Raw genomic sequence first — 70,092 nt, 5'->3', positions numbered from 1 at the left:
TCTGCGTATCCTAATTCCTTATGAGTTGCGCATTGACATTTTTTTTCATACGCAGTCGTACGCACAATACGCACCTCATTTGCATCTCTATCGTTTTGTGTAAGTTTTATGTACGCAGGCATACGCATGGTACGGTCCAGTACGCTGGATAGTTTTAGGCATGCACAAAACTACGCTGCGTACGCTGTTACGCAGGTCATAAGTTATAAATACGCAGCGCATCGGTCCCGCATCGGTCGAGCACGGTACGAGTACGCTATGTGTTCGTGGGGGATAAGCGGTTCATACGCTGCCCTCCCGGCACGCACCCCGTCAGCATGATGAGCCGCCCATATTGGACGTATACATAGCGTACTTGCAGCGCAGATACAACGCACGCTGAACGAACTCTTAGCGAATGCCGACGTATTGCGTCAGGCCTGCGGTCGGCATAAGTCGGGTGCGTCCGGAATACGCTCAGCATGCGCACTGCATACTGACCTATTCGCAGCCCAAAAATTAATGTTGTGCACTGCAAACGCAACTCATACGAATCTCATACGCAATGGATGCGCTGAATTCGTTACTTGTACGCTAGATGTGCGTCGCACATAAGCCAAAGTATTCAAAAAAAATTCAACGTTTTGAGCGAACGGCTGCGTATTGAAAAAAAATGATAAGGAACTCATAAGGAATAAGTATACGCGAAAGTGTGACAGGGGTTTAAGGTAGTCCGCAAAGTTGGAAAACTCTCCAATGTTGAATGGTGGGCCATTGTCCGTGCGTACGACTTGTGGCACACCAATCGTTGCGAATATGCAATCGAGTTTCGGGATGACTGCGCGTGCTGATGTAGATGAGACGATTTCAATCTCTGGAAATCTGCTGTAGTCATCAATGACGACTAGGATGTGCTCACCAGAAAGGAGGTCATAGATGTCAACACTGACCTCCAGCCATGGACCGTTGTGGGGGCGGCGACATTTGCAGTGGAGCGCGTGTAGTGTCCACTGTCGAGGCTTGGCACGGCAGGCAGTCGCGGATGGTTTGGTGAAGCTGGCGATCAATGCCAGGGAACCATATTTTCTCGCGCAGGAGTTGTTTGGTTTCGGTTATTCCCTTGTGCCCCTTGGGCTGTTTGCTGGATAGTTTGGGGAACGACATTACGCTGTCCGCGGAGTAGGAGATCGCGATTTGTGGTTGTGGTAAGCTCAGCACGTATCTTGTGTAAGCTACGCACCGTGTCACTGGCTTGCTGATTGAGTGGTTGGGTGAGAAGTCTGTCCCAATTACCAGTGACCAATGCCTTGATGCAGTTCTGGAGAACCTGATCTTGTTGTGTCGCGGTTTGGAGTTCTTCCAGCTTAACAGTTTCAGTGATGAAGTTGAGATGTTCTTCCGCGATCTTTTGTTCTCTGCTTGGGGCTCACGTGTTGGGCTGGGATGACGTGACATGTAGTCAGCAGGGTTTAGCTTACCCGGCTGGTATTCAACAGTGGAGTTGTACTCCTGGAGTTTCAGTATCCAGCGTTCGATTCGAGCTGGAGCTTGATTGTTTGGATTGTTGAATAACGTGACCAGCGGTTTGTGGTCTGTGATGATGGTGAAATCGCCCCCGTATACGTAGAGATGAAAATGAAGAACTGCCCATGTTATGGCCAGCGCTTCACGCTCGGTTTGCAAGTACCGTTGTTCAACGGGCGTTAGTGACCTACTCGCGAGTGCGACAACTGAAAGTTCGTCGTTGGCGTTGCGTTGTGCAAGAATGCCAGCGAGACCGACTGGACTGGCATCCACTTCGATCTCTGTCTTCTTGGTTGGGTCATAGAACGCCATGGAGCAGCATTGCTAAACGCGTTCTTGGGCTTGCTTGAAAGCCTGCTGCTGTTCAGGACCCCATGACCAAGGGACTGAGTCTTTGGCCAGTTTGCGAAGGGGCGCGGAGATGGTAGCTAGGTCGGGGATAAAACGACTGCAGTAAGTGACTAGTCCGAGGAAGCTGCCGACTTCAATGGCGTTTTGAGGCTAAGACACATCCTGAATAGCCTGAACCTTCTTTGGATCAGGTGAGACCCCGTCACGGCTGAAGATGTGTCCGAAGTATTCAACTCGGCTCTTGCTGAATCGGCCCTTGTCTTTGTTCAGCGTGAGGTTTCTTTCGCGGAGACGGTTAAGGCAGGCTTTGAGTCGCGTGTCATGCTCTTGTTGAGTGCTGCCGAACACGAAAATATCATCGCTGATATTTAGGACTCCCTCAAGCCCCTGCAGCGTAGCGTCGATGATATTCTGGAACACTTCGGTAGCTGAACAAACGCCAAAGTTCAAGCGCTTGTAGCGGTACAGTCCTGCGTGTGTTGAGAAGACTGTAAGATGACGCGACTGTGGGAACAACTCCACCTGGTAGTAGCCGGCGTTAAGATCAAGCTTACTAAACACCATGGAGCCGTCGACGTCCGCGATGATGTCATCGATGGTAGGGGTTACGTGTCGTTCGCGCTTGATGGCTTTATTGACATTACGCATGTCGACGCACATGCGTATCTCCCCGGGCCGTTTGGTTTCTCGACGACATGGATGGGCGAGACCCATGGGGTGGGCTCGTCATGCACTGAATCGACGATGTCCAAGTCAAGTAGCTTGCGTAACTCGGCTTCGACTTTTTCCGCACTTGGAACGGTATGCGGCGATGGGGTAGAGCGATGGGCTGTACGGACATGTCCTCATGGAGTATGCACTGAAAGTCTTTGAGCTTACCGATGCCTTCTGATGCGGTGGCAAAACTGATAAGCGTGTCCCCCCTGCTGCTGTATCACATAGAGTGTCGACTTGATATCAGACGACTTGTAGGCAACAGTTGCCTCGAAGATGCCTACTATCTCCAGGGGACTAGTACTGCCGTACGCGAAAATTTTTGTGTTTGTATGTCTCTGCAGTTTTGGAACAGACTGAAAAGTGCCGTAGGCAGCAGCTGACATGACGCTGACAGACGCACAGGTGTCAACGATCGCTTTGACTGGCGTCTTGCTGATGTAGACCGTAACAACAGGTTGTTTGGATCGCTGCGGTGCTTTCACACCAAACACTTACTCATCTTCGGAGTTGGACTCAGCGTTGTGATTAACGGCATGTACTTTGACTTTGCCAGGTCGTGGTTTGTCTCGTGTGCGACCGCGACTCAGGCAATGTTTTGCGAAATGGTTCAGTTTTCCACATGAATGACACGTGACACCCTTGGCAGGACACTGTGTTTTGTGTGGGAATGTTCCACCACAGTTGCGACATGGCACACTGCGTTGGGGTTTGGCCTTGTACGAAGATTTGCCCGATTGCTGACTCGAGCCGGACCGGTTCTTGGAGCTGCATTCCTTGCGCGCTGTCTCTGTACTGGGACTCGGATGTTTTCCATGCTTTTCGCCTGCGTATCTGAAAGTTCGTAGGCACGTGCAGTTGTAAGCAGCTCTGCTTCACGCAGGGCATAACGACGCAACTTGGATGATGAACAACCATGGCTGATTTGTGACTTGACCTCGGAGTCCCGGTCATGGAACTCGCATTTTTGCGCTAGCTGTGGGAGCCGGGTGTTGAAATCACCAACTGTTTCTGTCGGAGACTGTTTCGCTTCTCTAAACACGAATCTCTCGTATTCAACATTGCGTCGTGGGAAGAAGTACTTGTCAAGTTGCTCTTTAGCTGTCTTGTAATCTGACTCAGTATCAGCAAGAGTCTCGAAAATGTCAATGACTTCCTGGCTTGCATAGTGCAGTAGGAGTGCCCGCTGTTGTTTAATATCATCAACAATGTTGAAAGCTACAAAGAGATTTTCCAGTCTCTTTACATACTTCTGCGATCGCAAGCCAACGGTAGATGGCTCCGTGTGTGGTTGAAAATTCGGAAAAGATGGCAGATTAGGGCAGTTAGATGCAGCCATGGTGATTGACGACAAACTGAAAACAACTGACAACAGAATAAATGCTGGGTTCCTCAGCAAGGAAAAGATCCCGTCCTCGTCTCCAGTTGTGATATTTCAAGAGTATAACTTGAAGGTTTTGTTGGACTGCTCGAGATAGACAACTGTACGATTGTGGTGCCATGCAAGCATGCTTTATTCGACCTTTCGAGTTACCTTATCTATCCGGACGCCTAGTAGCACAGAATAACACAAGTAATCTTGCATGTGATGGGAATACCTTGGATCCAAAATAATTGGCTATGAATACTACAGGGAATTTGTGTGATTCAAGTGTTAAAATAGCTGGGAAAACCTACATGTTCATGATATTTGTTTTCAGTGTTTGAAAGAAAACAGCTCGCGTATTAATCTCATACGCAAAACAAAACAATTCTTTTTAAAGGCAAATGTTTAGGGTTGCATTTTTATGGGTCACTCTGTATATCATCAATGAGCTTTGCGAGGCTCCTACGAACTTTTGCCTTGTCAAAGTGACATTCGGAAAGATTTATACTAAACTTAATATGGCAATAACAATGTAATGTTTTGATTGATGGGAGGTGCTTAAAACTCCATGATCAATAAAGCTGGTCCCGAAGCACATATACTTGTATTCAATTGATTAAGAACTGCTTTTGACCAGATGTCCTTTCATGCATTTAGTTTTATACACAACGGACCAGATTTTGGGTCATATATCGGTGTTACGGGCTAATCCTACACGATAGCACTGCCCAAATTCACAGTCATTGAGTCATTCGGGGAGTCATTCGGGGAGTCAGTCAGTCAGTCAGTCATTCGGGGAGTCGGGGAGTCAGTCAGTCAGTCGGGGAGTCAGTCAGTCAGTCAGTCGGGGAGTCAGTCAGTCGGGGAGTCGGGGAGTCAGTCGGGGAGTCAGTCAGTCAGTCAGTCAGTCTGGGAGTCAGTCGGGGAGTCAGTCAGTCAGTCAGTCAATCGGGGAGTCAGTCAGTCAGTCGGGGAGTCAGTCAGTCAGTCAGTCAGTCGGGGAGTCAGTCGGGGAGTCAGTCGGGGAGTCATACAGTCAGTCAGTCAATCGGGGAGTCAGTCAGTCAGTCGGGGAGTCAGTCAGTCGGGGAGTCAGTCAGTCAGTCAGTCAGTCAGTCAGTCAGTCAGTCGGGGAGTCAGTCGGGGAGTCATACAGTCAGTCAGTCAATCGGGGAGTCAGTCAGTCAGTCGGGGAGTCAGTCAGTCGGGGAGTCAGTCAGTCGGGGAGTCAGTCAGTCAATCGGGGAGTCAGTCAGTCAATCGGGGAGTCAGTCAGTCAGTCGGGGAGTCAGTCAGTCGGGGAGTCAGTCAGTCAGTCAGTCAGTCAGTCAGTCGGGGAGTCAGTCGGGGAGTCATACAGTCAGTCAGTCAATCGGGGAGTCAGTCAGTCAGTCGGGGAGTCAGTCAGTCGGGGAGTCAGTCAGTCGGGGAGTCAGTCGGGGAGTTAGTCGGGGAGTCAGTCAGTCAGTCACTCAGTCAGTCAGTCAGTCGGGGAGTCAGTCGGGGAGTCAGTCAGTCAGTCAGTCAATCGGGGAGTCAGTCAGTCAGTCGGGGAGTCAGTCAGTCGGGGAGTCGGGGAATCAGTCAGTCAGTCAGTCAGTCAGTCAGTCAGACATCCCAGCCAGACGGAATTGTGGGTGACAGAAGATCCTCTTCTGGGTTGATGTGTTCTGAAAGGAACATCACCCCACAAGTATTGTATGGTCAGGGGAGTCAGTCAGTCAGTCAGTCAGTCAGTGAGATACATAGGTGCAAATATAGGACGCAAATGGCCCTCTGGTACCAGCAAAAACATATAGTTTTGCTTACCTGCACAAAATGTTATCAGCACTGTGGTATTCAGTGACTGATCACTGCTCGTTGCAAGGCACGTTAGGTTACTTTCTCCAGTCTCGCTGCCAGGGTTTGTCACGATGTGCCAGCTGCTAATGTTGACCAGCCCAGCTCCGGTCCGTGCCTCGCTTTTAGTAGCGATCGTCTGATAGTCAAGTATCCACGTGAAGGTCCAGTACCCAGGTCTGGCGTCTTGAATTCTGCACTCAAATCGCCGCGTGGTGCTGGACTGGACGCAGACGGGGCCATACTCGGGATCGTCAAGCACAGCTCCGGTGGAGGGATCCAGCAGATGTAGCGTGGAATCTCGTCGGTCAGTCGAAGTTTCGTTAAATTGGGGCGGGATCATCGAAGGGGGATCAAATGAAAGCAAAACGAAAAAATACAAATTCTATCAGTTAACAAATAACCCAAGAATATAGGGCATTTACAAATCTATTCTCTTCAAACAATTTTTTTTTTTTTTCAATTTCAATGTTATGTTTTTACAGGAAACTACTGGTTTTTCGATTATGCGCGTCTTCAACCTTCTTCAGGACTTTTCTTACATATAAACCCGTGTCCATGACTAGAGTGGAATTATTTTCGAGCCGCTAGGATTTTTCTTCAGAAATAATTCACTTACTAAACATTGGTGGTTTTTTTTCGTGTAGGAAAATATCCTTTGAACCCCCAGCTTTTTTCATGGTAAAATTCTAAAAACCACGGGAAATGCAACACTTACATTATTTTCTTGAGTGCTCATTCTTTCTCGGTGTTTGAAATAATATGAATGAAAATACAGCAATTTATTTTTGTCAAATGAACTATGACACAAACAAAGTTCATATGGCAAAGTTGGATCCGGTGGCATCCAGCAGATGCAAAGTGGCATCTCGTCGTTCAAATGAATAGTGGTCAAATTGGGGATGGTGATCAAATAAAAACAAATAAATAAAACACACGAACAAATCAATTTACCTCAAAAACTGTGGAGAAGGGAGGGGTTGGGGTTGGGTTTGGGGTGGGGTCTTAATATCAATATTTTGAACACGAAAACCTTTTTTTCTTTAATTTGATATTTATATTTTTGACATAGAGTTTGGAGGAAATAAAGGAGGGTCCAAAGGTTTAGAGGACATGCTCCGCTTTGGGGGAATGCATGAAACAGGATTGGAAATTGGGTTATGGAAATATAATAAAATCACAGGATAGCGTTCTGTTATAAGCCAACTCACCTTTTATTACGAGTTGCACGGTCCGGTTAATATCCCTTAGCTCGATGACGGAATACGCCTTGCACACGTAAAGACCTCCCGATGACTCCATAATGGGGTCGATGGTCAAACTGCAAGCTTTATAGGTATTATCCCCGATGACGAGGTCGATCAAGTTTTGATCGTCACAGGTAGTCAACGTCTGGTTGTTGTAAGACCATCTGACTACAGGGTCGTCCCCATAATCACCAGACAGGACGCACGTGAAGGTGATATTGGATCCAACGGTGGCATATCGTAGGTTTTCTCCCTGGATCTTGAGTTCTACCGCTCCAGCTTCAAAGAAAGTTGAAAGATTTGCATGAAATGGTGTACACAACCTTTTTGTTGGGGGGTGGGGGTGTTTAACCACCTTACCCTGTGCGCTGTGTGCGTCGACGGTTGGTCAATAGACGCATCCTCAACAAAAAAATAGCTTCACTAAACTAACGTTTTTCAGGATTACAGAAATATACAGAGCATTAGCGGTGCGCATCTATCGATATCATTCAGCCCCTTCAATTCACCACATGAAATTATTCTCGCCAGTGATTATTCTTATACGCAATTACTTTGATTTCTTTCAGTGAAGAATAACGGACTTACCTTCGGAAACATGCAAACAAGTCAGCGCAAATAGGCCTATCGTGAAGAGGAATACAAGCCCCATGTCGCACAAAAAGGCTGTGGAAGTGCAATGTTTCGTTTATAGTCGTTTATGCCTTTTGGTTCTGAAAATGAAATACTGACAGTGCTCTAACTGATGCTGATCTATGCCTTGGGATGTGAAACATCAACAAACAGCCTGTGATTTGATTGAAATTCCCTTATGATTGCAGTTTTGCTCTCGTTTTAAACACGGGAATGCAACTAGATAATTTACTATGTTATTAACTCCAGGGCAGGTGACTAAAACAGCAAGTATCGATCATGTTCATTGTCATAAGTCCTTCTATAACATGCGTTACGGTTCTGAAAATAAAATATACTGATCAGTACATTATTATTATTATTATTATTATTTGTGGTTTATTAAAACACTGCTTATAGCAGCCCACAGGCTGAATTACAAATCAGTTTACATACAAATTTCAATAAAAATTAGATGAGGTTAAAATCCCAAAGAGTAAACGGTAAAAACAAAGGAAAATTGTAAGTACAAAAAATATAGTATACATATCAAAAATTGCACACAAAAACAATACATGTACTATGCTAAAAAGAACCGGTAATTTCATTGGGCTGGTGGGAGTGAACTGCTTATCTATCCCTTTAGTTTCAAAACCCAACGAAAAGGAAACATGAGTTTAATTCCTCTGTTATTAGTGCAGTTCTACTTTCACTTTATATCTTTCAGCATCAATTGCAACAGAAAATGTGTGTTTGTTGGTTCAAGGAACAACAATACAATAACTCAGAAGCAGGTTACTATCAAAATATTACCCTATCGAATTTTCAGCCAGGTAGATATCACTTACAACCAAAAGCAATGTAAAAACGTATTATTTGTTTTAACCCTAGTGACAATTATGCACACAAAGGGCCAATATATGGTGCGAAAGTCTGAAAAAGGCACCCAAAATCAGCAGATGCCATAAAAAAGGGGCACCCCTTCTATTTTGAAAAGGGCACTTGTTCAGAACAAAACGGGCACTTCGTAAAAAAAGGGTACTCTTTACAATTTATTGGGGGGGGGAGTTACGCTCGTTCAAAAAAGGGCATTTGAATGGAACAAGGCAGTCGTTACAAAATATGGGGGGGGGGGGGGTTAAATACCCCCCCCCCCCTCGGCTACGCCTCTGCCACTACTCGCATCCCTAAATTGAGTAACTCTTGTTCGTCTGGTGACTTTCCTCAATGTACGTACATTGTAACAGCTAATGCTCAGGATTTATGACCACATGCTACTGCGGCAGACGACGCACCGACGGTAACTCGGAAACGTATGATTTCACATGATACTGAGTTTATTTTTGCTGTCTAAACGTATTAAGAGTAATACTTATATATTGAAAACCGTATTTGTGTGTGATTTGGTTCATATTTAGGCCTTTGAATGGAATATTATTTGTTCTAAATCACAAATTCACACCGTTGCAAGGCCGGGCAGCGTAAAGTGCATGTAAATCCGCACGTAGCTATAGATGAATATACACGAACTGCTTGCTTGTTAACAGAAAATTTAAGGTATGCCATGGATATAAAGTAGGGCAAGCGGCCGGGAAGCACGGGAAGATTCACTTATTAATGTCAGGGCAGGCCAAAAGTGTCCAAACTGAATTTCACTGCAAGAACTGCAATCCGATTTGTAAAGAAAGCTTCAGTTCAATAAAGGATAATAGGGGATCAAAGTGACTGCCGCGTTTTCAAGTCTGACAGCGCTGATGCCCGTTCAATCCAGCGCCTGGCCAGGGAGCTGCTTGTAATAATCCGATGTAGCTGCATGATGGGATGCAACACACAGTGACAGAGCAAGGTTTGGAGTGTTCCTCAGAATGTGCAGAATTCGAATCAGAGGTAGCTGTTCCAATGTGACATTTATGAGCAGTGGGGGCTGGGGGGGCTGGAACATTTCATTGGGGGGGGGGGGGGGCGTCAAGCAGGGGCGTCAATCGCTTCTCAAAAGTGGGGGGGGGGTGGATACCTTGATCATTACTGATGCAAGCGGGTAGCGCGAAGCCCTTACGGCGTGGGGTTCGGGGCCCACTTAAGGGCCCCGGACAAAAAATGGATTCTAGATGTTCTGTGGTGTGATTTGAAGCAATTTCTTACGACTTTCCTCCATGCTTTAACTCATATTTTCTTGGCAAAAGATAATTATTTGAACATCGTTTTCGAGGGTGGAGACATTGAATCAGCTATCGGTATTCTGAGCTATTGGCGTGGGGTTAAGCGGGCCCCGAAAAAAAATGAATTTTCGATGCTCTGTGGTGTGATCTGAGGCAATTTCTTACCACTTTAACCAATAATTATTTTAGCACAAAAGATAATAATTTAAACATAATTTTCGAGGGTTTTTCAGCTAAAGGCATATTGTGAACATTGTTTTCGAGGTTGGAGTCATTGAATCAGCTACCAGAATTCTGAGCTATAGGCGTGGTGTTCGGGGCCCGCTTTAGGGCCCCGAACAATTTTGGATTCTAAATGCTCTGTGGTGCTATCTGAGGCAATTTCTGACCACTTTAACCAATATTTTCTAAGCAAAAGATACATTGTAGTACATTATAGGGCCCAACGCGTCATGTAAATCAATGATAATTTTTTTAGAAACTCAAAATCTCAGTGGGGGGCTACTGGGGACAAGATTTTTTTTCCTGAGGGGTAAACTTTGAAGATTTGGTTTTTTTTTCTTTTTTTCGCTATAAAAACAGCATTGGATACAATTTTCCTTTGGGCAAAGTTTTAATTTTCATTTTGTTTAAAGTTCTTCCCTAAAGAGCAAACTTTGCAGATTTGTTCTTTTTTTCTTTTTGTTTTGCTGTACAAAACTGGGGAGCAAGATAAATATTGTAACATTTTTATTTGTATTAATTAATCTGAACGTTTTTATTCCATAGTAGCAAACTTTGAGAATTTTTTGGCACCCCACCCCCCCCAAAAAAAAACCTTGTAACAAGTTTTGAGGTTGCAACGTTTTCATTTTCATTTCTCTGATTTTTTTTTTCCCGAGGAGTAAATTTTACAAATATCTTTTTCTTTTTTTGTTTCGCTGTAACTGGGGAACAAGAGGTTGCAATATTTTTAGTTTTCTTTGTCTGAAATGTTGTTTCTTTCCTTAGAAGAAAACTTGGGAAACATGTTAAGAATTGAGCAAACTTTGAAGATTATTTCTTTAATTGTTAACTTTTTGCTCATTAAAAAGAAATGAGAACAAGTAAAGAGGTTGCAAGTATATTCAAACCCGTAACCTTACCCCAGACAGGGGGAATCGGGAGAGGGGGATTCAAAGCCTTAATTAACAATTTCTTGAGATTGTTTCATTATTACTATATCAATATTGAAATAAAAAATGAACTAATGTTTTTTTACATTATCTTTCTTCTGTTAAATTACTTTTCTCGAAAGGTCTATCATTCAGCGAACGTTTCACCGCTCGATTAACATGATTTAATCCAATTATATTGATCTTTTTTCGGCTTTTACGGTCAAGGGTGGATCCGGGGGGCACCAATGGGGACAATTGCCTCCACAAAACGAAACTTTAAGTGACGGAGGCAGGCACTGCGTAGGCCTACAACACCATCTTTTAATTGAAAAAGAAATGTCAAAGTGGACAGAAATTGCCTCAGATAGCACTACAGAGCATCTAGAATCCAACAACTTTTCAGGCCCCTTGAGCGGGCCCCGAACCACACGCCGTAATTTTTGGGACCCACTTTTTTTTTTTTTGGGGGGGGGGGAGAAGGTGGGGGGCTAACAATTTTGTTGCTTCCCAAAAACAATTTGTTCTGGATCCGCCCTTAAGTGTTTAAGGTTATAACAATTTCTAACAATTTTAGGTTGTGCCGATGACCTTAACTTCTCTAGGAATTCTAGATTTCAGATTCCCCCCCCACCCAACAAACATTTTTTTTTAATGAATAGATAAATAACTAGAAGAACTAGTAATGATCTCTATTTATTATAGGCCCGATAGAGATCAGTGACTGCACCCCATGTCAAAGTTATCAATTATTTACTGAGCTGCTATGCTGGCGAAATTTAGTCAATTGGTGGCTAACAATTACGGGAGTAAAACAAAATCCAAATTCTTATGTTAAAATATAATAATTCCCTATGGTTTGCGCGGCAACACTCCGCCGGCAAAGTAAAATCCCAGAGATTTCAGAAATATCGACATGAAAAAGCCGTCTGTTGTGGATCAGTCGTGTTTCCCGACGTTTTCTGCGTGTTGTGACAGGCTACAGACGCTGACAGCGTAAGACATGGCACCGTCCAAACGACAGTTTACGCGTTGACGAGTTGAGAAAAATCAGTCAAGAAAAGGCGAGTAAAAACACCTTTCCACTCCCTAGATTACATTAGATTTTCAGTATGTTAATCAGTTAATTTTTTCTTCGTGTGAGAGTGTTAAAATAAATTCTATTGCAATTTGTTGTAGGTCAAGGCCTGTTTTGTCGTAAATTGACCGGACTAATAGGGCATTTCCGCATTTTACATTTTTTGAAAAATGTATGATTTGTTTGTCCATGTGCATGCCGATTAAATGTTCAATTTCATGCATGAACAAAGTTCTTGATTCACATGATGCTTTGGCATTCCCGAGTTTGAGTTCTAATAGGGTGTATCCATACTATGATCAAGCCTTTAAATGAGACTACTCATCTCCACAATTATGTGGTGAATAAAAGTACGATTGGGTGAATAGTATCGACGATGAATTGATCTGCCGTGAAAATAAAAGACTAGCAGTCAGAGTATCCATGAAACAATTTAGATTTTGAGGAAAAGGGGAACAAATCCCCGAATATACACAGCTAAACTGTTGAGCTACAGTAACTTGTTCTTCATTCAGTACACATACATGCACAGACACGCACACCCAAACAGACACACAGACATTCCAGAAATTATAGTAACATAACAGACGAATTTCACCAGAAGGAAGTACGGGGAAGTCCTTATTTTGGCAAATATTGAGAGGTAAGGGTGAACCCGCACGCCGAGTATCAGTTCGAATGATTCCCATATTTTTTTTTTTCAAAGTCGCAGATCTTTTGAGGGAACGTACGTGTAGCCCATGCACACAGAGTCTACTCAGGTGCGGGCCATAGACTAGGGCTAGGCCAAGGTCAATAGGCAAGCGCGGACATCCGGGATTATTTCTTATATTGGCTTGTCTAGCTCCCCGACCTATGCACGGTACTTGAAAACTCAATTTTTTTCAGGGAGGAGTGCTGAAATGTAGACCGGTTATTTTTACCCAGATACTTAGGCCTCCGAAAATCAATAGGTGGGGTGGGGATGGGGGTTGGGGTTGGGGGGGGGGGTGGTTGTCTGGGGGTAGGGGGGGGGGGCTCATGCCATAATTATTTTCAATGGGGAGCGCCAACAAATCCTACAATTATCCACACCATATTAACTACAAAATGCACCCATGTCATGACAATTTCTTTAGGGGGAGAACGTTTGCATGTACATCACAATCCTTCTTTTTGCTAATATAATTTTTTTTTGATGGATTTTTTTTGGGGGGAGGCGGGGGGGGGGGGGCTAGAACCGCGCCTGATGGCAGAACAAAAGCATATAATGCACAAGAAATAACATGCGACTAATGGAATGAAGCTGCCCTTCGTCCTCACACTGTCTGCTACTATACGCCGTATATACGCTTGCACGGCAAGCTTCGATGATACCTGAGAATATTATGCAAAACAATACCTTGTCTTGACCTCCACCATTCAGCGAGCGTCGTCTATCGCGTCTTCGGTAACCCGAAGTTGTATGACCAAAAAGTGGCAGCTTTTAACTAATCAACAGCTTTGGCCGAACATTTGCTCTAAATGGCGTCACAACTTGTAAAAGAAGCTCCGATTAATTGGCTAGCGCGCAGGATTAGACGCTCATAGTATTGTGGCGTCCGTGCCGGTCGGCCGCCAGAGGGCACCAGCGCGGTTCCACGGTTGAGCCGAGCAGTGGAGCCCCTGGTGGCCAGCCGGGGAGGCCCGTTCTTCCGGGCGGCGCATGCGCAGTAGTATTGTTGTTGCCTCGTTGCTGAAGAGAATAGTTGTGTTTTGCGGTGTACCTTTTTTGAGGAATAAACAGTCTAGAGCCAGCATAAACGAGTATACCTGTGTTGGAGTCCTTTTTGAGTGCGTGTGAGGAACCCCAGAATCTTTCTACGCTACATTAGCCTTGGTCAATGCTCTCCTAGTTCTCGACATCGTCTCCAACTGATTTACATAAAAATAGTGGCCGCATGAGGTCGTTGTTTGCGCTGTATTTTTACATGCGTGTGCATAGCGCTAGCGCGTGAGGATTTATGCCGATGATTGACCACGTACATGACGAATAACGACGAGAGCATTGACCAAGGCTAACGCTACATGGGTGGCAGCGGCGGCACGCAGAAGGCGGAAAAACAGGTATTTTTTCAGAGATTTTGTGCAATGAAATCAGGAGATCACGGAAGTCTGGCACCCAACTCGCCACACGGTGAGGAGGCAGGCTGGAGTACGGGCTCACGGAGTGGGGGCCCGTCTAGTGGAGCGGCCGGTAGTGCTTTCGTCACGGTGGACGAGTTGGAATTCTTCTTGCAGGATAGTCAGGTGAGTTTTGGTGGGGAAAAAGGGGAAACAAAGGGGTTTCTGTGACAGGATTTGCTCGTGAGGGAGGATGTGGGGAATGGTAACGTGGAATTTCGGGACTTTGGCGGAGGGTTAAGTCATTGCAGTACGTCTGCCCCTGCGGGGGGGCTGATATGCTCATTACCATAAATTATCAATGACTGGTACCCTGTCCCACGAGGGGCCACCCTGTGCTGTAGACGGTGGCGCAGCAGACGGTTCGTTCCATGCAGAGCGATCCCGATTTGTGCTGTCCGATGCAGCGGGGGCGGGGTTTCATCGGGACATACCCCAGATATTCTGTAATAACACAGTACAGACCAGGTCCCACGAGGGGCCGCCTCGTGCTGTAGACGATGACGCAACAGACGGTTCGTTCCACTCGGAGCGATCCTGGTTTGTGCTGTCCGATGCAGCGGGGGCGGGGCTTCGTCGGGACATACCCCAGTTTGCTGGTAATAACACAGTACATGCCAGATCCCGGGAGGGGCCGCCCCGTGCAGTAGACGCTGGCGCAGCAGACGTCTCGTTCCATTCGGAGCGATTCTGAGCTTTGCTGGTTGATGCAGCGGGGGCGGTTTTTCGTCCTGGGGCAACCCACAACCCCTACGCTCATGAAAATAGTGCTAGGCCCCACATGGAAGCACTACTCGGTGCTTACATGGATACGACTGGTGCGGCCTCCCATTCGGGGCGCCCCCAGGTTGGATTTGCCCATATACCGGGGGCGGGAAACCGTCCGAGCGCGCCTCAGGCGGCACGACCGGGAGTGGATCTCCCCCAGCAGTACGTTCGTCCCCAATATCGCAGTATGGCGAGTCGTGACCTCCACTCGGAGCAGGCTCGCACTGCACGACTCTATGGGACGGGACCAGTGGACTTGCTCCGCGCACGAGTCAATGGAATGGAGCCCGTGGAGTTGCTCCGCACACGAGTCAAAGGACGGGAGCCCGTAGAGTTGCTCCACACACGATTCAATGAGGCGGAGCCGACAGAGTTGCTCCGCACGGGAATATATGGGGCGGAGCCGACACAGTTGCTCTGCAAGGGAGTTTATGGGGCGGAGCCGACAGAGTTGCTCCGCACACGGGTCAATGGAGTGGAGCCCGTGGAGTTGCTCAGCGCACAAGCTTATCAATGGACGGGAGCCCGTAGAGTTGCTCTGCACACGTTTCAATGAGGCAGAGCCGACAGAGTTGCTCCGCACACGGGTCAATGGAGTGGAGCCCGTGGAATTTCTCCGCGCACAAGTCAATGGACGGGAGCCCGTAGAGTTGCTCCGAACCCAAGTCAATGGGGCGGAGCCGACGGAGTTGCTCCGCACACGAGTCAACGGAGTGGAGCCCGTGGAGTAGCTCCGCACACGGGTCAATGGAGTGGAGCCCGTGGAGTTGCTCCGCACAAGAGTCAATGTGGCAGAGCCAACGGAGTTCCTCCGCACGGGAGTCTATGGGGAAGAGCCGACAGAGTTGCTCCGCGCACGAGTCAATGGAGTGGAGCCCGTGGAGTTCGAGGGAGTTCGAGGCCGAGCTGTTCCAGGGCACCTGTAAGCTGCTCGGCGTCCAAAAGACCCGCACCACGCCGTTCCACCCCCAGTCCGACGGGATGGTGGAGCGGTTCAACCGCACAGTCAAGACGATGCTGAGCCTGTTTGTTAATGAGAACCAGGACGATTGGGACGAACACCTACCGTACGTGATGATGGCGTACCGCTCCTCCCAGCACGAGTAACCTTAGGAGAAACCTAAGGCAGGCGCAGCGGAGCACGAATGTGTGGAGGGGTTGAGGACAAAGATAGAGCGCGCCCACGAGTTTGCCCGTCATCATCTGAAGAAGAGCCAAACAAACAAGCCTGGCCAACCTGTGTGGCTGTATACCCCCTCCAAGAAAGTGGGTCGCACGCCCAAGTTGCAGTGCTGGTGGGATGGGCCCTTCGTGGTGACACAGAAGATCGATGATGTCACGTTCCGTGTGCAAAAATCCCCTCGAGCCAAAGCCAAGGTGGTCATTCCAACCGGCTTAAGCCGTATCTGGGCGACGCAAAAGTGGACTGGTGGAGGCGCGTAGCGCAGAACCTGCCAAAAGGGGGACCGCCACCAACCCAAGACCAGCAGGTGACGCTACCACCGAGTCCGTCGACTGACACTACCCACCGGCCGGGGTGGGTGGTCAGTTAGCCGAGGAGGGACCACTACCAGTTCAGACGGGGAAGGGGACACTGCCACCGGAGGCGACGGCGGCTGCTGCCCCAGAAGGACTGGGCAGCGAGGACGCCGGATCCGATGCGGAATTGGCCGAGCCCGAAAGGGGACAGCCCTCTTCACCACCATCGGCACTGGCTCCTGGGAGAGTCACCCGGGTGGCCAGAAGATAATCCGACCAAGCCGTTATTGCCAACAAATAACAACATTCTTTTCTCTTTCTTCCACCCCAGGATGGACCCGGCCCCGACTTATTGACCGTACTGTGACAAGACGTTCGGGAGAAGGGGGAATTTGTGGAGCGCCCATACCCCTGCCAGAGAGGGTGCGGAGTACGGTTTTTTAGCGCCGATGTTCGCGCCAGGCACCACCGTTTCTGCCAAGGGGACAGCGTGGCCATGGTGATGGCGGATGCCAATGTGCTGGAGGTCCACGCCAGTGACGACGACATGGGACAGGCCCCGTCCCCGCCTCCTCTCTCCCGGCAGGGGAACCCGGACCCCACAGCAGTTTCACACATAAAAAGTACGCCCTCTGTTGGTGAGATGGAGTTAGTGGTAATACCACGTGACAACCTTGCGCGATGTAAATAAACATTACGCGCAGCGATCCCTTTGTTTCGTTGGTGGATTTAAATACCCCGCGAAAGATATAAAGATTGATTGGTTTATTAAGTTGAATATGCAACAGATTACCAAATAAGGTTCTGCAAACCATCAATGAAGCTATGTACGGTCGACAGTTGCCATCTAGCGTGCACAAATTCTGATAATGTGTGTTTTTTATGCAGCGTGTGACTTGTGACCTGGTACGATTAAGCGTTTTCGTGCCGTCATTTCCACTTCGAGAAAACATAATTTTTTAAACTAAAATGCGTTTTTGTGACGCACACTTGGTCAATCTATCAATAAATGGGTTATCTAGGTTCACGTTGATATGGACGAAAGGTTTGGGTCGACATGCTTTCGTGAGATTTTAGCCAATATTGAGGGTGAATAAAACAGGAATTCGTCAAGTCGCGCTTACGAAGTGTACATGCAGTGTCATGGCGTGACGAGTGGGGACCTCCGTGGCCATGTTTTGGCATGATTTCGGAGATTCAGACGGAAACCTCAAAGGTAAGCCTACAGATTATGTATTTATTCTGCTCAGAAGATGTAGTTTTTGTAGTTTTTCCTTGTTTTTAGCCTGCGACACAAGGATTTAGTGTACGTACGCCGCGCCATGACAGGAAGTCATTACAATAACGTCGTACATCAAACAGTCGGAGCGTAGGCGCCTTGAGATATTCCACAGCACGCACTGTTGGACGACGCAACGACTCGTGTATGTAGAAGACTTTCATCTAAGTAAGAAATATTTCTGCCCAGTGTGCCTTGCTAGTTGCAATTACCCAGAAAATTGTATTCGTAATAAATAATCACAATGCATTCCTGAATCGTAACAGTCCTGAATCTTCCAATTTCAATATGATTTTTACATTACATGTAGGCCCTAAATTGTAGTCAGCGTGGTCGGGATTTGCTGGCATGCACCATCATTGACCAGGCAGGAACATGATGATGGATGAATGGAGGTCATTCTTTGCACATTGCAGGCAGGATCTTGACATTGCTCATTTAATTAATGTTCTTGAAAACTTCTCAAGGAAACTGTGTACTGTATGTTCTAAATGCGTAATCAAAGGATTTGACATGTAGGCCCTACATGTAGCCAGGTTACATTGCCAGGGCCGTCATTACACTTTTCTTTTTCGCCCTCACTGCCTCAGTCATATAATTGTACTTTGTAGAGTATTATCTCCATTCATTTCAAATTTGACCTGGGACTAAAATGATTTGAGACTTAGTTGACATTGGACCGACTTTATACATTGATACCTGGGACCAAGTTGACCTGGAACTGAGTTGGCCATGCTGTCTCAGACGGTCACACCCCGTCAGTTAGGGACAGAGTCGGTAACAGTCTTGTGGTTGTTGGGTACCGTGTTTACTCAAAACCCATGTAATGCATGCTCCTGTTCTTGTTGTGTACAAACACAAAAGTCACGTAACTGTACATGAACTTGATTTGCCATCTAGACCTATTGGTTGTCTCTCGGACGCTGTGGAGGAGGTTGGCCTACATGTCTTCTTATGCGGAGTGTACGGCATTCCACCATGACACGCAGATGAAGTACCCTGCCCTGACGAAGGATACCTTCAGAAAATTTGACAACTTTCATCGGTGAGCATCTTGATATTATTTTTCTTAGAAATTGATCATGGCATGTATGTACATGCATGTACATACAACATGTACATGTACATGTATGTACAAGTATATGTTTACATGTATGTCTGTGCCTATAGAAAAAGATAAAATATGAAACCTTCTTATCTTCTTTGGTTTTTAACACTCATATTCAATGCAAGAAAAATCCCAGCAAAGTTGTTTAAGATAAGGCACAGACAACAATCTTGAAAATAACCTGGCAATAATTTTCAACAGAGACTTTTGAGACGCTTCCTTTTACCTGTCCTTTTCATTTTTTTCACGTCACATTGAACCTAATGTGCACATGTTCAAATTGACGTCAACACCAGAAAAGGACTGATGTATTCGCTGCCACCATGCATCTCAAAGTATACCATCAACTTTGTTCCATTTGTTGTGCTTTCAGGTTTGGAAGAGTTTTTTTCCTATTTCTGGATTGAAGATGGTAACGACATGCATGGCCGCGTATAATGGATGAGCTTTGGATTCCTCTGCATCTGATCTGTACTACCCACCGATTGCGATTGAACTTCGTATCAGTTCCTGACCATGCCATGACATGGCCATGTTCATTTAAACAGCTCAACCCCACTCTGAACCTTTCTAAATAGTCCATGGTGTGGAGTACATGTACATGTATTTTTAGTGTGATCTGAATTGGGAGTGGGAGGTGTAGTCTGCTGCCTCCCTGTCCAAGATGCTTGAATAACATAGTTGACGTAAACATTTCATAATGAATATCTTGGGGGGGGGGAGGGTAGAGAATTGAGATAGTTTCGGGGATTTAGGAGATAACTGGAGGTAATCATTGATCAGGACAGTTTCTGTTTTGTCGTTAATGCCATTTCAGATGGTATGTATCTTGTCAATGTCACCACAAACTGACACTTGCGCACACATGAGTGCGCTGCACGCGTGCGTATTTACAAATTCGGGATATTTGGGGTTTCACGAACTGACATCCTCCACAGTGCGACACTTTTAGAGCGCACCCATGCATTTTCGGTTTCACGAACTGACACTGATCGAAATTACACGGATAGATGTATTGCCGCATCATGCTTGGGTGTCAGTTCGCACTGTGCCGTACTGTGCCGCACTGTGGCGGATGTCAGTTCGTAAAACCCAAAATATCCCAGTTCTGTAAACACGCGCGCGTACAGCGCACACACGGGTGCGAGACTGTCGTTCGTAGTGACGATGACAATCTGTACCTTATTTTCACAACACTTATTGTAACCTACGATGCATCGTTGTATCCCTAGGATGACACTTCCTGTGATTCATTTCACAAAATATGCTGTAAGTGCGACACGTTGTAGTGTATTTAAAGGACAAAAGGTGACTTCATGTACATGTACAATATTTTCATGTTATGTATTAAACAGTAAGAACAGTAAATAGTCGTCGAAAAGTCAACAAAGAGTCGTCGATTGTACTTGTGAAAACTTGTCTAAAATATTTAAGAAAATTGACGATGTATGATGTATTCACACTGGAAAAGAACTTCACAGTGGACTGTGTTTGCATCAAATTGTGAAGTGATGTAGTGCTTAGTAAATCTGGTGCAGGATATCCAGGTACGTGGACACGTACATCTGTGAAATTTTAATGAAGCGAACATTTGAAACCTGAAATTGCCATCACCACCACTCCTGAAATAGTGCAGTTGAACTGCAAGCTCCTTTCTCCAACAAAATATTAATAATAAATAAATATAAAAACAAACCTTTACTGTCTTCAGGTGTGAGGGGATGCTTAAATCCATTTGCCCTTTCATAAAGTTGAATTTTTGAATCACTGTCTTGAATCAACTGCAACTACCCTATTTAGTTTTTCAGACTTTTCATAGTTTTATCACTTGCCAAACCTGATTTCACTAGTTGAGTTCATGCCTGCATTACATGTGCACTTTATTGACTTGTAAAATATGGCTGTTGTGAAGTTCACTTCTAAGTAAATGAAACTTTTTTTTAATGATATGGATTGGTTGTGAAATAAAGAATGCGTTTATTGCCAAACAAAAACCTATTTTTATTGTTTTGTTTGGGCTATAGATCCAATTAATTGCCAGCAACTTCCCCAGAATATTAAGAGGATAGAGTGTGTATTACTGATGTCAAATTCATGCTTGGTTTTGGTTTGTGCTGCTTTAATATGCTGTACAACACTCACTCACTCACTCACTGTACAACACTAAACATTTGTGAATTTCGGATTGTGTGTTTTTTGTCCACAGCGAGTGTTTTCATCTAAAGAAAAATGGTTCTTTATTGCTATGTAATCTGTTTTGCATTTTATGTTTTTTTTTTTCAATGTTATTCAATGTCTTGCGATTATCCGTAAAATGCGATGGTTTTACGTACACATGTACATCATGTGTACACGTTGTACGGCGCTTTTGTGTACACAACACACGCGGCGCTAGGCCAGTTGGTACCCGCGCGCCAGTTTGCATGTATTAGTGGGATACTAGATCGTGAACCAGCGATGCAGCATCCCGAATTCTCTGCGAAGCTTTGGAATTGTAGTCTGTCTTTCAACGTCTATATTTTATTTTAAAATGTCGACCTGACCAAGAAAAAGTATGATTTGGCTATTTTCATAACTGAATATTAGTATCAACATAAAGATTTCTTCTGAAAACTGCGTTTCGCTTTCTTGAAGGGCTTTTAAAAGTCTTCGATACGCGAATAAATTCATCCCGCATTGCAAAAATGTTGGAGACAATTCCCTTAAAACACACCTTGGCATATATATTATACCCCTTTCTCATTTATTTCCTAAAGAAAACATCATATCCCGTCATTGCCTGTCATTTATGATAATAAAAAGTATTTCTAAAGTGTCTAATTTGGACATTATTTGGGACGAAACATCGATGTTTGTTTCTGTATGTGGACGGCGCCATGCTGTGTGACGTCACCGGCATCATTGGAGATCACAGATGCAGAACTAACGCATTACAGAACCTTCGTGTGTGTGCGCACTATGCATGTGGAACTGCCGTGACCCACCTCTATTCGAACAGTGTGGTCCGGCAGGACGGTCCCCGTCGCCGCCGCCACTAAGAAGACGAGTAGGTCCAGTGTCGTCAGGGGGGCCGTGGGGCCGCGACAAACCGGAGCGGTCCTTCCAGCCTTCCCGCCCTGGACAGAACAGGTCGCCCACGGGCGGAGGGCGGAACGCAGACGGAACCCCCAAGGTCCCCCGAGGTTCCGGTCCAACCGTGGCATGGCCAGCGGATGGTTCTGCCGGCCGGGTCTCGGGTGAGTCTTCCGGACGCCAGAGGGCACCAGCGCGGTTCCACGGTGGAGCCGCGCAGTGGAGCCCCTGGTGGCCAGCCGGGGAGGCCCGTTCTTCCAGGCGGCGCATGCGCAGTAGTATTGTTGTTGCATCGTTGGTGAAGAGAATAGTTGTGTTTTGCGGTGTACCCTTTTTGAGGAATAAACAGCCTAGAGCCAGCAGAAACGAGTACACCTGTTTTGGAGTCCTTTTTGAGTGTGTGTGAGAAACCCCAGAATCGTTCTACGCTACAGTATGGTTTTGCACACGTGAACATTTGATCCTCGGACTATACATCGGGAGGTGGAAGTTTTTAACGTGAGTTTGCATCCGTAATAAAGACGTGTGTCCCCGAATGCTTGTTTTCCATTGTTTCATCTAAGATATAAACCAACGAACGAACAAAAAAAAAATAATCCATGAAGTTTAGAGTTTGGAATAATAATTTATTATTTGGAAAGTTAGAATGACATCGCGGTCTGGATAATACAGTTTTAGCAAGCTGGATCTTTTCGTACTGAAGTGCACCAGCTCCCACGTCAATTAAGGGGGAAGGAAGGAGGAACGGTCCTCTAATTAAAGCAGACGAGTGTTCTAACGAAAATGATGAAATGACGACTATGATTTCCTGAACTACAATAAATTTATTCCTAAAACACTTCAAGTATTCAAGTCCAAGCAGTTTTAATAATGCACAATAACAGACAAAGTATACAAAGTTTGTGTCAAAGTTCAACGCATGTCTATATATACGCAACACAAAGTGTACAATCTGACAATGAATCAAATGTCCCAAAAAACACACAATTTCTCTCACAAAATGATGATAAACCAGACCAATACAAACAGGGAATTTTCTATGAAATTACCCTACAACAGTGATATATCTCAGTAGCATGGCAGGAGCCTACACAAACGAGAGAATTTTTCCAGACAAAATATATGTTGGGCTTCCCTTGTTACAAGTTGCCTTTGCGCGGGAAGCAACACTATGTCACACTATGCAAATCACCTTACCAAACATTTGAACGAACAACTGAGGGTGCACTTGGTTTCCCTACAGTACAAAAATGCAACCTCGATTTTAATGGGGGTTTTTTTTGGGGGGGGGGGGTAAAGCAGACGTTAACAATACATTTTCGTCACAAATCCAACAGTTGGAAGAGAATGGACGTTATTAGCTCTTTCCTAGAGAGAGAGTGTGAGTTGACATTTTGCCAATAATGATTTCCGAGTATAATTATTCCCATAGACATGTGCACACATTTTATTTCTAAATTTAATGATCCCTTACCCCAAAAATTTCCTTATCTTAACCCATGAATGTTGCTGTGTTCACGTTTTGAACTACGAACAGTCGATCTAGCCGTTTTCTGACACTTTAATTTTGCCTCTAAACAGAAGTTGTGACATAAGGGAGACATTTAAATGTCTTCCGATTGCCCCTAATGTTTGTTTTTTTCAAAAACATGATCTGTGATTTTTTTATGTTTCGGATATCAAATTAAGGCCGAGAGCGTTTCTTTCAAATATTGATACGAAAAAAATCATAACAAAACAGCACATTGAAAAGATGACTTTCTTCATTTTTTCCAATGGTGCTTTTAACAGTGAATCATGTTACTGTTAGCCCACTGTGCAAATGTCTTTTTTGTGTTATTTCTTTAATAATTATGTTGGCATATTCATAATGCTGAAAAGTTTTTAAATAAGACTAAAACAGACTAAACGATACCTGTTCAGGGTGGACATTCAATTTTTTTTTATCAAATTCATTTGTACTCTTGTCAAATTATGTGCCATGTTGTTTGTAAGGATTATGACACTATGCGCTACACGCATTTCATGCACAACATTAAGGGCCTGTGATAATGCCATACGAATGGACCAAGCAAGAGTTGTTTTACTTAATTGGCATTTTCTCAGCAACCAAAAGAACGTGCTGTTATCATCATTTTTGTTCCAGTATTAGAAAAAAAAACCTCTCAGCTTTAATTTATCCAAAACATGAACATTCACTGATCAGGTTTTGAAAAAAAATGCAAATGTTGCAGGGTTGCATCCTGTAAAAATTATTACGAAACAATTTTCTACGTAGTGTGTCTGCGCAGGCGCAGCACAACACGATTGTGTTGTTGACACTCACTGGTTTAGATGCTGCACACCACTGTGCACCTTGTTCTATTCAGGCGTCGACGAATTGTGATGTGCGTGGCAGCAAGGCCTAGCATTATCATGGCAAGGTTGTAGGTCAAGTTGCAGTGTACAATTATATGTTATGATAATAATCAGTCATCACGGGACCTAACTGGAAAGTCCCAGTAGTGTGACGACCACGCAATACCTAGGCAGCAGGAACTCAAAAATATATCAACGCAGATTCTTCGGAGATTCATCTTACCCAAGTAACTGTTGGACAACCGATATGAAAACCTAGCTGACCATAACGAACCTAATTGTGTTGTTGGTTGTGAAAGATTAAAATATGGTGAGTTTGAGAATTTGCGTATGACAAATTACTGTTTATTGGAATTCACTTTTCAGCATTTAGTCGTATTTGCGTAAACAGAAAAATGGCCTGGGTCAACATTTTATTAACATTTTAGATACCAGAAATGTGGTAGTATTTTAGTCATTGCATCTGCAAGCTGGCCAAGAAATTCTCATCGAAACTATTGGGTCGGCACAGCCCAATTTAGGGTACTTGCAGTTTTCACCTTAAATTAGGGTTACATTTAAAAAAAATAAATACCCCCCCCACAACCACACAGATCACGCCACATACATATTGATAAGAAGCACGCATAATTATCATAATTATTAATAATTAACCTGAATGGGAATTTTGGCCGCAGCATAGTTGTCATGTTTGTATTTAACCTCTGTGTAGCCAGGATTATGGGCTGGGGCCAAATAATAATACATTGAACTTGTGGAGGTCAAATCGAGAAGAGTTTTGAAATAAATGTGTGTTCAAAATTCAGCTCCTCAGTAGTTCCCGTGGGAGAAAACAGTGTCATTAGCTTGACGATTCACAGAGAATAACACTATGCATGTTTCTTTTTTGTATTGTCCCAGCCACGTGGTAGCCATGCCCAGGTCATCTATCACTAGATCCTAGTACGGACCATGGTACATCCACTAGAGGGGGTGCCAGTCTTGTGATCCTTCTGGAGGGGTTGGAAATTGGCGGGAAAACCTAGTGTGCTTGTGCGCATTTACATAGGCTGGTGTACAAATGCACCCCTGTGACCAAAATGGAACTGTCAATTGGCATTGCGGAGGTTAGTGTCTGGTTTTATTGACTGTTTAGGGCCTGAAAGATACCAGGGGTTAATATGGGGTGAATGGTGGACTTTGAGGGCCGGGTAGCTCAAATTACATTGTGTCATGGATTTATTCCCAGCAGTCGTCTGATATCACAGTGCCAAAAATTAGCACGCGAAGGGTTAGGCAGATGCATGATATGTACATGACATTGAACAGTGGCTCCAACCCCGTATTTTTTTGTCTTAGCCTCGCCGGAAGATACCGTGTAAATATTTTCATGAACAGAAAGCTGAGATCACTTTCCCTTTCCCAAGGCATCCGACCACAGGTCATTTACTGACATAATCATAATGCCGAGTATTGACATATAAACCACTTGGATGTATTCGTTTTGCAGTCAGCCTCTCTTTGATAAATTGAAATATGAATTTCCGGGTTATTTTACTCGTATTAATTTAAAAAAAATATATATTTCTGTTTATTACACAGTGTAGCTAGCTCTTTGTTCATAACTTAAACCGTGATTTTGTTTTCTGTTCTGTAGTAGGCAGTATTTTCTAATGAATACAGATTTGGTTTTGTGATATTGTGTGTATTCCCCGCTATTTGCGTCTAAAATTGACTGAGAACTGGAAAGAGTTTAATACAAATTTGGGGAACAAATCCCCTGATTGTATTAAAGCTTAGTACCACCGACCTTGATCACAGAATGGCCAGTCTTCAGTTTTGCTAGATCAGACTATAAAGCCCATTGGCACCATACCAAACGGAGCCAATTTTACATTTAAGAAAAAATCTTTTAAGGAAAAGTGTGAAACCATTCTTTGGGGGTATACCTGGCAACTTGTAGATAATGGAATTACAACCCTTCGTGCAGCGAGCTCACGTTAAAATTTTCCACATTTTCCAAATATGGGCATATTTTTTTTCGAATGGGCCAATTAGGCCAAGGTTCCATGTAATCCTCATCCCTACTTTACACCACAAGCCTGTAAACTCCCATTGGCCAGACCCTAGCCACTCCGGAGTAAGAAGTGTTGTAAGACAGAAACCAAGATGGCGCCGAATGCCTTTGTGCAGTAATGGGAAATCTTAGTGGCAAACCCATATAAGTGTCGCCAATCCCTTTGTGTCAACCCCTCGTGCCACCCAGAGCTCAGACAGATTGTAAACAATCCCGGGTCATGTGAAGAATCTATATTTTGTGCATGTTCAGGAATGCCAGGGTAAGTGACCTATAAACACATGTGGTGATAAAATTCTACACGTGGCCATTCCGCGTAAAGTTTTTGGGCTTGATCCACGCAGGGTAAATCAGAAGAATTAACTTAATAGCGGCGCGAGGGTGCGTGGAGGGTGTGTGGCCGTAACCCCTCCTGTTCCTTTTCGCTGATACCGTTGCAACGTAGTGGTAGAGGAGAACATGAAACCAGTTTGTATTGATGCCTTCGCACCTGCGGAATATGAACATAACCAAAGAGTGATTTTAGGTCAGACTAATTAACCTAATAGCGGCGCGGAAAGGGCGGAGGGGGCAGGGCCACCCCTTCCCCCTCCATTTACATTTGGGTTATAATTATCGCCGCAAATCACCTCTTAAATCGTGCTAAGTTTCCCTGGCAGGTTTTCTCATGTCCGCACTATTGTGTCTTCGTTTACGAAAAATTGACGTTCACAAAAAAAAAAAAACCTTAAAAAGTGACAAATAATTAAATGACCCTTCCAATTGTACCAGAGATATGCTGTCCCCACATCTAAAATTAGTTTTAAGGACTCCTGAATATCTGTAGTACATTGTGAAATTTCAATTCAATCTGTTAAAATGTTTTGTTGTCATGGTCATTTACATTCGGGACTCTCATGCGCACTCTTATGTAAATTAAACATTGTCGATATAATGGGAAAAATTTAAGCCTACCTGTTTTGGAAACTGTGCATTTTGCGACGGAGGTACTAGGTGCGTTCTATATTCATAAAATTGGTTTCAAAATAACTGAAAGACATCAGCAAACATGTCAGAGAAACTTGGCATGACTAAGAAGTGCATTGCGACGATATAAGCGGAAATGTACATGGAGGGGGATGGAGGCCCGTCTCGTTCAAGTAAGTTGCCGAATTTGATACCTCCTTGAGTTTTGCCTGGTTTTTATTGATGTCATATGTTTGCAGTATTGGCAAGTTTCATTTTTCATTTTGGTACTTTATTTTGTATATAACCTTATTTTCTTAGAAATGAGCTTAGATATATAATGTTTTTGTTTTGGGGAATGAGGACTACATAGGCCAAGTGAAACGGAGTAGCATTGTGACTTGATTCAGCGCACAATTCGTCTTATCCCCTCGTAACCTTTGTTAGATTTTTGTTGTGAAAACATTCCCAAACACAAACATGTTTCTTTTTGTTTTAGTGAGTTTGACAGCATCATTGATATCATGGCGGTGAAGTACATAGCAATTCTTCTATTAACATTTGGACTTTGTAAAGCAACCTACAAGATATGCCCGGCAATCTCGAGTGAGTAATATGACTATTTTGTCATTAATTCCATAAATAATAATTTTTAATTCTAAACTTTTCTTTCCGATAACAATAAGTATATTTTGGTACTATTAAGTTTGTTTACAACTTATTCTTGGGGTTTCTTGTTTATACAATGATCAGGAAAGTTGTATTACAGATTAAAGATATTTAAACGTCGGCAAAGGTTTAAATAAAAAAAAATACAGGTCTTCGTAAAATATTCAAAAAAGGTTACTACTGTGACAACTTTTAGAGGCTGTAAAGTTTCACGATTCTTTAAGACACAGATAACTTAATTAGATTATATTATTATAACATTGAATTTTGCGTGGGGGTGATATAAATCAAATTAGGTTTTGCCCTTCACCGACGTTTTTAAACACCGTATACTCAGTGTTACCACCCGAGTGAAAGTTGGAAAAAATCACTCTGGTGGGACTCGAACCCACGACCTCCTGCTTTCTAGTGCAGATGTCTTACCACTCGACCACCGAGCTAACGGGATCGCTTGGCCGGTCCGAATCTGATGAACATAGCAATGGGTACCGCATAAACTATTATAAGATGGAATTTTGCGTCGGGGTGATATAAATCAAATTAGGTTTTGCCATTCAACGACGTTTTTAAACACTGTATACTCAGTTTAACCACCCGAGTGAAAGTTGGAGAAAAATCACTCGGGTGGAACTCGAACCCACGGCCTCCTGCTTTCTAGTGCAGATGTCTTACCACTCGACCACTCAGCTAACGGGATCGGTTGGCCGGTTTGAATCTGATGTACATAGCAGCGGGTACCGCATAAACTATTATAAGATGGACTTTTTGCGTCGGGGTGATATAAATCAAATTAGGTTTTGCCCTTCAAAAAACGTCGGTGAAGGGCAAAACCTTATTTGATTTATATCACCCCTGCACAAAATTCCCTTTTATTATAGTTTACGCGGTACCAGACAATCTGGTAAGACATCTGCACTAGAAAGCAGGAGGTCGTGGGTTCGAGTCCCACCCGAGTGATTTTTTCCAACTTTCACTCGGGTGGTAACACTGAGTATACAGTGTTTAAAAAAACGTCGGTCAAGGACAAAACCTAATTTGATTTAGATTTTATTAAATCTTCTCTAGGTTTTGTCGTTGAACCATTATAACACGACGAAAACCGGATGTTATAAATACAAAGCAATAGTCTAAAATAGTAAAGTATATGCAATATCACCGATATATTTCTAATTTTGTTGAACTTAAATGATACATAAATGAAGTCTATATTTAGGACTACATGTGTAAACAAATTAAACCATGCAGTGGTCCTATACTTATAACGTAGTGCAGGAAAAACTTTAATAGTGACTCTAGAAAAGTTTCACCAGCAATGGTGTTGTTAAAACTAATGGTTGTAATTTGTTTTCAGTTAACAGTACCCACAGGGCTTTCGGTACAACCAACTACGTTCAACAAGGCGTATGGCAAGAATTACCTTGTAAACCTTTCCGTCTCTATGAGGCTCTTTATCGGGTCATTTGGTTCAAGCAAGGAAGTCATACGACTCCTGGGCAAACTTTGATCACTCACAAACGTAACGCAGACTACCCAGAGAGCGACAGGTACGCGTTCGGGACGTCTGGTTTCAGCCTCGTTATTCAAGGTGTCGAGGAGAGTGATGCAGGGAGTTACCAGTGTCAAGTCATACCACGTGACACTACAGACAGAACTGGGGAAGTCGACATCCAAGTTATAGGTAATGTAATGAAATGGTTTTTGCGGTATTATTAGTAAATATTTCCCATGAAGCCAATTAGCCAGAATAAACAGTTTGCTATTGAAATAGGATTGAATACATATGGCTTGACTATGCAGAAAAACAAAATGAAGATAATCCTATTTGATCTTAATAACAAAAACACATTGCTCTCAGCCTTACAGGAAACTTATTCCACGAGTGCCGCATATTGATTAATTTATCCCTATTTCCATCGAGGACACTGAAGAAAGTTTAATAGACTCCGATATGTTAAGACGTAATTGGACTACAGCACGAGTTCACATACGAACATGTAAGCGGCCATGTTAGGGGTGATGCATGCTGGGATACATGGATTAGACTTGTGCAATGAATCGATTAGATGGAAATCGCTACATCCTCTCTTCTATGTTTTGTTTTAACAATTTGAATAAAATAGCTTTATGAAATAAGCATTTGTTTGATCAGTGAATTTGTAAACTGGAGTCTAGTAATTTAGAGTCTGAGTGTTTCACTGATTTGAAAACACTTAATGAATATTTAAAAACGCACTGGTTATGTAAATGTACCAAGATGAACAATTACTATCCTTTCCTCTGAGAAACAAACAGACGGTTTAACCAATAATGTAGTAAAAAAAAAAAAACTTAAATACCTGAGTCTCAGTACTCGATGTGTGTACAAAGGATTATTCTGCCCTCATCTTTGGAGTGTACAACACATAACACATGTTGAGTAGGCAAATGTAGTTACTAACAGTCCTGTAGTCAGGGACAGTCCAAAGTTATCAGCATAAAATTTGGATCAACAACACAAATCCAGTGCGGGCAAAGCTGTAACAGTTACACAAAACTGTTCAGTGTATTTAGGATTTGGCTTCGAGATGCGACGAGAACTGGCTGCGGTGGAGGTGCATGGGGGATGGAAGGCTGAGGCAGTGGATCTTGTGGCGGTAAGTAGAAGTCAGGTGAGTGTTGTTGCTGTGGAGGTGGTTCAGGGACTGGCAATAAGTGTCTCCGATTGCGGCGATAGAGTGTGCCTTGGTTATTGACGATGTATTATTTAGGGTTGCTGGAATGCTTTTGGACAATTCCAAGCTGATTGTGCCCTTTGGTTGATTGTAGAGGGACAACTTGCCCTGGTTTCAGTGGTCGGAGGGGCTTGGCAGATTTGTCGTATGAAGACTTCTGTTGCTGATGCCTCTTGCGTAACTGCGCTATGACGCGTGTGTAAATGGCGGGTTTAAGGAGTGGCGTCGGGGTAGGGATGGTTGTGCGAAGACGCCGTGACATGAGACGTTGGTAAGGTGAGCCAAGCTGGGGGTTGGTTGGGACATTGCAAATGTTTAGCAGGTTTCGGTAGAGGTCTGAACCGTCGCGTGTGGTCTTCTCGAGGAGTTGTTTTGGCGCGCTTGACAGAGCTTTCTGCAAGGTCATTGGACTGTGGGAAATGGGGACGGCTGGTTGTATGTTGGAAGCCCCACGACTGTGTGAATTGTTTGAAGGCGAAGCAATCAAATTGTCGCCCGTTGTCACTGATAACGATGCGGGGGATTCAATGGGTGGAAAATTGTCTCTTGAGTACCTCAATGAATGTAAAGGCACAGGTGTTGTGGAGTGAAGCGAAGCCAAACCAACCGGAGTATGAGTCACCAAGGGCTAGGGGCTAGGTAATCCATACCGTTCCAATGCAATAGGTCAACTCCAATGTGTTCCCATGGGAGACTGGGTGTGGGGTAGCTTTTCAGTGGTTCTTTCTGTTGATGAGCTTTGGTAGCGTTGCAAACTGTGCATCCAGAGACGGACTTCTCGATATCTTGGCACATTCATGGCCAGTAAACTACATCTCTGGCTCTGCGTTTGGTAGCCTCGATGCCTGGGTAACCTTCATGCAGTATTCGGTCGAGAATCAGTTCATCTTTGAACGCGAAGTAGGGATGGGCCTTTGAAGGGGCATTGTTGATATGCGAAGGCCATCTGCGACTAATGACATCAGGGAGCTGTTGCATGGCGGAGTCAAAGGCAGTTGCTTTCTTGAGCTGTTCAATTTGCATGTCAAAGATTGGCAGGAGGGTCAAGACTTCCAGGTCATCATTTTCAGTACCGGTCGTTGTCAAGGGTGCCGTGACAAAGTGTCGGCAAGGAACAATTCTTGTCCTTTCTTATGCACGAGGGTGATGGTATACCTCTGTAACCTCTGCACCTTGGTATAACAATGAACTAGGCAAAGTCTCAGGCGCTTGGAACGTCGTTGGAGATCATCAAAACTCGAGGTCGATCGCCAGATTTTCAGAGTAGAGTTTCATTGCTATAATCAGATGATTTTTAAAGCTAGGAAAGAGTACCACACTAAACAACTTGTAAACTGTAACTCACGTGAACTCTTTCATAAAATTGACACAATGTGTAAAGTGACATCCCTGAAAGTCACCCCATCTGCAGATAGTTCTCAGGGAAACTTAACAGAACGTTTCTCTCTTTTCTTTACGGAGAAAATTGAGCGGATAGCAAGTGAGCTTCAGAAAACTACCGATGACACTTCACACATCCAGTTCCGTACTTGTGACACTGTATTCAATCGTTTTGAGCCATTGTCTGCACAACAAGTCAAGAGACTAATAGCCGATTCCCCGACATCTAGCTGCGGCCTCGATCCTATCCCTACAAGTTTTCTGAAACGATGTGCAAATGAACTTGCACCAATCATCGCTTGCATAATCAACAAATCCTTTATAGATGGAAACTTCCCTGACAGCCTAAAACGTGCACATATAACACCGCTTCTGAAAAATTCCTCCTTGGACTGCGAGAACTTTAAGAATTACCGTCCTGTGGCCAACTTGAAGTTCTTGTCCAAAACGGTTGAGCGTGCAGACGTCTGTCAAATTCAGCACTACCTGTCTGCAAATGACTTGAATGCAACAATGCAGTTAGCCTATCGAAAAAATCACAGCTGTGAAATGGCCTTACTTCGTGCTTGCAACGATCTGTTTCTTGCACTGGATAGCGGCCTAGAAGCAGTCTTGTTACTTTTGGACTAATCGGCGGCTTTTGACACGATAAGCCATGACATCTTATTCAAACGACTAGAGCAGAGATTTGGCTTCCGTGACCAAGCACTCAACTGGTTTCGGACCTATTTCATCAACCGAAGTCAATCAGTCGTCATCAGAGATCAGATTTCTAGCAATTATCCCGTGCAACGAGGTGTCCCCCAGGGTTCAGTAATTGGGCCCACTGTGTTCAACTTATACTCTTCACCACTAGAAGATGTGATCGAGTCATACGGCATTAGCTACACAATGTACGCAGATGACAACCAGTTATATACGATTATAGAACATACTGATCAGACTGAGGCCATTCCAAATCTTGAAGCCTGCTTGAATGACATCAAAGCGTGTTCTTCCATAAATGGTATGAAACTGAACGAGGAAAAGACTGAGGTACTCCACATGTCCTCCCGTTATAGAGACAAAAACCAATTCCACCCATCACCATCGACAATTCTTCTCTTCAACCAGTTCAAAGTGCACGGAATCTTGGCGTAATCATCGATGAACACCCAACTATGGAAAAGCACAACAGTAATATATGTCGTGTTTCTTCCTTTGGCTAACATAAAATCGGAAATTTTGGGGGGGATCAGTCAACAACAGAAAGGCTGATCCATGTGTAAAAGGGTGCCCCTTTAAGCGATTATTTTATCTTTCTTCCCCCCCCCCTTTTTGGATTGAGACACCCCCATCATTTTTGCTTTCTTTCTACTTTAAAGTGTTTAATGGTTTAATCTCATACATGTAAGACTATTGTTTATACTACCAGTTGGACCCCTCTTTCTGAAAGTGGAGCGACCCTTGAGCAGGAGGTTGGGTTGGTCAGGGTGGTGTGGTTAGGCATGCTTTAGTGCTTAAGGATAGGCTAGCTAGCAGCCAGGATAGCCTGGCCAGTATGTTGCTGACTGTGGCCAATTAGCCACTGTCCATTTGTTTCTTCATATTTGAGGCAAGTGCCAGGCTAGGCACTGACTTTGTTGTTGGGGAGGTTGATATATTTTTTCTTGTGTTTTATTATAATCTTATGTTGCCTTTTACATCAAGTGTTTGAATTGGGAGACCAGTTAAGACTAGAATTAGAGAATGGTTCAAAAAGGTTGTTTTTTTTTGAAATCTTTTGTAGAACAGTCTCCATCTTAGATTAGACTTGACTATGTCTGGCTGAAGTCTGGTGACAGACTGGATTACTTTTAATACTGGGACTGAAAGTGAAGTTCAACTAGGCCTACTTTTCATTGTATTTTTTCTAATTCTATCTTATTCTCTTTCATTTAGTTTAGTTAAGTATTTAATCATTATGATTCCTATCTTGAATTTACTTTTCTTTCGAGGTTTAGTTTTCCATTTTAGAGTTATTTGTAAGATACCGATATATACCGAACAATTGTTGATTAGGATAGGAGAATTAAAAGTGCTGTACCACCCATCTTACCAACCGCCCGGCTCTTTGTTTTCTCCTTTCAGGTAAGACATTTTCCTTTATTTTTTTTTTATGTAAACTTTGCAGATTGATTGACTTTTGTGAAACTTAAGATTACTAAGTTCACTTCTTACAAATTCTCATTCTTTGGGAGTTGGGAAAGATAGTGTTTTTGCTTATTTTTGCTGTTTTGTTTTTCTGCATTGTTGTAACTTTTCAGTGAGTATAACAAGTGGTCACTCTGGGCCAAAATCGGCCATGTTCTGGTCTGGAGTGAGGATCTTTCTACTTGATTTTCAGTTGAACCTTGTTTAAATTTGCTTAGTTAATTGTTTTTCCAGGAAGTTTATAATGTATAGATTACTTTCTTATGGCTTTAGTAGAATAACTGACTTTTTTAAAGCTTTGTTATTTTAGGCAGAAAAGTTGCTTTCCCACCCCGGCCTGTGTCTAAAGTTGAGACCACTAGCACATGACCCAGTCACAGGGGGACATTTCAGAGCCATCTATTAGAGTCGTTATCTGTTTTGCCTTAGGGGTTTGACCACAAGGATAGGCTAGCTAGCAGCCAGGATAGCCTGGACTGTTTGTTGCTGACTGTGGCCAATTAGCCACTGTCCATTTGTTTCTTCATATTTGAGGCAAGTGCCAGGCTAGGCACTGACTTTGTGGTTAATTGGGGGGGGGGTGTGATGTCGTTTTTCTTGCGTTTTATTATAATCTTATGTTGCCTTTTACATCAAGTGTTTGAGTTATTTGTAAGATACCGATATATACCGAACAATTGTTGAATAGGATAGGAGAATTAAAAGTGTCAGAAGTGGGATTGCCAGCTACAGCCATGGAAGGAGGAAACGCGGTTGGCAACGGTGAAGCTGCACAGGCACCTGCAGCTCACCACATAAGCTTTGTGCCCATTGACCTGAAGGTCAGTATGTTTTCGGGCACGTAGCAAAGCATCAATGACCCGACGGTCGGAGAGTGGATCGCTGACATGAGGGCGCTCCTACAGACATGGAACACTCCACCGCACCAGCAGTCCCAAGTACTCATCAAGTACTTGGGAGGGGAGGCTAAGCGTGAGGTGCTGGTCATGCCAGAGGAGGAGCGACAGCAGGCAAATGACATCTTCGCCCGACTACATGAGACCTACGAAGACAAGGTGCCAGCTGCCACGCTTCTGCAAATGTTTCACAGCAGGAGGCAGAAGTCGACAGAGACCATCAGGGAGTTTTCTCTGGCACTGCAGGAGATACTGGGAAGGCTAAAGCAGCGGGACCCCGAGGCACTCATCAGACCTGACCTGTTGCTGAGGGACAGGCTAGTTGCTGGCCTGGCAAACCGAGATGTCCAGCGTATTTTACGGATGGAGATCCGTCGGACACCAGACATCTCCTTCAGGGAAGTCACCAGGGAGGCTCTCCATCTGTCAGCAGACCGCGCTGATACCCAAAAAGACAGTTCAGCTGGAGTGAACGCATCCAGCGCCGTGTCCGCCCAGTCCCCATCCCTCCGCACCCTTCAGACTGCCCCGGAGGAAACAGTGAAGCAGCAGAGGGAGATGTCCGAAAAGATGGCAGACATGAAGCTAGAGTTGACCCAGTTACGTTCAGCCTCTGCATCCCAGAACCGAAGACCCCGACGTCAACCGCGATGGGATGAACAAGGGAGTCCAATCTGCTTCATCTGTGATCGGTCTGGCCACATGGCAAGAGATTGTCCCCAACGACGACCCCCACAGAATCAGAGCCACTACCAGGGTCCCCCCAAGCCACCAGCACAGTTAAACCAGGATGTTCCAGTGTCGAGGGCCAGACATTGGAACGTCCTAGGACACAACTGAGGTCCATTTCATCAGCAGAGGCAGTTGGAGACTGTGTGTATATCGATGTTGTCATGGAAGGAGTAAGTGTCCCCAGCCTGTTGGACACAGGACCACAGGTTTCGACCCTGTCAGATGCGGTGTTTCGAAAGTGTTTCCATGGCAACGTCGATACGAGCGACTTGACTAACCCCTTTGTCCGTCTTGTTGCTGCAAATGGCCTCAATACCCCCTACCAAGGTGTCGTTGAGCTGGACATCAGTCTGATGGGGACACCATCAGTGGCCCAATCTACCCCCAGTATCATAGGCATGAATATTCTCCAGAAGTGCAAGCACCTCTTTTTCAAGGACCCCAGTCCCCCTTATCTAGAGTCCAGACCCCACCAAGTATCGTACGAGCAGCCAATCTTCGCCCCATTGTGGTTCCAGCGGGGACAGAGATGGTGATCCCCGGACGGTGTCACCAGTCATATGCCAAGGAGAGTGCTGTTCTTGTAGAACCGTCATCAGCAAGGTTTCTACCGAAGCATCTCATGGTTGCCCGGACGGTATGCATGGTTCAAGATGGTCTAGTACCAGTTCGCTTAGCAAATCCAAACAACTGGGACATCAAGATACACCGTGGCATGAAGTTGTCCCAAGTTAGTAGTGTAGACGAGGTCCTTCAAGATGAGCCATCCCCTGATCACTTGAAACTCGTCGAGCTGGGACTTCACGAGGTTGAAGTACGTTTTGGTGAGGATACAGTTGCAGACCCCCCAGAGCCCCCTGAGGTGCTACCAGTCCATGTAAATGTAGACAGAGAGTCCCTGTCCCCTGAGGAGGCACAGGAACTCTGCTCCCTGTTGCGACGTCATAAAGGTGTATTCTCTACACACGACGATGATTTTGGTATGACGACTACCGTCCAGCATAATATCCCCACGGGTACGACCGGGCCCCATAAAGAGAGGTACCGAAGAGTCCCCCTGCATCTGTACCAGGAAGTGAAAAACCACCTGAAGACCCTTTTAGGCAAAGGTGTCATTCGGGAGAGTACCATCCCTTGGGCTCCCCCATTGTGCTGGTGAGGAAGAAGTGTGGAGGTCTACGTTTGTGTGTTGACTACTGACGCCTCAATGCAGTCACCACACCTGACGCATATCCATTGCCGAGAATCGACGAGTCCCTTGATGCCCTACATGGCTCCAGATATTTTTCCACCATTGACCTTGTGAGCGGCTACTGGCAGATCACCATGGATCCAGATGACAGAGCTAAGACCGCTTTCACAACTCCCATGGAATTGTATGAGTTCAACCGGATGCCTTTTGGTCTAAGCAATGCGCCGGCAACTTTCCAGAGATTCATGGAGCGGTGTTTTTGAGCCCAGTCATGCGAGACGTTCATGTTTTACCTTGATGACATCATTGTCTTCTCTGCCGACTTCGCATCCCATCTGGAAAGGTTGGATATGGTATTTTCCCGGCTTGCAAAACATGGTCTGAAGGCAAAGCCCTCCAAGTGTCATCTGCTCAAGAGGTCCATCAATTTCCTGGGGCACGTAGCCTCAGAAGACGGCATCTGTACGTACCCGGACAAATGTTCAGCGTTGGAGAGATGGCCCATCCCAACCTCTGCCAAAGCAGTGCGACAGTTTCTTGGTTTTGCCGGGTACTACAGGAGGTTCGTGAAAGATTTCTCAAAGATAGCCAAGCCCTTGTTTGCTTTGACATCACATCCCAAGAAGGATACCAGGAAGACAAAGAGAGATTTCCCTTTTGTCTGGACCCCGGAATGCCAGGAGGCTTTCGACCATCTCCGTCAGAACCTGATGTCCCAACCATTCTTGCCTACCCCGACTACTCTCGGCCATTCCTCCTGTACACCGATGCGAGCAACCTAGGTCTTTGGGCTGTTCTGTCTCAGGTTCAAGATGGCACTGAGAAAGTGATAGCGTATGCCAGCCGTAGCCTTCGGAAGGCAGAAAGGAATGACGCCTACTACATGCGTTCAAATTAGAGTTACTTGCACTGAAGTGGGCCATCACCGAGAAGTTTCGGGAGTATTTGATGGGTGGCCGATTCACTGTGTACACTGATCACAACCCCTTGGTCCACCTGAGCTCAGCGAACCTGCGAGCAGTCGAGCAGCGCTGGATGGCGCAGTTGTCCAGTTTTACTTTCGATAATAAGTATCGGCCCGGAAAGAAAAATGACAACGCCGATGCCCTTTCTAGGCTTCAAAGGTCCACTGCACCCGACGAGGTTGAGGAGTCTGACGAAGGCGAGGCTACTGTTGCAGTTGTGAAGGCATGCTGTGAGGATTTTGAGGAGGGAGCCCCCGATGAGTCTTGTGTGCTTGTTGGTTCTACCTAGACAGTTCCTGGAATTAGTTCTGTTGATATGTCCACGCTTCAACAAGAGGACCCGGACATTGGTGTTGTGTGGCGGCTGAAAAAGGAAGACAGGTGCCCAAGTACCTCAGAGCGGAGCGAGCTCAGTCTGAAGACAAGACTTCTTCTTGGAGAGTAGAAGAAACTTCAGCTCATCGACAACACCCTATACCGAGTCATTAGAGACCCAAAGCAGCTGGAGGAGTGAGGACAGGTGGTGTTGCCCAAGTGTCTCCAGGAGAACGTCTTGACGGAACTTCATGACAAGGCGAGTCACATGGGAGCAGAGAAGACGCAGGAAGCATTTCGCTTTCGTTTCTTCTGGCCAAATATGTCAGCCACGGTCCGGGAGTGGTGTGAGAGCTACAGAAGATGCTCCCTCAGGAAACAAGCAACAAAAGTCAAAGCCCCACTGGTATCCATCAAAACAACGGCCCCCTTAGAGTTAGTGGCGATGGACTACCTCACCCTGGAAAAGTAGTCGGGAGGCTATGAGTATGTCCTTGTTATTACCGACCACTTTACAAAGACTGCTGTGGCTGTCCCTACCAGAGACCAGACTGCAGTGACCACAGCGAGGGCACTGTGGTCAAAGTTCATCCTCTACCATGGAGTGCCAGGGCGGATCCATTCCGACAGAGGGGCCAATTTTGAGTCTGCCACCATACAGGAGTTGTGTAAGTTATACGGCATGACCAAGAGTCGGACGACCCCATATCACCCAGCAGGAAATGGCCTCTGTGAGCGGTTCAACCGTACCCTACTCGACCTCATCGGAACCATGGAGTAGGAGAAGAAGCAACGGTGGGCTGAGCATCTTCCTGAACTCTGCTTCTACTACAACAACGCAGTCCACTCCTCCACTGGGTACACTCCCCACTACCTGATGTATTCCCGCCATGGTAGGCTCCCAGTGGATCTGACGATGGGCCTTCCAGACCAACCAGGGGAAAGCAGATCCAATGCCTGGGTCGCCGAACACCACCGTCGTCTGGTGACAGCCCACGAAATGGCCAAGAAATCTCTCAAAGCAGCCACGGACGGCCAGAAGAGAGCATATAATAAGAAAGCAAGAAATATTCCCCTTCTCCCCGGAGAGCGTGTCCTTGTGCGCAACAGAGATCTGAGAGGGCGGTGCAAGACGAGTGACAGATGGGAGTCTGTTCCCTATGTTGTTGTCAAGCAGCCTCATCCAGATATTCCTGTCTATGAGGTCCAGTAGGAGCACACAAAGAAGCACAAGGTTCTCCATCGAAATGCCCTATCTGTTTGTCGGTTAAGGGAAGTCCAACAGCCAACAAATTCTCCTTCAGATGACCAAGATCCCATCCCAGATGCACCAAGTTCGCCAAGTACCAGTACTCTGGATCCTGGAGCTCCGGTTTCCGCACAAGTGGTTGGCTTGTTACTCAACCTGTCCCTCTGCCTCAGGCTCGCAGGAAACTTCCTACACCACCACGGGCAGCAACAGTCGAAGAGCGAGAACGCCAACCCCAGAGTCCCCGGAGGAGACTTCCTTCACCACCCATAGAAGCTGTGGCTGCTGATGTACATAATCATCCCTCTGAAGATCTTGGTGTTCAACCATCTGAGCCTAAAGTTCCAGGACAAGTCATCCCACCAAGACCAGATTCCTCCGTTCCAAAGCCAGTGGCAAGGCGTTGCTCCAGTCTAAGTACCGGTGGGAAGCGCCCTTAACGTCTGACGTACTGAGTCCATTAATAGATAGGAGTAGTTTTTTTTTAAATTCTGTTATGTCATTCAGATATTGGCAGGGACGCCAATCGATTAGCGTTGGAGGGTGTAAAAGGGTGCCCCTTTCAGCGATTATTTTATCTTTCTTCCCCCCCCCCTTTTTGGATTGAGACACCCCCATCGTTTTTGCTTTCTTTCTACTTTAAAGTGTTTATTGGTTTAATATCATACATGTAAGACTATTGTTTATACTACCAGTTGGACCCCTCTTTCTAAAAGTGGAGCGACCCTTGAGCAGGAGATTGGGTTGGTCAGGGTGGTGTGGTTAGGCATGCTTTAGTGCTGTACCACCCATCTTACCACCACCCTGCTCTTTGTTTTCTCCTTTCAGGTAAGACATTTTCCTTTATTTTTTGTATGTAAACTTTGCAGATTTAAATTTGCTTAGTTAATTGTATTTCCAGGAAGTTTATAATGTATAGATTACTTTCTTATGGCTTTAGTAGAATAACTGACTTTTTTAAAGCTTAGTTATTTTAGGCAGAAAAGTTGCTTTCCCACCCCGGCCTGTGTCTAAAGTTGAGACCACTAGCACATGGCCCAGTCACAGGGGGACATTTCAGAGCCATCTGTTAGAGTCGTTATCTGTTTTGCCTTAGGGGTTTGACCACAAGGATAGCCTAGCTAGCAGCCAGGATAGCCTGGCCAGTGTGTTGCTGACTGTGGCCAATTAGCCACTGTCCATTTGTTTCCTCATATTTGAGGCAAGTGCCAAGCTAGGCACTGACTCTGTGGTTAATTGGGGAGGTTGATATATTTTTTTCTTGCGTTTTATTATAATCTTATGTTGCCTTTTACATCAAGTGTTTGAATTGGGAGACCAGTTAAGACTAGCATTAGAGAATGGTTCAAAAAGGTTGTTTTTTGGGAAATCTTTTGTAGAACAGTCTCCATTTTAGATTAGACTTGACTAGGTCCGGCTAAAGTCTGGTGACAGACTGGATTACTTTTAATACTGGGACTGAAAGTGAAGTTCAACAAGGCCTACTTTTAATTGTATTTTATCTAATTCTATCTTATTCTCTTTCATTTAGTTTAGTTAAGTATTTAATCATTATGATTCCTATCTTGAATTTACTTTTCTTTCGAGGTTTAGTTTTCCATTTTAGAGTTATTTGTAAGATACCGATATATACCGAACAATTGTTGATTAGGATAGGAGAATTAAAAGTGCTGTACCCACCCATCTTACCAACCGCCCTGCTCTTTGTTTTCTCATTCAGCTGGCAACAAAGATTTACAAACCATACCCCTTGCACATGCATTTGTGATTAGTCGCATCGACAACTGCATCAGTCTTCTTTACTGATTGCCAGATTCCCAACTTAATAAACTCCAATGGATACTGAACTCTGCGGCGGGTCTTGTCACCAAAACACGCTTGCATGAACCCATTTCATCAGTTCTGCATGACCTGCATTGGTTACCAGTGAAATCCCGCATAACTTTCAAATTACTGGTTCTGATTTACAAATGCATACACGGATTAGCCCCAATTTACCTCCAAGAATTAATCAACAAATATCAACCACCAAGAACCCTCCGCTCTAGTTCCAAAGATCTTCTCATTTCTTATCCAGTTACCACCAAATATACGGTCAACGTGCCTTTCAATTCACTGCTCCCAAACCATGGAATGATCTCCCTAACCATATCACAACCTGTCCCACCTTTGATCAGTTCAAACAACTTGTTAAAACTCACCTGTTCACTCGCACAAGCGCATAGAGACTTAATTGTATTATGCGCTATATAAGAACTGTTTATTGAGTGGTCGGGCACAACCCGATTTGTTGCGATTAATCTTTCTTTCTTTCTTTCTTTCTTTCCTTTTTTTCTGCATAGCACGTTTCCGCGGGTTTTCTCCTAAACGGTATATGATATGAACTTGTAACTTTTAACATACATTGACCCTCATTTCGAGTGGTGCATATTACACTGACGTCACTATGACGTCATCGGGTGTCAAATTACAAGCGATTTCCGTTGAAAAAATGAAGATCTTCTATCATCTATAACTCTTCAACAAATTGATCAATTATGCTCCAACCTTGTAATCAGATAAACCATAAATTGATAAACATTTTTTGTTGTGTAGGTGAACTCGCTTGACCTTTACTTCCGGGTCTACCGGAAGGTCAAATTTAGGTGAATTCAAAATGAAGACATTAGCCTGAAATCGAAACAAAGCACAATTTCTTCCAAACGGTTTACGGTATGATCATAAAACCTACTGTGAACTTGTGCCATGTTACGAAGATGTTATAACTGTTGGTACGTCATCATAACGTCATCAGGTATCAAATTACAAGCGATTTGATTGCACTATTTGACAAAATACTTTGACCTATATCTCTTGAACTAAATAGGGTATCGTGTTCGTTTTTTCGTGAGGTTGTTGACTATGCCTTGAGCAACATTTCTTATTCCCAAGCACAAAACTGCTTGACCTTTACTTCCGGTGTTACCGGAAGTGCAATAGAAACTGAATCTAACTCTAAAACGGAAACATTTTCGTACAGACAAATATTCATTACGGAAGTTAAGTGACATGAGTGAGGAATGCCAATCACATAAACATTATTTTGACGTCATCCACGAAAGGGCGCCCTCCAGCGGCACATGAAAAACAGTTTAATCTTTTAAAACGTTAAAACCCTCAATCAATTTTTTATGATATAATTGCCCCTATATATCCCGTGAGCAACCACAAATGAATTTGCAAGGTTTCATAATCATGACGTCATCAGACCGGAAGTTACTGTAAGGAGAATTCAACAATGACCATTTTATTTTTAAAGTTAAATCCATCATTTGATCCCTGTCTCATGACTTTGTTTTTTGCCCCCCCCCAAAAAAAAAATGACATCTGTTAAACTTAATATTGACCTTTTGCTTCCAAATACTGTGACGTCATCAAACTGGAAGTTAGCTGTTATTATTACATACATTTAATTTCCATATTTCGATGCGTTATTTTTACTTAATGATAATCAAGTGTCCTCCCTTCCCGTTTTGACTGATGACGCCATCAAACCGGAAATAACTTGTACTCAAACTGTTTACTGAAATTTATCATACCTTAAAAGACGCATTCTTTTCGTAAAAAACAATTGGTACTGGAAATGTTGAAGTTCTTGGTCCTTTTTTCTGACATAAACATATTCATAACTTAATTGGACAATTTGTATAATGAAATGGTTGTCTACCCGACCACTCTGCGTTTGTAACAACAAACGCGAACCTCTAGTTATTATTATTATTATTATTATTATGGTCATGGTGTAGATGACTGGTAGTGACCCGAGCGAGCTGTCAAACTGGTCTTCGTAGTCTTTGAAGACTTGAGGCGATGTAGTGTCATTGGAGACATGGTATACTAAGTTATTGACAGACAGCAGGCCTAGACGGAGGCAATCGGTTAAGCCGAGGATAGCTTTCACTTGTGTGTCAACAATGTGAAAGTCAATATTGTGGTCAGTCAGCGATGAGACAATGCGACATGGCAGTGTAGCTAGTCTAACTGTGTGGAGCTCGGTTCCTCCATAAGCGATGAGCTTGGTTGACTTTGAATTATCAATGGACTTAGGTGGTGCGATGACGTTGTAAACATTCATGGGCAGGACGTTACAACGTGCACCAGTGTCAAGTTGGACAGGAACGTTTGTGTTATTCACCACAAGCGTAGCGTGGATGTCATGTTTTAAGTTCAAGTTGGTGTTGTCGAGGGCTGGAACGTAAAATAATTCTTCTTCATCCACGGCAGGTTCATCTTCCTCCGAGTATGAATCGGGGTCTACTATGTAGACGTGGCGGCTGCTTCTGCAGTAATCAACATAGTGATTCTTGTTGTTACATTTATGGCAAGTCTTGCAATAGGCCCGGCATTCGCGCCTCTTGTGAAAAGTTTCACGATTTCCACAAGGTTTTCTGGGCTTTTGCTGCTGTGTAGAACTACTGCATGCAGATGTCTGCCGTTTATTTGACCAAGCATTGACATAGGTATTTGGTTCAGTCATTGTGCTATAAGAGGCTGACAACATCTTTGCCTGATCACCTGCGAGCTGCATTGATTGTGCAAGTTCCACTGTGCGCTTGAGGTCAAGTTTGTCCTTTGGTTGGGCAAGCAGGGATTTCTGGATGCGTTCATCCTGCAAGCCACACACAAGTCGTTCTCTCAGCATTTCATCAAGGTTTTGGCTAAACTTGCAGTGACTGGCCAGTGCTCGTAGTGCTGCTAAATATTCGGCGATTGATTCACGAGATCGCCGACAGCGGCTGGTGAATTGAAAGTGAGCAATGATGCTAGACTTTGTGGGTTGGAAATGTTTCTCTAGTCTGTCCACTAGTTCTTGATATGTAGCTTCGTTTGGTTTCTTAGGGGCAAGAAGATCGCTAATCAGCTTATATGTTTGTGAACCAACGACAGAGTTGAGTATGTCCCTTTTGCGTGGTGCGTCGGAGATCTTGTTCGCCGCGAAATATTCGCCGAGACGATCAGTGTACATTTCCCATGTCTCTTTCTTTTCACAAAACTCTCCAATATTGTCCAAAGTAGCCCTGATGTATTAAGAAACGGATCCTGTACTTGCTGACACCATGAAGAACGTTATAGACTCCGATATGTTGGGAACTAGTCAAGCTTTATTTGGACTACAACACGAGTTCACATACGAACATTTAAGCGGTCATGTTAGGAGTGATGCATGCTTGGATGCATGGATTAGACTTGTGCAATGCATCGATTAGATGGGAATCGCTACAGACACGGTGAATTAATAGCCACTTTTCAACTTGAATAATACAGGCGACACCTTTCCAGGAGGCAGTAGTCAAGCATCTTCCAATGCTACTTTCCAGCGAGGTCGCAGACAGACGCTACCATGTGAGTGCGCGTCACAGGCACAAGACGTAGTGTACTGGTCAACGGGAGAGGGCATCACTACAGATACACAGATCATTGGATCGCGTTTCTCTGATGGTACTACTTTGCAGATCCAACATGGCGCCGATTACAGCATTGGTAGCGACGCTTCACTTACAGTCAACTTCCTGAATGACGTACAGGATACACATAGATTCTGGTGTCACGTGTTTCAGTCAGATGGTACTCTCAGAAATTGTGACATCGATGCCCAGATATCAGGTAATGCCAAAGGTATGTTAATCGAAGGGAAGACGTAGTGTTTTTTTTTTCGTTGACGAAGTTAATTTTGCAACAACAACAAAATAAAATAAAATAAACAAAACAAGAAACATTTTCCGAACTAAATTTTCTTTACCGATTTGAAACAGTTGCTCCACATTTTAATCTGTCTTTAAAGTAGATGATTTGGAATCAGCTAGTGATGCACTGAAGGCATCAGAAAGATCTTTCTACCTCCGAATTGACTCACAGCAGATACTCCCTTGCCTGAGCTGGACACCTGGCGACACAGCTTGTGAGGTGAAGTGGAGTAAGCGCGACAACCCAGATCGACAAGTCCTCAGTTACAACCTGTCGACTGGTGTCAATTCTAGTCCTGAATTCGATCTCGCCAGTGACTTTGGTTTGGTGATTCAGTCAGTCTATGATGACCATGCTGGAGTGTACAAATGTGCTGTGGGAGATGAAAACCAGATAGATGTTGAAGTCCAAGTGATAGGTAGGTGCAAGGATAGAGGTTTTAGCTGAGCTTTCAGATTTCTAGTTTCAGGTAAACTACCATTTTGACTGTCATATCTGCAAAGTTTCATATGCAGGCATCATTCCAACCGCTCTCATTGTGCTTTCTTACAATAGGGGATCGCTTTCCATTGGATGGAGGTAGCGCTAAAGAAGGTGACAGCGTGACCATTAAACCTAGATTTTCTCTTCAATGTCCGGCTCTCTCAGACATCTCCTTGACAACGAAGGCAACTTTGTTTTGGTCCTTTGGCGCCAATGATACAGAGACTACCACTGTGATCGGCACACTGAATCTACCAGATGGTCCCAAGAAGATGTATGATCTTGGAAAGGACTGCCTTGACATATCAATGGAGGGCGCTCTGCTCTTCAATAATTGTTCCCAAGATGATGATGTCAGATACTGGTGTCATGTCTTCCCTGCGAATGATAATCTGATCCGGTCGTACGTGGATGTGTTGGTAGAGGGTAAGTTTGTGCCTTCCAAGACCTCGTAATTTGACGTCATATCTTACTACCATGTTAGTCAGTTGCTGGTCTTATCATAATTATTAAACGTGGATGTATTTATCAATACAATGTAGTATATGTTCACTTTTGTCTTTTGAAAGAAACAAGTGACTGCACTTTTTTGTAAGGAGATCGATAGAAATTATCTGCTAAAAAGAACTTTGATGAAAAATGAAATGATGTGCCATGGAGAAAGATTATCAGAATGACGCTATTAAATCCTTTGTGGGATGCCAAACCATTCTGCTATTTATCTCTGTCAATTGTAAAGGAAATTATTGTGTAAAGAGGTTTGTGGGAGTGCATCCTTAGATTGAAGCAATCGTTTGATACAGAAAAAAGTGCACATTGTTGTCTTGGGTAAAGCTGTAGCGTTAATAGTATTATTTTCATTTGATTCCTTGTATGCATTAGATTCAAACGGTGGTTTTCGATCGTCCGATATCATCGTCATCGCTGTTTGCGTGCATTTATTCGTCATAGTTCTTCTTGTGATTGTTGTTTATTTCCTGATCTGGAAGTGGCGTCGACGTTCTTCCCATTCTAAAGAAGACAAGGAGAAACGTGGTTACAAATCACTGGATAAGCAAGGTAGGAAAAGAAAAGGGGGAACACATAAAAAGGCATTGTTAAAAGAAATGTCAGCGAATGTTAGTGAATGCCTCTTGAATTGTTCATCCCCGTCAAGATTTTTCGACGAACATGTTTCTTTTGTTTCATGGTTATATTATCAGCAAGGGTGGGCACAGTATTTGGTGCTATACGGCTTGTTAAAGTCAGTACAAACAAGATTGCTAACCAGATTAACCTGAAATTGCTAACCAGATTAAATATACACAGACCAGAGAACACGGTCATTGCTCAAGTTTTGATAACAAAGTGACGTAAAGCCCGTCTACCCTCAAACGTTTATAAATGAAACCTTTGACGAAATACCAGAACGGCTTTGATTACAATTGACTGTATGATTGTACTGAAGAAATCAATGAAACCTGCAAGCCAACATATATACACTCAATTGAAATGTAACAATTGTTCCTCTGATTGTGTGACAGAGTCTGTCCCGGAGTTGGATTTGAAGATGCTTGCCAAGAAGATCAAAGCGTTTGTGATCAGGAAATTTGTCAGAATTCCTATTACACCGTGGGTTGACCGGGACGACGATTGCTTCGCATCAATAGATACAGTCTACAGACCCTTAGAGATGTTCGCCAATGTCTCCCACGGATGTAGCAATGTAAAGTATCAATTAGACTCAGAGTCTGGTATCTTTGATGATGGTATTCCAGGATTGGCTAGTAAGCATGCTATAATACAAGGTAGACGGGGTTGTGGTAAGACTACGTTTTTGCACAGACTGATATACGATTGGGCCATGGGAAGGGAACGTGCACTATGGGAAAGTGATCAGATGGTTGTTCTTGTTCCAGCTCGGCTGCTTATTAAAGCTGAAACCATCGGTGAAGTAGTTGTTGAATGCATGATTCCAAAAGACGGAAACATTTCTGCCAAATCCATTAATGCACACTACACACGAGACAAAAGTAAACTGACAATTTTGGTAGATGACTGTAATGACCAGCACGATATTTACGCTGTAATGAAGGTAATGACAGACAATGAATTTCTTTGCTGTCAGTTAGTTTTGACCACGAGAGGGGAAGAGCTGGCCAAAGCTGCGTCACAAAACTATAACATGCGCCATGTCACCATTACCGGCTTTACCCTCAGTAATGCTATTGCATACATCAATGTAGTTTTGGATACTGCTGAAGAAAGGAAGCAAGCTACCCCTGAACACAAGGCATCCAAGAGTAAAGCTAAACCACAATCAGGTTCGACTGCTGACACAAACACTAGGCAGAATCTGCCCAAGGCAGAAGAGTCTCCAACAGTGTCAGCTGCTCCGGAAACACAGGAAAGCACTGCCACAGACACATTTCCTGAGAAGATAGAAGTACCCAAAACACCTACATCAAAAAAGAAACGGAATATTCATCGATATCTAGAAGAGGATATTCTTCAACCAGATATTTCATGTCTCCCAGCTGTCTTGGCAGCTCTCTGTCAGATGTCAATCTGGACAACAGGAGATGCCTTCAAACCCGACCCGACCGTGGCAAATTTGTTTTTCAATTTGGTCAAGTGCATGTTCGACAGGAAGAAAGGTCTGGAAGTTGCTGTCACTGAGGGAAACCAACACAGTCTGCTCACGGAAAACCAACTGAACATAGTGGCAGAGCTTGGTAGAGTGGCCTATTCAAGACTGGTTAGCAGTTGTTCAAATTATGCGGACTACTCTAAAGAGGACTTCTTGAGTTCGTCAGAGGAGGGAGAGCACGCCTTAGAAGTTGCAATAGACGTTGGACTTCTTCGTCCATTGCAGGTTAAGTCCATGGTTGAATCTACGGAACAAATTACCGAGGCAGTTTCTTCTGAGGTATCAGAAGTGGAGATACGGACAGGGTGTCCTTGTTGTAAGCGGAAGCAAAAGCAACAAAATGGGACTGAACAAGAAACCATGCGCCAGGAAACAGAACTCACTCCCCTGACAAGACGTAAGGATGAAAGGGCTTGTTTTGTCTTGGAGATCCTTGAGCAGCTTTGCGTCGGCGTATTCTTGCCTCAGACCACAGGAAAAGTGAAACAATGGTTCGAAGACATCACAAAGATTGGCTACAGTGAGATTATCCAGAGGTTTCCAAATGTATTCCAGTTTGCCATCCAAAATGATCAGTTTGACAAGGAAGCTCTTGTTGGTTATTGTGCCAAGATCGTCAACATGAGAAAAAGTCAGGCCAGGCCCCTCCATGCTGTGTTGCAATTGCAGAAGTTCGTGGAGTTGTGTCTCCAGCTGAACTTCGAGGGGCAGTGTGAGGGCGCCTTGAATAAGAAGCTGAAATCGATCTTTTCTGACGGGAAGGTCCGCCTCATTGGTATTTCGAGTTACAAACTGCGTCTGTTGTCGTACCTACTACAACATGCTAAGCCGAAAGATAAGAGCAAGTTGAATGTGAAGTCGTTTGAGTTGTTACGAATTGGTCAATACGATTGGTCAGAGCTTCAAGAATACATTGAATATTTTGATTTGGGGAAAGGGGAATCCCAGAGGGAGAAGAAGAAGAAGGGGGAGGAGAAGAAGAAGAAGACAGCTTTGAAACCCCAAACTGAAGGTAGTCAGCCATTTACAACTGGAACTAAAAAAGCAAGAGGTGAAGCACCACTTAAAGACATCGAGAAGCTTTCAACCGATGCCGTTGAGGTCAATTCCAGCATTGATCAGCCTCTGCCAGACGCAGAAAAGCAACCGAAATCCTTATCTGACCAAACAACAATCGCAGATCCACAAAACTACATGGCAAACTCTTCCGTTACCATAACCCCACAAACCGACCGATCCCAATGCAACGTCCAACTATCTGCAGATACGAGACGATCACCTGATGCTGACATTCATCAGCCAAGTGCAATTCAACTAAGGGCGGTTGATGAACAACTTTTACATCCCGTAATAGAGGAAAACAAATGTGAATATATATCGCCTTCTACACAACCAGGGCCCAAGGTAAGCGACTCACCAAGCGAGGATGATGGTAATGAAGGTCAATCTATAGACTTGTCTATAGATGAAGACCTTGCTGTACCCAAAAAGCTGCGTGAGAGGATAGAATCCTGCTACCAAGACATGCCCCAGTTTCCTCCTGACCAGTCAGACATCAGTGTCCTCCACACTGTGCAGTCTTTTGATCTACATGAGCTCTTAGAGTCACAAGCAGGGGACTGCTACTTATCGGGTGCAGCAAGAGACTTGGCTCGTTACCTTCCTCGTCTGGAAATGCTGGAGAGTCTAGTTCTGGTTGGGACGATTCTGAGTTCAGACGCTATTTGCGACTTGGCGAAAAGTGCTGACCATCTCCCAAACTTGAGAAAGCTGGATCTCCGTCTGAATAAGCAGTTCGACGACAGAGCCTTCGTTGCGGTAACAAATTTACCGCTATGTGAGTGCAAACAATTGACGGATCTCAGACTTTCTCTGTACAAAGTAACCGATAAAGGGTTTAATGAGGTTCAGAAGGAAATGAAGAAGGATGGCGAGGACTCGTGGGGAAGATTGAAAACACTGTACCTGTTGCATGGATCATCTGCTGAGACGTTTTTAGGATTCCTGAGCAACAGCTTGAAATACTTCCATTTTGTTAAATGTTTTCATCTTTCAGCCATTCACAAAACTGAAAACATACAAAACAAAATCTTGGAAGAGTTCGAACAAATTACAAACATAATGACACATCTTAAAGACATTGACATTGGCAACATAGAGACACTGAGTACAAGACTGGCGCCATTAAAACTCCATAAAAAGAAGAAGGTACCTGGAATCTTGAAGAAGGTTGGGACAACCGTCACTAAACTCGGGAAAAAGAAAGCAAGTGGCATTTCAGAATCGGTGGAACAGTAGCAGACACGATAGAAGGCTCGGCGGGTATCATTGCGGGAGCGTCGGTGTAAGCCGGAGCTACGACTATTTTGTCGATGCCCGTAGATACAGATCACTTTAGTGCCTGAATGTTCAAGTGAATTCTTGGAAGGTGATGACGTTTTTAAAGATTGCATAGCATTCTTCCCTGAATAATCGGTGTCAAGAACTTAAGTATTCACAGGAACAAATATTCGTATTTAGGAGCATGTAAATAGATCCAAATTAATTAATGTCAACATTTCACAATAAAAAAAAATAAATCACTGATAATTTCAAAGATTTTTCCATAAGAATACCTTAGGAACTTGATTTACGATTAATGTAATCTATGAGCACTGTTTTCTTAAAAAAAAAAAGAAAATTGAGTTTGATGTGATATTTGGATTCCTTTTCTTACCTAATGTAGCTTAACGTTTTCCATCGTCAAAAAATCTTAGAACTAATCAATAAAAGGACTACAAAAATTGCAAACAAAGGATGCAGTTGACCCTTCATATCACCAGTGAGGTTTATTGTCTATATGTAAGATATATGTCCATAATTCATCGTCTCGTATATTGTTGTTAATTGTGCATTAATTGTAGATTATTGTAAATTATTGTTAAGCTGTGATAGATTCTAGAGTAAATCCTATCGATAATCTTCTTTGGAATCACTAGTCTCTGTGAGGGTTACTTAGGTCCACTGTGAGGGTTACTAGGTTCACTGAGGGTTTCCTAGGTCTGCCATGAGGGTTACCTGGGTTCACTTTGATGCCTTTTGTCGCTACTTGTCTTACTCTGATTCCATTCAATTAATTACACAATCACAAGACGGTGGTAAATATCCACCAGACGAACAGCCCCTATTGTCCTCCCTTTCGGATAGGTAGACGCTCACCCGTTTGTTAGGCTAATAAATATCGTTGTGTGATATTTGGTGTGGGTTGGAGTCTTGGGATAAATAAGTCCAGTCCCCTCGGGTTCCCGCCAACACTCGCCGGTTCTGCCACAAATGGTCTCAGGATCGGTTTCGCCACAGTTGGTTGATTGCTGAATTAAAAGCTAAATTTCGTGGATGTAGCATGTATTTAGCTGTATACATGTTTACCGAGGAACGTAACATAACCATAGAAGACAAAGTAATGTTTGGAGAACAGACAAAAATGGTATGTAAATAAGCAAAATAGTTTATCCATAAATTACTGAGTGGTCAAAATTTGTGAATGCCAAACGGTGTACTGCTGCTAAGACGAATTTTGCAAAATATTGAGGTAACTGCATTTCTGCTTTAAGCGAATTGTTTCTTGTGTTATTCTGTTATGTTATACGCATTTTAATGAGTACACTTTAAGTATGAACATTGTAAAAAGTATAGTATGTTATTATCCCTATTAAGGTTGAAGAAAGACATTTACGGGAGAGGGGTTTGAAACTGCGACCTCCGGTCTACCGTTCCGGCGTTTCACATTTAGTTGTCTCTACGACATAGGGTTGAATAGTTCAGTTGGTAGAGTGTACGGAACGGCAATCAGGATGTCGCAGGCTCAAACCCTGCTACAGTCAATTTCTATGTTTAACCTTAAAACAATGACAATACACCGAGTCAGTTTCCTTATTTGGTTTCTTTGAAAATGTGTTATATGAAAGCCGTATCCTCTCTGAGTGATCCCCCGGCTACATGGCATATCGGGTTTTTGGCTTCTGACTCGCGTTCTTGAACAAAAGACATTGACTAAATGGGGAGCAGGTAACAAAGTGGATAACTCAGTTGGTTGAGTACCGGAATGGTAATCCGGGGGTGAAGATTCAAACCCCGCTCAGTCATTTCCTTTGTTCAACCTTAAATTAGTTTTAGTGCACAATTATTTTCTCTATGTGGTTTCCTTGAAAATATTATTATCCCTTTGCAAATACATTAATGGGTTGAACGTTATCTTTTTATGTAAATTTACAAAGCCATTCCTATAATGTGACAAAGCTTATGGGGTCATTTCATATATTTGGGGTCAATTTGTCCTGCCGCGTCCCGGTATATCTGATATAAGATGTCTGTAAATTCGGGACACATTATTTAATGCCTGTTATCTCCAAGAATGATTATGTAAAGCACAAGACCTGCCAAACAAATAAAACAAAAATTAAAGTCTATTTTAATAGTACATGTATGGTCAATTACACAGGTCAGGTGTAACATGGACACAAACCAATGTCACACTTTTGGACTGCACATTATGTTATGGAATGACCCAGATGCTTCATGGCATCTCACTAGACGTTTATTTTAAAGCACTCTTAACCGTTTAACTTTAGTTTACTCACTTATCTTGATTCAACGATTCCTTGTTTTATGACTTCATGTTGTTATTTAATCATTGCTCTTAAAATATTCCTACGCTACCATTTGTCGCTATATCATTGAATCTCCCATAATTCATTTTTGTGAGTTTGTTTTTCCGGACCATATTGCCCCTGTGCGTTAGGAAAACTGTCTTCCTCTTGTATAATCTGATTGTTAGTTATATAGTCTTGTATTAAAGCGGCTATGACCTTTTTTTCTGTAAATATACTGCGTTGAAAAATCCATATTTGTATAAACACTTTGAGAAATCCCTTATTGGTCAACATATTTTAAAGTGCCCTTTTAATATTAAAATGTGTCATAGTTTCCCCGGCAAGCTGAAATGAAATGGAAATCGAAGGTTCATACTACGCTCCAAATTCGATCAGTGTATTTGTCTAATCGTATCCAGTCAACTTCTCTTTGCAATTTATTTGATTATTTGATTCCTGACTGCATGTCACATGTATAGCTTCCGACTAGCAACCCTTTAACAAAGACAATTAACAAAATAGGTAACCGCCAAGAAAGGGCTTGATATCATGGTATAGAGCACTTGTGTCATATGAAATTAAGACCCCCATGAAATCTGGTCTCTTTCACCTACAATATGGACGCTAAGCCTCACAAATGACCTGTCAGAGTCCTGGTGTATGTTGTTCACTTCGTGGCATGCGCAATACAACCAAGGAGTCCAAATTCGGTTCGGCGCTTTGGAGGTCGCCTAGCCTTTCACCAAGGCCATCGTGGCTTAACTTGCCCGCATTCAAAGCGGCGAAGACGCGAAGCGACTGGAGATGGAGACCACACATGCGAGTTGCAAAGCCACGAGGGCCTTTTGCAACTTGTCGAGAAATTCTTATGTTTTTCTTTATAATCTCGATTTTTGCGACCCCAAAAGGGTAGCAAAATTCCAACCAATCATCAACCTGTTTGTGCTTGCGTGGCTACTACCCGGACGCGTCGACGCGCCCGGATGCTTGCACAAAATTTAAAAACAAAAAATGCGAGTAATTGTTCTTACATTAACTTATTTTTACTGTACTTATAAAGGTTTTTCAAGAAATTATTTTTGGGTATGAATTTATTTTTCATCTGAACTTACAGTTATTTGCTCTTACGTTTTCCTTACTCACCCTTATTTTAAAGATGGAAGCGACTAGGCAAAATCCGCGTTGTGATTGGTTAACCTTCAGCACGCTTCTTCAGGTTTCAGGCCAGTAAAATAATCGGTCCTCAAATTGTTAAGTATTTGTGAATGTTGAGGGCTATGAACAGGATGGTTCGTTTGTTAAAAACAAGGATAGAAATCGTGCACACAGAACAGTGAGGTTGTGTTTCTGTGAAATTTGGATGAAAATTAGGGTCCTAAAAACGCTCTATTTTGCAATGGCGTGTAGGTGCCGTATTTTTGAAAATGGCGATGGGCTTCAGTACTATTTTAAAGAGGTGAATATCTTCGGATGGAAATTTCTGCTTAAAGTCACAAGATTACCCCATTATATTTAAAGGAAAATGCAAGATGGTGTAGTAAGCTTTAATTTAATGTGTGTCTCGAACACCTTGGAGAGTTGTGAGCGAATTTCTGAAGTGGGACCATTTATCATTGGGGTCTATGGCACTCTATTCACAGGTCTGGACCCTTAAAGCTATATGTTATTAAATAAGTTCCTCTCGTTCGATACGTCTTTTGTTTGGCCGCGGTTCATTCGTGTGGCGTCCCCCATTAGCTACCAAGTAGCTTTCAAAATACCCTCCTGAGGCAGTCGGATACTACCCGTAATTATATCGCGTTTACTGCGCATGCGTCAGGGGTGATCCAAGATGGCCAACACCGAGGGCAAACTGTAACGTAATTTTAGGCTTTGCATTGTCTCTGTATGACCATAACGACATTTCCCGTGTCTAGAAAACATCCTTGTTTCCTTTTAGAACCATGCAAAATGAACATTCCTCGTCCACAATAGGCCAGTTTCAGGCACGTTCTATTACAAAATCGCAAAAACAAGAGATTCACAAAACAGGGTTTGATAAAGTAACACCATTAGGGATTTTCCTCATTTTATTCTGAAAAAAAAAAAAAACACACAACAACCCCCAATTGATCAGCTCTATCTTTCATAATTGTATTTATCTTAATACAGAGCACTAGACATAACGACAAGATCATTATTTATTGAAATGGGTACTTTTACTTTCATACTAGCAAGGCGTTCCCCCTTTTCACAAATAAATCAAAATATGCTAGTAAAACAACGAAATGTCACATAATGCCTCTAACATCGCAGACAAGCACACTTTGGAAGTACTACAAGTACGGAAGTACTAAAATCTCTAACCTGTTTTTGTCCCCTCAATTTAAAAGAACTAAATATTACTACGCTGTTAATATCAATTATTGACTTACATTTACTTTCTTGTATCAAAACTATTGTACATTTTAACTACACACGAGGAGTGTGTTAAAACTAACAGAAAAATACTGGAAATGACACAGAAAACCTGCCTAATAAAAGCAATACGAAGACGAAATCGACGGATGCACCAAACAGATGCCAACTGACAAACCGACCTTCTGCAAAAAAAAAAAAAAAAAATAAGTACACGATCTGTCTATATACATGGTGTATCAAATCAACGTCAATGGGTTTGTATGAGAACATTATGAAAAACAGCACTGTCCAAGTGGCCTCCTCTTAAAAGAATGAATCATAAGTTATCCATTGATACATCACTTGCCTCTCGGACTGAGCACCACTGATCTCAAAACAAAGGCCAGAAAACCTCGTTTTTCAGGTTGGCTGAATAGAAGTGGTGAGTTATCCGCATTGCGAGGAATACGTTGACGCTGTGACAATGTGACAAACGGGAGAAATGTTGGAGCCAAGGGCGGATCCAGATTTTTTTTTTTTTTTTTTGGGGGGGGGCAAAAAAAATGTAATCTCCCAAAAGTGTGTCCCAAACAATTACGGCGTGGGGCTCCGAACCCGCTTAAGGGCCCCGAAAAAAAAATCGATTCTAGATGCTCTGTGGTGCGGTCTGAGGCAATTTCTGACCACTTTAACCAATGTTTTTGCGGAAAAGATGGTGGTGTACTCATTGCCTGCCTTTTTGCCAAGTCATTAAAAAAAAATACAAAAACAATGATGCTTGTTTTATGAGGGGGGGGGGAAGGGCCATGGCCCCCTTTGCCCCCCCCCACCCCCACCCCTCCCCCATGGATCCGCCCTTGGTTGGAGCTGTTGGTGCATAAAATGGTAAGCCATAATGTTGCTCACCGATTATATTTTTACGACGGGGTTATTTATTAACCAAAAACAAGCAAACGGAGAATTGATGAGACAAAATATATAAGTGACAAAGTCCAAGTTCAATACAGCATTCTCAAATTGTAAACTAAAGCTCGTTACACGTGCATGTAGATCCGACTGTAATAATGTATTAAAATGGTCCATGGTAAGACCGGGTTAAATGTACTCATTAAAAATACCAAGCATTGTACCGACTATCTTGCGCAATGTTGTACTCCGGTTATCGGGTACACAATAACACTATATTTTGCATATTACTTTTCTGTTCTTACCCACCATATGGCCCCACAATCGTTTAAAATTACGGTATACTGGGCACAGGAAAATGGCTTGACACAGTTGAAAGAACAATAGTACACTGGTGTTGATTGCTCAGTTGTGACCTGTTCACGTTTAACACATCCTACATTCACGTCATTATCTTTAAGTGATCATTCAATTAAGCAGTCTGTTTGTTTTAGGGTTAGTTGCATTAGTGTCGCATTTTCGTTTTTATCTCCGCGTATTCTATATATTTTCTCACTTTCCACATGTTCTCTTGTTATTGTTTGATTCTGGTCTATTTGTGTTCAAAGTGTCTGTTATCTGTCTTTGAAAGAAATGCAAACTAGTGATACGAGAAAATTTAAAATCACACACGAAAGTCGACATATGAACAATAAACCTATAGGCAACATTAAACTAGGAGATCGATTGCCCTCTCTTTATCTTGTTCACATATTTGTTTGTTATACGTTTGGTATTATTCCCTTTTGCTCTTTATCGTCTAGATTTAAATTGCGATCTGGGTTTTCTTATATCTCTAACCTTTTCCTCGATTCACTTAATCTTAAACATGCGTCATTTCAGTAACATGTTCATTCTTTATACGCAAAAAAACTGATCAGTATGGGCACTTTATGGCTGCTGCTGCTTTGTAGCCAAATCTTGTAAGAAACAGTTAGTTTAAATTGGAACGAAGAAACAAAGTAAAACGACGAACAACATGAACCGATTTGAACCCCCTTGAACTGACGCAACGTGAACTCCCACAAATTTGAATGACCCGAAACGACTTTAATTTGAATGCATCTTTGAAATTGAATAGTAGAAAACTGCAACTGCATGCTGTCACATTTAAATTGAACGATGCATTTAGTTAATTGTTTTAACTAAATTGTTTTTGTTAAATGTTTATCTAAATGTGCATTCAAATTCGTGCGAAAATGGGTGATTTGTCATCAATTTGGCTGCCGATCATTTTCAACTGAGCGGGAAAACCTTATATTTATCACAATGGTATATATCACTATCAAAGAGCACTAGGCAAAACGACAAGATCTTTCTTGTTGACATGAGAACCTTTACAGGTCAAAATTGCAAGGCGTACCCGCTTACAAATATAAATCACTGCAATTAAAACGACAACATTGCCACAATGGGAGACTTTTGAGACGTTGGTGGCAGCAAACACACCGATCATTTTCCCATTGATTGCGTCATATTGAGCATGCGCACTTTAGCTTATGCACGACTTAAACAATTGAAAAGGACCGGTTTTGTTCGCTCACCAAAGTCTTCCACTGCTTCAACAATGTAAATAACGAGTCTCAAGCAGCGTTACAAGTCTCAGTGTTATTAAGGTTTAAATCTCTACTATATGATTTGGGTTACATATAAGCATACGTCAATGGAATTCTTACCAAGAGCTTAACATTTCTAATAACTATTGCCCAGTTCTACCATGTCGAAAGCATTACAAAAGAGCTCTACAAATAATCACCGGACGCGGTAGTTAAAACAGTTAATCTGAGAAGCCACGTAACTCGGGATTTCCTCATTGAAACAAAGAAGAGAATGCCTATGCACATCATTCATCGAAAGAACATTGAAACAATTTAAACAGTTTAAAGTTGTCATCCCTTCTCCTCCAAAAATGAAACGAACAGTACAGAATTCGAATAAACTTCCAGAACCTAAGTATAAAACAAAAAGAATGCAGAATAGTGCCATTCCCCATCTATATAATTCTAATCCTAAATGAAATGAAATGTACCTGCAACCTTTGTAATGTATTATATTTTAATGTATTATATTATAATGTATTATATTATAAATTTTAACATAATTTTAAAACTACTTTTCATTTAAGTTACTGCCACACATGTTGTACAATTTTAAAACTCATTCCCAATCTGGCACCTTTGTATAATTCTAATCCTAAATGAAACTATCAATGATTTTTACCTGCAATCTAAAAAAATAAATACAATGTGTTAACGTATATTTTATGCTACCTTTTTACAGTAAGATAAATAGGCTGCAACACATTCTGTACAATGTTATGAATTTATTTAAATATACAATCTTTCCGAGTCAGATTTGTATGCACAATGTATAAAACTTGTTTCTAATATTAGTTTTTAATACCATATTTTTAATATATACAAACGCGGTATTGCTTTTTTAAAATATCCTTTTTTAAATGTAAACCACGTGAAATTCAGCTGTGGCTGCTATTCGTGTTTAATTGAATTTGTTATATTTAGGTAAGCTAAATATCAAAATATTGTTAATCACGGATATTACTATAAAATTACATTTAATTTCTATGATGGGAACTATTAAAATTTGAAATCCGCACGAGGAGTGTATTAATATTAACATAAAAATACATGAAATGACAAAGAAAACCTGCTTAACTGCAATATGAAGACGAAATCAAAATCAAATAACCAACGAATGCACCAAAAAGAAGCCAACTTCTGCAAAAATAATAACGCTGTGTCTATTTATATACCGGATATAAATCAACAAAGGCAATCAAAAAGTTAATGTGTTTTTCAAAGTGGTTCCATTTTAAAGAATGAATCATTAGCTTTCCATAATACCTCACTTGCCTCTCTGAAATATCGACTGAGCACCACAGATTTTGAAGACGAATGCCAGGAAACCTCGTTTTCCAAATTTGCTGAATATAATTGGTGAGTTAAGCTGGCCGAAGAATGCGTTGTCGCTGTGACAGTGCGACAAACGGGAGGTATGTTGAAGGTATTGCCGCATAAAATGGTAGGCCTACGTCATAATGTTGCTACTGGTTACCTTTTTGTGTACATGGTTAAAAACGCACTCCCCAAAACAAACAAAAAACAAAAAACACGAGAAATTATCAGTAATGTTAGTGCAAGGTTTGGACCTTGCCAATATAAAGCATTCTTAACAATAAATACATTTTCAAGTCATAAACTTAAGTTCGTTACACTTGCGCTTAGATCCGTCTAAATAACACATTAAAATGGCCCCTGGCAAGACCGGGTATAATATGCTTATTTACGATACGTGTATTGTACTGACTATCTTGCGTACGTTGTAATACGGTTATCGGGTAGATAATAAGTATAGTAACATTACTCGTGTGTTTGTACCCCCAATGGGCGCCGGCACATTTCGTTCAAAATTACGGTCTATTGGGCCACGCAAAAACGGCTTGACGCAGTTGAACACTGGTGTCGATTGCTCAGTTGTCATCAAACTCGGGCCGGATCGCACTCAAATTCTGGTAATGCAATCGGTCAGGCAAAAAATACGTCTGAAAGTAAATGAACATAACAATGTCCTTTATCAGAGTGTGTACATACCCTGTGGATAGGACCTCTAATTGGTAAAATGTATAAATCTGCAAATTTATAATTTAAATCGGATTTTAAATCAAAATTGCTTCAAAGAAAAAAAAATGATATAAAGCGAAGTGTTCAGCTATATGTTTGTTTATTTTCCTGTAGTTAAAGGGTCCATTCAATGTATTTTGTTAATGGAATGATTCGAAATGTAGGTTTGTGTCCCATTTAACCTTTTTTTTTTTTACATTTTTCGTATTGCCATTTTTAAAGGTAGTTTGTTGCATTTTTGGTGCTTTTGCTACATGCTACATGCAAGTTAAGGCAATGAGCAAACTTTTCTCACAAATAATTTCAATGAGCAAATTAATAATTTCAATGAGCAACTTTATGAACCCTTTAAATAACTAAAAGGATGCAGTGTGCCAGGATAACTGTTATGCGAAATGTTTTTATACTTACATGTTTAATTTTACTGTCATCCGTGTCACTTAGGGTAGAGACCAGTTCGGAGAAACTTGGTCTGTTGTTCGGATCCTCTTGCCAGCACTTGCGCATCAGGTCGTAACTTAATAGAGTAACAAGGAAACCGTAAGATTGGTATGTTGTTCGAATCCTCATATAAGCACTCACGTATAGGCAGAAATCAAGTAAATGGATGTTTTCTGGGCAATAACGAAACACGAGAATAAAACGTAAAAGTTTAATCCTTGTGCATAAACACGTCCTCAGTGTTTGAGCTCTGACCATTGTAAGGAAGGCATAAAATACATTTTAACTACAGTTTGACAAGACTCCAAAACTATTTAGGTAGGCCTAGGCCCACCTTACATTTAGGCTACTTCTTTTCATCAAAGGGGCTCGGCATGGACAAACGGGTTTGGCCATTAGGATATTGTACCTTTGTCCATTTTGCCGCACGAGCAAGAGCTTGAATGTTGACACGCAGGAGCGCTGAAACTCGCCGAGGAATTTAAGCAGGTACTTTCGAGCATCAGATATGTTGGCCGCTTATAAACTACCTGCTGTTAAAACTGTGCAACTTTTAGGTTTACATCTTACCTTTTATCGTCACAGTTGCTGGGCTTGGGCATACGGTATCCTCCCTTCAGCTTCCTGGCCAGTGACTCGCTCTTGGTGGTCGGGTAGGGGGTTCCCCCTTCGAAATATACAATAGATGAACATTAGAAGTGGCGGGAAAAGGTGAAAGGACAATTTTTCACACCGCTTCCAACCAAGTTCTTGTTGGAAATAAAATTGCCTTAAACGATTTGATAATATCTGTACTGATTTATTTTATTTGACCTAAAAAGGACAATTAATATTTCTTACCTATTGTGGCTATTTCCCACATGAGAATACCAAACGACCACCTGATGATAAGACAAAAAATAAGTCAAGAATTCCTAAATATTATCAGGGATGAATATTTCAAAAATACATTTAATGATCTAGGTTAAGTCCTGGCATCACCCATAAGACATTCAATACGATATACAAGGTTATTTGTACTTACACATCACTCTTTGTCGTGTACCTCTTATACCTGATTGACTCAATAGCCAACCAACGGACTGGAACTCGTCTCTATAATCAAATCCAAAGAAACAAACATGAACACTGTACTCTAAAATGCAATGAAAAGACATGAAAACTACATTCGTATAGTCCCTGGTCTGATTTGACATACAGTCCCGGTCATATTTGAACTATACTTGTCTATTAAAATCAAAGTGACAAATTCCTTGTCATAATGGTCAATGAAGTTTTGTCTTCACCCAGAAAAATCTCATGTCAAATGTAACCCGGATTTCTGGTCTAATTTGACTAAGGACTTTGTAGATTGTTCTTTTTGTCAATTTCTGATTTGGACATGTTCGTAAAAAGGCTCTAACAAGACAAGAAATGTCACCAGTATTTTACGGTGCTTTATTATGTGGACACATTTCACAGATGATTTGAAGGACTTTTGAGTAACTTGTAACTGATTAAGTTGATACACTTATAATTCACTAGACACACCGTCTCACGTGCAACTGACTGGCAACAAGGTCTTGTAATGGACCAGTGACGACTTAACATCGAATTTATACAATAAAGCTTAATAATTAAATGTTAAGTTTATATCAACCTAAAAAGAAATAAACCATTCATTGCAAATGCAAATACCTTTGATGTTTGGACATAAATATCCTCCCCTCTGGACAGTCCAAAGTCTGAAACCTTAGCAATCAGACCTTCAGATAGTAGGATGTTCCTGGCAGCCAAATCTCGGTGGATCACCTTTTTAAGATCAGAGAACACAATACAAACTATCTCTAAATTCATTGTGGAGCTGCTCACTCATTTTAGCTGCACGAACTTAAGTCCAAGGTCAACTTTTTATCTAATTTATGGTCAGAATTGACCCGGAGCTGAGTCGAATTGAACTGACACTTTCCCGGGTCGACATGCCATTTCTCCGTGTTACTCTTCCGGGTCATTTGACCCAGAGCAATGTCATTTTGACTTCACAGTTGTCGTTTGGACCACATTTTGTACACGTAGAATTGTCATTTTGAACCAGGAGAGTGTCGGGTGAAATCTGACCCCGGATTCCAGAGATAGATTCTTGAATAAACCCTGTATTGTTAAGAGTGTAGGTTAGCATTTCGACCCGGAACAGGATAAAAATAAGTGTCATTTTGGCCCGGAAAAAAAAAACATTTTTCAGCCATGAACAGTATCAATCCAAATACAACTTGGATTTCGAGTGACATCTACACATGGTCTCTTAAAGTGTAAATATGAAAACTGAGCCTTCACAGTCAACAACTGAAAAACAAATTGCAAATTTGCCACGGCTCCTTACCCCCGCTTTAGCAATGTGCTCCATTCCCTTGGCAACATCCAGAGCAAACTTGACCAGCTGATCGGAAGACAAGGCATCCTCGTCTGAGTCTGACTGTGAGCGAGCCGTCCGCAGGTAGCTGCGCAGATCACCGCGATGAAGATACTCTAACGCGACGTACAACACCTCTGAGTAAATGAAAAGTTCCCAATGCAGTCTTTGTTCCAAAGTCAATGTCTGTACCGTTTACAAAATTACAACCTGTTGACCATTTTGTGTGAAGCTGCTCGAGACGGCAATAGATCGATTCATCAATCCGCGACCTATATTGCTTGACCAATCACAGTGCTGATGTTCATAACCAACGTGCATGCGTGCAAAGTGCGTCAGATTTGGTTAGCAACATAAACCGGTTCATAAGTGACTGCATCATACTAGCGCTCATTGGCTAAACTCTCATTGCTTCCAATGCTACACAGTGAGCAGCACACAAAGTCAAGTTCAAATTACGTCATACTTACGAAACGGATATGGTTGGTATTTGAGAGGCGAACGTGTTGATGACTCCATTTGCAGTGTAAAAGGCTTACCGGTCCTAAAAGACTGCCTTGTAGTGTGATCCCAGCAGATTCACATTGAGCACAGAAATGTGAAATTTGATCGTCTTATTTAGCAGGTTCCTGAAATTTGGCCGAGATCTTATTCATAAACATTTTTAGGAAAACGCCAAAATTACAAGACATCTTGCAGCTTTGTTCGACTTGATCACAGGGCGAACTACATACTATCAGCTGTCAATTCCAAAGGTATTGTATATTCCATGTACATAATAGATTTAATGATAATAATATGACATCCATACCTTGATACCGACATGCACCTAGAAGCGAGACAACATTAACATGGTGGCCGATAGAGGTCATCGTGTAGAGTTCATCCATGAAATCATCTCTCTCACTCGGCGATGCATGGCCTGTTGGAGAAACAAGAAAACAAACTAAACAAACAAACAAACAAGAGCAGCATTCCATAATGGAGATCAACGACATGCCACTACTTCAAGCCATGCGCATCTTTCACGCATGTGCTCATGTTGGACATTAATACACGGTTATGATTGGTAAAAACACCATTGGGCGGGGCCTAAAGGTTCGGTTATTGCCATTAAGCCTTTGCAATGTACATATTAACCTCACGTGGTAAGTAGTTTACCTTTGAGCATCTTGATGGCAGCCCTTCTCAGTTCTCCATCTTTTATCACACCCCCTGATCGAACCTCACCAAAGTTCCCTCTCCCGAGGACTCGCTCGTCGACGATGAGGTCGCAGCGAGGCACCTTCCACCCATCAGCCCAAGGGGGTAGATTGTCCTCCTCATCATCATTATCGGGTAGCATTGGTGTTGCCTCCTGTGATGATGTGGTGTCGTCACACTCGTGTTCATCCAATTGCGGTGAAATTGTTGTGTCTTCATATTTGTGTGCGACTTGACGTGAAAGTTTGTACTCGTAGTTGTGCGGATCTTGTGATGAAATCCTTTCTTCGTATTGGTTCGCGACCTGTGGTGCAATTCTGTCCTCGTATTTCACTTCCGGTGACTTGGTGACCTCAGACTGACCTGGTTGTCCTGAAACATCAAGGTCCAAAGCTTCATCCTGAAAAAAAGACACAAAAACACACAATATATTGTGTGCAACGCAAAACGCTTATTACTGTACATTCATACGTTATGTTTAACCCTCGACTTTAACCATAACCATCCATTTCATTTCCAAACTAATCAGGCTTTCCACGTTTTGACTGAATGTAAAGAAGGGTACAACCTTAACCTTTTCACTAGCCAGCCGGGCTGCTGAAACAGATTCTTCACTGGCCTGCGGGCATTTTCACTAGTCCGCGTAATAGAGTGTCTTAAAAGCAACAAATGCATACATGTAAAATGGGTATACTTAGGCGATATTGTCAGTCTTTTTTATTGAACAGATCGAATAATTTAACCAAACACAGTTAATAAAATGAGCCACAAATCGATAAAGGTTTGCTTAATGAAGTTTAATGATATATTTCTCCCTGTCTCTTCATCTGTACCGTCTCCCAATAATTTTTAACTCGCCAGCTGGACTACCAAAGGAATAGTTTGACTAACCCGCCTTACCTTACTGATTTTTTTCAAAGCAACTTTCATTTTCCAATCTAAATAAATAATAAACCTGTTTAATATTTTTCGCAAGACTTTTATGATTAAATTCCATCACAGATGGATTTTCGGTACTTTTTTATTGTCTTTCCTTCGTTTATATCTCATTTTTTTATCTATTGTAATAAATCATTCAAATAAACAAAGGCTCACCATTTCGACAGGCGATCGTACATCACGTTTGATCTGAACATTACGATGTGGCCTGCAGTTCCTTCTAAACTTGACGAGCATCACAATTGCCAAGACAACCAATGCGCTAAGAACACTGACCACAGTTACTATTGCGATGATCAGTCCGTCTGAACCTGTAACGACAGCTTCTTTTTTATCTTATAACAAGCAGGTTATTTGTTTACATAAAGATTAAACATTTTAAGGACAATCAATGTTTCACTTTGACGACATAATAAAAATGTTCCGGATCCCATATAATTCGGATTCCGGATAAAACTGGCTTTGATACGTTTCAGGGTCATAAATTACATTGTCATCAAAATGACACCTTTGTCAAGGTTTCCGGGGCATCAGAATGATAAAGAGAAGTGTCATTATCATTCAAAAAGTGTCATTCTAACTCAAAAAAGTATCAGGTCATGACCGGGATTTGGGTCATCTCTGACCCCGGTACCTTTAACAGTTGGTATTACACTTGACAAAGTAGAATTAATCACATGACTGTTTGACTGGTTCAAACATTAGAATCATAAGCATTCCGTAAATATAAGATAACATAATATAAGATATAATATAAGATATTAGATAACGTAACTTTTATTTCAGTTTATCATAACTGGGTCATAAAACATCGTCTTTCTGATAAAGAGATAATCCCATATCTCAACATTTCAAAATTTCAAATCGGGGTTATTATGTGACGATGGACCCTTCCAGAACATACATGTATATTATGAGAGAAACGGTAAATTTAGTGGATTAAATTCTGTCCTTGCAACACTAACAGTAAAGATGATGAATAAGTAGTTTCCACTAGTCCGGTTGGATCAAATGTTTTGCTTTCTCTTTAGTGTGTCATAAAACAGTGGATGAGTCAGGCAATTTTCAGAAAGGAAATAATAAACCCGAGGCAGAGGCAATATCGAAAGAGATATCCTCTCTCTCATCATTTTACTTATTATCTTTCCCGGTGATAGGCAATGCTGATGCTTGTTATATTTTAAGACAATTGACCTGTAAATGCGTTGCAAAAGGTGCACATTTTGCTACTGAATATTTAAATTTTAAATGACCAAAGAAAAACACCTGAACTTCGTGAAACGTTTAGATAAATCAGGCTAAAAAACCCAAGAAACCCATTTTGAACTCATACACGTGAACGTGATGTGTGAAGCTACCAAGTACCAACTGAATCCAAATACACACAATTCACAGACAAGTACAGCGCGCGCAACCATCGGAACGCACATAATGTGCCACAGACCACAGAAAAACACCTAAACTTCGTGAAACGTTGAGATAAATCAGGCAAAAAAAAAAAAATCAAGAAACCCATTTTTAACTCATAAATTTGTTTCAAAGTGAAGAAAGCAAACATATACAACACCTACCCGCACAAAATGTTATCAGCACTTTGGTGCTCAGTGACTGATCACTGCTCGTTGCAAGGCACGTTAGGTTACGCTCTCGAGTCTCGTTGCCAGGGTTTGTCACCATGTGCCAGCTGCTCACGTTGACCAGCCCAGCTCCGGTCCGTGTCTCGCTTTTAGTAGCGATCGTCTGATTGCCAAGCATCCACGTGAAGTTCCAGACCCCAGGCCTGGCGTCTTGAATCCTGCACTTGAATAGCCACGTAGTACCAGACTGGACACAGACGGAGCCACTTTCGGAATCGTCCAGCACAGCTCCCGTGGAGGGATCGAGCAGATGCAGCGTAGCATCTTGTCGGTCTACTGAAAAGAGGTCATATTAAATAAACTTCAACAACTTTGAAGGCCGTTTTCATGTTTTCCTCCTTTTGTTAACATCAATATTTTGTTATTTTTATTTTATTTTTTTTTATGGCAGAGGGGGAGGGGTGAGGAAGTAAGAATAGTTAGAGGGTAAAGAAATCACTGGATAGCGTTCTGTAATACGCCGACTCACCTGTTATAACGAGCTGCACGGTTTGGTTATCCCTTAAACCGACGGAATACGCCTTACACAAGTAGGGACCTCCTGATGCCTCCGTAACGGGATTGATGGTCAAACTGCAAGCCTTGTAGGTATCATTACCGATGATGAGGTCGATCAAGTTTTGATCGTCACAGGTAGTCACCGCTTGGTAGTTGTAAAACCATCTGACTGCAGGGTCGTTCCAATAATCACCAGACAGGACGCACGTGAAGGTGATACTGGATCCAACGGTGGCATATCGTAGGTTTCCTCCCTGGATCTTGAGTTCTGCCTTTCCAGCTTTAGAGAATTAAAGTTGAAAGGCCAGAAACTGATTTTTGGGGGGTTTGTTTTGCGCCGAAATGGCAGCATCGAGCTGTAAACTCACAGTGAACTGAGATGGTATTTGGAATGTTTCACTGGCCCAATGATCAGGGTAATTATAATAATGTAGCGTCCTGAGCACCAATAATAGTGGATACGTGCGCTTTACAAAAACCCATTAATGTTATAATTATAATCGTTAGATCTCCATGAAATTGTAAACCACCGATTGGAAGGGACAAATCATCGGCTTGCCCTGTGCGCCATGTGTGTCGAAAAGGCGGTCACCGGACTGACGCATCAACTGGAGTGACGCGTCAACAATAGCCGTACTATGATCACCTGAGTCTTAGGATTTGTGCGGACACGGCAGACATCAGTGGAGTCTTCCAGCCGAAATTATCTAAATTTCGTTCAATTCCTAACTCACCAGTGATTATTCTCACCTGTCTTTTCTTTGATATTGTTTAATTGAAAAATAACGGGCTTACCTTTTGAAACATGCTGACAAATCAGTGCGAATATCGTTAAGAGGAATACAACCGCCATGTCGCACAAAAGGCCTTGGAAAGTTGTGGCTTTGAAAATGAAATACTGATAGTGTGGATTTCTAAACATAAACAGAACAGCCTGTGTTGCAAGTAAAATTCCCCTATGAGCACAGTTTTACTTTCATTTTGAACAACTAATACAAATATATTACTGTTCATATTATATATATTTTTGGGACAAGTGATAATTTTAACCGAGCGTCAATGCGGCATCATATTGGTTTATTGTTTATATTTCATCCATGTACACATTGTGGTTCTGAAAATGAAATACAGTGATATCAGAAGATGTTTATGCCTGTGGAAACAAACAGGAAACCTTATGTGTTGCAAGTTTAGTTTCTTTAAATAAGTTTAGCTCTGCGTTCATAAAGGATATGGACACTATGTGAAAAGCACATAAGGACAATAAAGCCGACCAGGCTATTTAAAAATTATTAAACTGTTGAAATTTCAGCTCAATAAGATATCGCAATAATAAAAGGAAAATGCACATATCACTGTTATGAAAAAAAGTACCCCCTTCCTCTAAAGTTTGGTTTACTTGTTTATTTACCAGCCTGTTTTTTTTATTATTCATTAGCACCCAAACTCATTCTTATTTAAATTCAACAACGGCCAATCCACACTCGCTGTTGGTGGCGTGGCGGGAATACATTCAAGTGATTCTGTGCATATCCGGAGAGGAGAGCTGTTGTGTTAATTCCCTCTCCAAAATTTTCTTCATTCTTGCAAGTAATATGATACATTCATTTCATATATTTGTAGAAGTAATTCCATTAATCCTACCCATCAACCAACTGCTTCATTTAGCGTATGTTTCTTGACATTTTCAATAATTTTGTTGTATTTTACGTGACATGAATGTCCCTCGGGAGTTGAGAAAAGGAACAATCATTCTTTTTCCTATATCTATGTAAATATTCTCTTAGTTAAATATAGGACATGTTGTATATTGGATTGTCATTTAAGTGTTCAGGAGAACATAACAGAGCGATGGGTTATTTTGTTTTTACTATACCTCATACATATTCATGATCGAGAGCCGAACGTTCACTGGTCAATTCACCATCACGTGCCAGATGTTATTCTTGCTGTTTACCAAACGCACGCGCGAGGATTCACGCACATTGTAAATACGCATCCGTAGTAGACTGTCGCATGGGTTACCCGTGCGACAGTCTACTACGCATGCGCTTTACAGAGCAATCGAGGAACTGTCGCACGGGTGCAGTACGCACGCGCGAACATCGCACAGGAGAGATGCATGGTTAAGGTTGCACGGTTCGCGTAAATGTTAATTTACAGAGCTCAATGATGCCGTACTGGAGAAAATGTATAGACCGTGTAAAGATGTCTCCTGTACAAAAGAAAGTTGTACACGTTGCAAACAACTGTATTTACAACTGTAGTAACTGTATTATATTGCAAACGAACCGAACTAGTAATTGAAGTTGAATCTTTTGGTGAGCTGTACAAGTTTCCCCAAATTTTGTTTTAGGTGCATAATAATAAAACAAAATTCGGCAACTGAATATGTATGAGGTAAAGTAAAACAAATAAAACATGGTTAATTTCGGGTGGACAGTCGATATTAGCTCCCCTCGGTATTGGAAGTTGACAAACTAGTTCCCGAGGCGAATATATTATTGGATTTAGGATTAATTTCAAGAGGGCAGTCGTTAGGCCAAAAAAAGTCTCCGGTTTCTGGTATAGAGCTTGCCCAAAAAGTGTTGCGGCGACGCGACTTTTTTTTAACGTTTTTTTTGCTTCAAATGTCGGCTGATGACTGCAAATGGTGCCCGACTAAACTTAGTGCAAATATTATGGGAGACCAGAGAGGCCACATAAAGCTTATTCTCGATCATAACCCCATCTAAAAACACGTTAAAATTGTGCAGCCGCAGGATTCCAGTCAAACCAGTGAGTTTGGCGGTTTTGAGACATCATCATTCATTGAAAAAAAAAAAACTTTTTCATTTTGTCGACGCGCATGGCTACGGCGACGCGCGCGCATACCAGAAACCGGAGACTTTTTTTGGCCTTATCGATCGTTTGACGGAAATGGCCCAATAACCATAGACTCAAGCTATCCTTTAGTCATCCATGCTATTATTTGTTTATATTAATCTGTTTAATTAAAGTCGTGAACTTTACATTGCCTTATCTTATTTTGGATATTTCCCTTTGGTGATTTATTAGGAGCAA

The 70,092-nt window shown here is 42.7% G+C and overlaps 3 protein-coding genes across 3 annotated transcripts; 2 read left to right on the top strand and 1 right to left on the bottom strand.

The window, feature by feature from the left end:
- Positions 1-35,028: 35,028 nt before the first annotated feature.
- On the top strand, positions 35,029-35,877 carry LOC119732083. Its single transcript, XM_038205469.1, has one exon. It carries the CDS (start codon positions 35,029-35,031, stop codon positions 35,875-35,877), a length of 849 nt encoding a protein of 282 aa, XP_038061397.1.
- Positions 35,878-39,157: 3,280 nt separating this feature from the next.
- Positions 39,158-50,624, top strand: LOC119732077. Its single transcript, XM_038205455.1, has 7 exons — positions 39,158-39,450; positions 39,567-39,913; positions 44,795-45,133; positions 45,315-45,632; positions 45,770-46,123; positions 46,580-46,756; positions 47,221-50,624. Exons 1-7 carry the CDS (start codon positions 39,158-39,160, stop codon positions 50,622-50,624), a joined length of 5,232 nt encoding a protein of 1,743 aa, XP_038061383.1.
- A 9,147-nt stretch (positions 50,625-59,771) lies between these two features.
- LOC119732069 (fibroblast growth factor receptor 2-like) lies at positions 59,772-67,882 on the bottom strand. The gene is made up of 13 exons (XM_038205443.1): positions 67,825-67,882; positions 67,001-67,309; positions 66,466-66,807; positions 65,051-65,229; positions 63,914-64,355; positions 63,564-63,674; positions 62,723-62,889; positions 62,041-62,154; positions 61,388-61,458; positions 61,204-61,244; positions 60,934-61,030; positions 60,334-60,439; positions 59,772-59,843 (listed from the first exon to the last, which is right to left on the bottom strand). The coding sequence occupies exons 1-13, from the start codon at positions 67,880-67,882 to the stop codon at positions 59,772-59,774; spliced, it is 2,109 nt and encodes a 702-aa protein (XP_038061371.1).
- Positions 67,883-70,092: the final 2,210 nt, after the last annotated feature.

Source organism: Patiria miniata, unplaced genomic scaffold, assembly GCF_015706575.1.
Source record: "Patiria miniata isolate m_02_andy unplaced genomic scaffold, ASM1570657v1 HiC_scaffold_1, whole genome shotgun sequence".
In the NCBI taxonomy this organism is placed as follows: Eukaryota; Metazoa; Echinodermata; class Asteroidea; order Valvatida; family Asterinidae; genus Patiria; species Patiria miniata.
This window is presented reverse-complemented; position numbering and strand designations above follow the sequence as displayed.

Coding starts and splice junctions, on each gene's coding strand:
- LOC119732083 (XM_038205469.1), top strand. CDS start 35,029: ATGAGGGCGCTCCTACAGACATGGAACACTCCACCGCACCAGCAGTCC.
- LOC119732077 (XM_038205455.1), top strand. CDS start 39,158: ATGGGCCTTCCAGACCAACCAGGGGAAAGCAGATCCAATGCCTGGGTC. Junction 39,914..44,794: donor TTGCTCCAGTCTAAGTACCG/GTGGGAAGCGCC, acceptor TGAATAATACAG/GCGACACCTTTCCAGGAGGC. Junction 46,757..47,220: donor CAAATCACTGGATAAGCAAG/GTAGGAAAAGAA, acceptor ATTGTGTGACAG/AGTCTGTCCCGGAGTTGGAT.
- LOC119732069 (XM_038205443.1), bottom strand. CDS start 67,882: ATGGCGGTTGTATTCCTCTTAACGATATTCGCACTGATTTGTCAGCAT. Junction 61,245..61,387: donor TACACGACAAAGAGTGATGT/GTAAGTACAAAT, acceptor TCTTATCATCAG/GTGGTCGTTTGGTATTCTCA. Junction 59,844..60,333: donor ATGACAGTAAAATTAAACAT/GTAAGTATAAAA, acceptor ATTTACTTTCAG/ACGTATTTTTTGCCTGACCG.